The 72089-nt window shown below is 41.8% G+C and overlaps 1 long non-coding RNA gene across 3 annotated transcripts; it reads right to left on the bottom strand.

Moving 5' to 3' along the window:
* Window positions 1–31786: 31786 nt before the first annotated feature.
* Window positions 31787–66311, bottom strand: LOC102556295 (uncharacterized). Of its 3 annotated transcripts, none has more exons than XR_597108.4 (8): window positions 66224–66311; window positions 56683–56814; window positions 45387–45576; window positions 42400–42431; window positions 37834–37939; window positions 34175–34314; window positions 32154–33803; window positions 31787–31935 (listed from the first exon to the last, which is right to left on the bottom strand). It is a non-coding gene; the product is annotated as an uncharacterized LOC102556295 (long non-coding RNA). The 3 variants fall into 3 exon arrangements; XR_597109.4 differs by having other exon boundaries at window positions 34175–34309; XR_005496758.2 differs by lacking the exon at window positions 56683–56814 and having other exon boundaries at window positions 66224–66308.
* Window positions 66312–72089: the final 5778 nt, after the last annotated feature.

Genomic DNA, 72089 nt, shown 5'->3' with positions numbered 1-72089 from the left:
TTTTAATGACACCCCTGGTTCCTAGGATGATGCCTCAGAATGCAAAGCTTTAAGAGTTGCCAATTTCACTCTTTTTTTTTTTTTTTTTTTGGTACATAGTTCATAGCTCTAACTTCCAACTCTTCTCTGAGCTCCTGTTATCTACAATATACTTAAATATGCTACATCTATGACTTGTAGCCTGGTGAAATTCATGAGATCTGCATTTACATTTCAAGACTTATCTTAAATGAATTTATTCAGATAGATTCTTATAATACCATTAGTAGGCCAAAGGGCAGGAACATATTTATAGCTTCTACCTTGTGTTGACATATTGCTTTCTTCTAGTGTTAAGAAATTTATATTTAAATCATCAGATTAAAAGAACCAATGTTTACTACAATACCACCAGTACTGTGGATTCAAATTTATTTTTACTTTGTTTTGCTAATTTAGTCAGTGTAAAATGGTATCTCAAGGTGGATTTAATTTGCACTTTTTTTCATCTGATGAACATTAATGTTTCCTCATATTGATTTGCTATGTATACATTTCCTTGAGTTACAGGTAAATGTTTATGCCTATCATTGTGTTTAGGGCAAGACTTATTGTTTTCATCTTGATTGTCAAAGCAACTAATAACAAAGATCAGACCAAAAGGCACCAATAAAACAAAGACCACAGCTTAATGTATGCACCAATGATGCCACTCTGGGCAAAACTACCTTGGTTATAATACCAAAACCTTACATTTAAACCTTAAGGTAAGTTGAAAAAAGATAGAAGAAGAAGGATATTCCAAGTCCGGTTATCTAGCTAACAGAATCTGAGACTGAGATTTATATCTAGGGAGTTGTTGGTGCATCTTCTTCAGATCAAGATCTGGAAAGGCCACAGGATGCTGTGTTTCACAGCTGCTATCTCAACAATGGACCTGGAGAGCAATGGAAGTGCCAGGACCCTCTGAAGTCTCATTCTGAGGTGAAATCTCTCTTTCCAACCACATAGACTTGCCATTACACACCTATTTAAGGGAAGGGATTTGAGTTTGGATTACTCTTGTCAACTGAAAGTGGACAAGGAACTCCACTGAGAATTTCAGACACTACCATCAATTTTCAACTACTTTTCACCCATGGAGGACGGGGTTGAAACCCCAGACCCAAAGTGGGGACCTTAGTGATAAGTTGTTGCTGTAAAAATATAAAAATAAAAGAGTATTGTTGTCTTTTACCTGCTAGGTCCTGCACCACGGTGCCCCAAGATATCTGCTAGATATCTTGGCAAAAACACATCCCAACTCCACGGCGGCCCAGTGTCTCTTGCCACCACACACTTTCCTACACTCAAACCATCACATAAAAGAACACACAACACAATAATCTTAGATCCAATTGATAAGATATAATTGCCCACTTAAACATACAAAGCCCGGTACCATCCATCCTTTAGGAACATTAATAACAACCTGTAAATACACAGAGCAGAATCTTAACATCACCTGCCATGGCTTCTCACCCTCTCCTCCTGTCTCTCCCTTTCTGTTCTAGTCTCCTCCTCTTCCTTCAACCTTCTCTCCCGCCCATCCTTCCTTCTCCTCCAATGACAGGCCTCCTTCTATCCTGTACTTGCCCCTCACCTGTAGTTTACAAATTCAATGGGGAAAAGGTTCTGGTGAAGTCACCTGATTCCTGAGTAGTGAGTCAGCTGTCCTTGGGGCAGTGGAATTAGCATCAAAATAACTTCAGGGCAAACCACAACAATAAGCCAGTGGAGATTCTGCAGAAGAACCTTATTTTTTGACTCTATCTTCTTTAAAGGATGCTCTTGACTTAATTATTACAAACTATTTCAATCATTAGTGGTTTAAAAGAGCAGTAATAAGCTGAAGGATTGGAGGAGTGCTATGGAATGTTGTCTTCTAGACATGACATGGGCATTGCACTCATGAGTTCACCACAGATATGGTTGTGCTGTATAGGACTTAACACGAGATCAAGTCAACAAGATTAGTCACCATCCCAAAAGTCAACATATGTCTCAGTGGGTTACAAAAAAGGGGACAAGAAGAGGGGGGCGGAACATAAGTAAGGTAATAATATGTCTTGGTTCTTGTGAGGAGTGGATATATGATCAAGATATATTGGTCACATGTATGAAACCGTCAAAGAAAACATAAATAAAAAATTACCCCTTTCAGCCCCCAAACACTAGATAGGAGAGAAAATAATGATAGAGAGGAAATGTAATAATCATCTCATTACACTACATTCTGCTGATTTGGGACATTGAGTTCCTTGGGGCAAGCTTGATCCTTCCTGTCAGGATATCTAATTTCTTCTTGTTGTTTCATTGAGCAAGACTACTTGACGAACTACAAGAAACACAGCAAACAGCATCCAACAATCAACCAGCCAATCAGCCCCTTCTATTGGGGATCTAAAATTTACAGGTCCTTTGCAAAGTCCCCAAAATGTCAAATGTCACCCATTTGCAGAAACTATCTGTAGCTGGCAAAAATACACTCCTGGTAGAGCATTAGGTAAATCATAATCACCTGCTGTCAAGCAGTCCCATATCTCCACACCACACCAGGAATTAAAAAAAAAACATATTGTCATAACATTTCTGTTTTTAAAGAAACCAAAATGCTCACTACAACCCACTCTAAGCATTCCCCATAGTGAACTATTGCTCTCTGAAACTGTGGGCCTAAATAAAGCTCTCCTTTCCTTGATTTCTTCTTGCCAGGTAGCCACAGAAATGGAAAACAAACAAACAAACACAGACTCCTTTCTCAAGTTCTTGCCGAAAATCTCAGGGTCTCTTCTTAGTATGTCATCTCTAAAGACTACGCTCACTTGAGCTTGGAGAACCAGATCAGAGCTCAAGGATTTAAAACAGCTTTCTCATCTCATCATTATAAATATTGGAAAATGGGCACCCTTACAGAAGGGTGGTAACTACTCATCTTCTGTATCATAGACCATTTAGTGACAACCCTGTGCCTCATTCACTAGCCAATCCTCCAGTTGGGATCATGGAGAAAAGCATCCCTTGACTCTGACCATGTCCCTTTTGAGAACCACCCCCTATTGAGAAATTACTGCTTTGGAAAACTTACACTGTAGCCTTCTCAAGACCTTTTAGTGCATTCTGTTGATTAAGGCAACCCCTAAACATTGCCCAATTTTAATGCATATACATACCAAGTGACATAGTTCCTGAGAAACAAACAATATAGGAGACAGGTTTCTCTGAGGGTCACATGAACACCCTACTATTATAATGTAGAAGGGGGACTTTATTTTAAGATCATATAGAAAGTCACAAGACCAACAACCAATCCCATGCCAGTCTGTCAGCAATCTCATACTTACTCTACTGTCTGAATAGGTGCCAAAGGGTTACTTTTAGAAATGAACTACCCTCAATTTCTTACAAAAACATGGTAGAGGAAAGAGAGCGGCTTTGCTCAGGCTTAGTTACGGTTAATGAAGAAAACATTAATCACTTGAAGTGCTATTTGGAGCTCATGAAACTGAAATGAAGCGCAATATGAAATGTTCATTTATTTCTGAGGGATTTACTTTGTTACATTCAGTCACTCAATCCTCTTTCTCTTGAAGTTTGAAGGGTGAAGAACACTTATTTTTTAACAGGAAATTCTTCTCTGAATGATACAAATAACAGCTTCTCTCTCTTGAAGATGCAGTGGTCAGGGGTCTTTAGTAGAATCAGGATATCCATCATGTTCCATGTACATTAGGGTAGAGTTATTTAAAGAATGATCAAGAGCTGTGCTTCCTATAAGAACTGTAACCCATTATGGCCTCTATAAGTCCCTACCTTCTGCCAGAGAAGCATCTGCCCAGACATAAAGACTAGCTTTACCACTGACCACTTAAACTATATGGCTATTAAGTAGTCATAAATTTCTAGAACTTTAGCTACTTTATCTCTACGTTTGATAAAATTGTGATTACCTTGTAGGAGGTATGTTGAGTTACTTCTTCCCTCACTGGCCCCTTCCCATGAAAGGCAAGAGCTGTAGTAGGTGTCAGAGACCCAACCAAAAGTTTAACTCATGTCTTATATTTGTTCCTTAGGGAAACTAGAGTAAAAAGAAAGTTTCCAGTGAACTGAAGCAAATCCTCCCATCACCATGACTTGCTGATCTGTACCACAAGTTTTGAATAGCCTTCTTCTCATTATAACATCCCCAATGTATCTCCAGTCTATTGTTTGTAGTTCTTGCAACTGGTCCTCAAATAGCCTTCCTGGGGAAGAGCTAAAGGAAAGACATGACTCCTTTGTGCTCATCTCCTCTCCCATTCTCCAAGCAGACAATAAAAATCAGAGGGAGGGAGGGAGAAGGGGGAGAGAGAGAAAGAGAGAGACAGAGAGAGAGAGAGAGAGAGAGAGAGAGAGCAGACGACAAAATGGAGTCTAGAAGTCAGCCACCATCTCTGAATAGAGCCTCAGCCTCCAAGTAATGAATGAACACACTGTGAATTCTTCTCCATATGGTCTTCCTTACATTTTTATAGGGAAAACTAAACTCCATTCTCTGAAATGTTTAGGACGTTAATGTGCTGGTTAATTGAATGCTTTATTTAACAGGAAGACACCAGACATTGCATGCATGGAATTCTAGTTTTCAGTGTCAGAATATGGCAAAGGTTTTTCAAACCAAATTTTAATCAAACATAATTTCATATTTATCTGATAGCTGTAAAGGAATAGTGGGTTTTTGTATTACCTTGAAGGCATGTTAAGAAACAACCATTTTCCAAGACTTACAAGGACAAATATGTGGATTACTGGAATTACTGGAGGTTTCTCATTTAGATAGTGAAAATGACACAGGCTATGCTCATAGTTCAACAGATCTGAGCTAAACCCTGACTGAAGACTTAGGAGCCAGTTATACTCAGGCAAAATAATCTAATCTTTAGATATTTTTTAATCTGTAAATTTGATATAATAGCTTTGCTTTAAGGTAGTAATCAGATAATCATTGCAAAGCCCTTAGCACAAGCCTGCCTGCCTCAGAGTACATACTTAATCAAGTCAACTCTATTTTCTCCAGTCTTTCCTTTCAATTTTACTTCAGCTCCATGAAAAACAAATATGCAGAGGACAAGCCAGGGAAAATTACAGAAGCCCCATCTGCTCTCATGGAGAAGACCTTTATGGAGCAGGTGTTGGATGGTTATGCATAAAGAAAGGAAGGCAGAGAAGTTATGCAGGAGGTGAACTGCAGCTCTGCAATGCACACTCTGCAAAACCATATCATGGCCTTCCTGTGGTCAGGGACACAGGCTGATCAGAGAGACCAATCTAGGAAGCTGACCTTACCTAGCAGCAAAATGTTGCAAGGCCATGCTTAGGCAATGGCTCTTTAGAGTTTTATCTACTCACCAAACTACTGTTGAACCTTTAGCACTGGGTTCGAGAACCTACACTTTTGCTCCAAATAGCCTTACTGCAGTAAGTTCTGAGAAAGCCTGTGAAGCTCTTGCCTGTGCTTTGTGGTGTAGTTCCAGGCAGACACTGAGGCTTTTTGCTGTCCTCAGTTACCACTAGCATTGAAAAGCAAAACTCTTTGCTAGAGATGTCACCTCAACTACTGAGTCTACTGTTAAATCAGCTAATTATTTTCAAGTGAGAGTAAAGACTTTACTTTATTTCTGACCCATTCTTTATATCACTCTTAGTGTCTCTCAATATCATTCAAGTGAGAGGTGACAGATCTTGGCTTAGGTGGAAGGAATCTCCAGGGATAATCTCAATTTGCCTCAGTATTTTGTTTTGGTCTCAGGTTTTTTGTTTTCTATGGGATATCTATCCAGGGAACATTTGGTAATCAAAACATTGTCCTGAAGTGTAGAAAGGAAAGTCCAAGGAGTTTCTTCAATCTTCAGAATCCTGGTGAGAAAATGTAGGTACAAGACAGGAGGCAGGGCAGAAAGCAACCCCTGAACCCCCCTGAAGCTTCAAAGTAAAGGTCAGCCAAGCAGAGAACTTTTCAACGGAGGAGTTGAAGAATGTTTTCCCCTTGAAAGAGGTTCTGAAAAGAACCAGTGCTTCCTGTACTATGGAGTTGGTCATTTAGAATGGTGATGGGTAAGGCGATATTGTTTCCATTTTATTGAGAAGGGTGAAGGTGGAAAAGCAGAGGAAACCAGACTTTATGATGCTGGGTGTGAGGCATATGTTGGCAGGAAAGTTGGGAATGAAGCATAAAGGTCTTCCAAAGGATCTCAGTCCCGCTGGGTTTGTGTACAGTCAGGCCCCAACACCGGGCATGAGGCAATGGCTAGACACTTGCAGATTTGCAACTCAATGTTCTAAGTTCTGTTTTGCCTCTTCCCATATCAATAGAGGGATCTCACATCTCTCTTTCATCACACTGATGTAGGAGTGAAACTACTGAACTTGTAGGGATTAAAGGAGACAATATAATTTATCTTTTCTTCTCCCCCCCCCCAACTTTCTCCTTTGGATCAAATGCCTTGTCAAATTGTGAACAACATCCTAGTGATGCACTTAAAGGGAATAGTGGCCAATGAGACCAAATCATTATTGAGTGAGACTTTGGGGACAGCATTCTTCAAAGCTTACTTTCTCCACCCAGGAACAAGGACTTGAGCTCAGACACAGCTGGCACAAGCCTAGTGCCAGTGACTCTTGCTGACTGAACAACAGGAACAATAAAAATAGAGGCAATTAACACCCACAAACATTTGCACGATGGCTGTCAACATACTAAGCCTTTAGTTATCTATTTAGACCTCAAAATAATCCAACAGTACTTTCCCTTGCCATTTACAAGTTAGCAACCTAAAGCCCAGGATGCATGAATAAATACATGTAGACATTAATGCATGAGCAGATGAGCAAATGCATAAGTTAAAGGCGTTCAAGGAATTCAAGGAGAATTGGGTGTATCGGGTGGTAGGTAAGTATATTACTTTTCTATTACTGCTGTAGTGACCATCGCCATGATGGCTTTAAGCAGCATGCATTTGTCATCATACAATTCTATAGGTTAGAAACTCAATATGGATCTCACCAGCCTAAAATGAAGGTGAATCGAGGCTGCATTCCTTTATGGTAGCTCAAAAGGAGAACCTGTTTCTTTCCCTTTTTTGCTGAGAGTCTACTCAATTTCCTTGGTTTAAGCTCCTTCCTCTACCTTCAAAGCCAGTAACACTAAATCAAGTTGTTCTAATGTATTGTCCTTTTATCTCTGTTTTCTGCTCTTTTTGGACCCTCTTATTATTATTTTAGCCCATTTGAACACCACAACGACCACCACTACCACCACCACCACCATCATCATCATAATCATCATTTTGAAGTGTAGTGTGTGTGTGTGTGTGTGTGTGTGTGTGTGTGTGTGTTTGTATGAGGGGGTGGAGAGAGTAACCTCAAGGGTCAGGCCTCCCTTTCTTCCTTGTCTGAGATAAATTCTATTATTATTATTCACTTGTGCATCCACCAGACTAGCCAGCCCCCAACTTCCTCCTGTCTCTACCTCCCAATTCCCCACAAAAACACACCAGGATTACAGAGCCATGAGGGTACTGAGATTTGACCTCCGGTTGTCAGGCTTGGATAACAAGTGCTTTACCCACTGAGCCATGTCCTCAGCCCTGAGCCACCCTGGTAACACAGAATGATCTTCCTCAAAGGCCTTAGTGCCACCCACAACTGTAATCCCCCATTGCCACATGGAGTCTTATAATCATGGGATTCCAGGGACTCAAATGTGTAGATATCCCTAGGGGCCAACCTGCTTACCAAAGCATGTTTCTGTAAGAGATTTCCTGTCATTCATAGGGACATTTTTGCAGGAGGAGCAGCTGTAGCATGCCCCTGACTCCATGGCAGCATGTCAGAACTGTGATTCAGGATCATAGGGACATGAGCCCACTTGGCCCATCTTCCTGGCATGACATAGTGGGTACAGCTGTGGTCGTGCTGTGTCATGCTGCCATCCTTCTGACGAACACTTGCAGTCAACAATTTGAAGGAAGAACAGAAATGATGCTGACTGGTCACATCTAGTGATAGGTTCTTAGGATTCCGGGTTTCCTAAGCATATACTTAATGCCACTTGGCCGTGGGGAGTCTTTTTCTAAAAGTTTAGAAGAATAGTTTCATATTCCATGTCTTTAATCAGACAGGAGGAACAAATTGCAAATTAAACTACTGATGTGCTGAGATGGAGGGTGATTAGCACCAGGTGGCCCACCCACTATGTGACAAAGAAGGAAGCGGAATCTGGGTTTATCTAACCAGCTGATGTTGAGCCAGCCTGATGATTTACTGATCAGCCCCATCCCCCCATGGGAGGGCCATCTTCAGTTCAGTGTTTCTTATGTTAGAACCACATTATGCCCTTCCCTGCACCTTGAGTTTCTTCTCTCTGTTCAAACCCCTGCCACCTCTATGTAGCAACCTCCTACTACCCCATGTGAAAAGCCCATATAGATTCCCTGTCTTCTCCATTGTCTGTCCCACCTCTTTCACAATGATTGGTGTCTCTATTATGTTCACAATGAGCCTCTCTCACTTGCCTTAGATAAACAAAACAAAAGAAAACAAAACAAAACAAAAAACCAAAAAACCCAAATAAACAAAAACCTTCTGATCACAGTTGCCCTTTACTTATTCACTCATCTCTCCACCTGTTGATGCCATAATGTCTTTCCCACTATGAATGAGCTCTAACACTTTGACCCTACTCCACAAGAAGTGTCCTTTAACCATTTCCTCATTGTGCAAGAACCCCCAAAGCAAATCAGTTACTTGCTATCTCTTGATATGTTCACGAATTTCTAAATTCATATTTTAGGTCCTACTATGTCTCTGCTTAATTTTCTGATATGGAAAGAAATGCCTCTTTCTGTGTCAACTAAAAAGCAGACGGGTTAACTGGTTCTTGAGCTATCCTGGATATATCCACCAGTTGAATTCCTCCAGGTAATACCAAACGATTCACATTTTTGAGACTGAGAGGCTCTGTGCCCTCCAGGTTTTGTCCACTACCAACCCAAAGAGCAGATGGGAGTTTTATGCCCACCTGAGCATTGCTAAACACTAGTGTTTGAACAGAAGCATCCACATGTCACATCTCAGAGATAAACAGATAATTATGTTAGTCCCTGCTGACTTCCACCCCTCTCTTGCCTAGCACACTGGAAATAAGCATTACTCCTTTCTCAGGTTCTCGGGGTGGACAAGAGTCTCCATGTCCAATGGAACTTTCTGGCAAACAGGTCTACATCCCCTTTTTGGATTGAAAACACTGAGTACAGACAGGACAAATGTTCCAGAGCTGTAGGTGGGAGTGGCATCAGAAACTACATCCTGGCAGTCTCAAGGGAGATAAATAAAGAGGGAAAGTTGGTTGTGTCGTACAGAACACAACACTTTTCTGAAGGCCTTTATCTATCCTTGCATGAAACTGACCTTGGAGCACTTGCCTTAGCAGCTTCTGTGTATCAGGAACTTTCCTGGATGAATCCACATTTCACTTGCTCTTCCCCCAAGTCTCATACGTAACAAATTCCATTTTTTTTTTCAGACAGCAAATTTCATAGTTAAGGGACTGGAATTTCTTGCTCGAGGCTCCTTCATAAAGGCAAAGGCAAAACCCAAATTGGAAAGCAATGGACTCACTCATTTCGATGTGCTCTTAAGTAAATATCTATTTCAGAATGACCTTGTGCCAGGCACTGTGCCCATTAAGAAGCTGGGCCACTGGGAAAAGGCAGCATCCCTGCAGAGCTGGGCTTTAATGGAATGTCCTAGCCAGACAGGACATGCTGAGTCTCTGGGGCTGAGTCCAAGGAGGAGTCTGTGCCCTGGAAGAATTGCTTTCATTTTGGCATTTCCCTCTTTCCTGAGGTGAAGGTAATTATGGGATCGCTAAACATGGTTTTACAAGACCTTCTCTTTCCCCCATGTCTGGGAAGGATGCCCCAGCACCACAGGCTTTCTCCCTGCCCATCTACTTCAGATGTTTTCTTCATTATTCCCTCATTCAGAAATGGCTTTCCTCTTTGTGCTTTCTAAGACATTTTCGGTTTTTCCTTCAATATACCTCTCAGTGGGGCCTCTTCTGTCCCCAGGTCATAGTGTGTGTCTCCCTCCTCTATGCACCAGAAGCTGCTGTCTCCTGTCTGTAAATGGACCCTCACAAAACTGGCAACATGTAGGGTAGTATGTGGGGCTCAGGCCAGTACTGGGAACATAAACTCAATAGTTGAATACTCATGTAAAACAAAAATATATTCTGCATGGAAAAGCTGGCATGACCATGGTGGGGCTCAGTTTTCTATGTTCCATTCTTGCTGTTGCTGCCTCCTCCTCTTCCTCCTCCTCCTCCTCTTCTTCTAGTCTGGAGTAGATCAAATATCCTTCTTTGCATTTTGTTTGTTTTAATCAAAACTTGGTTTATCTTTACATAATCCTACTTGAGAGAGGGATATGTTTTGACTACTGCTTCTTGAACCACACAGCAAAGTAGAATGTCATAGGTCATGATATGTGCTTCTTCAATGGACTCCAATGATCTATTGTTTCAGCATGGCCAAGGAAGTATCTCTCAGCTGGCACCAATAGGGAAAGAGCATCTCAGCACTGAGATAAGCATGGCTTTGGTGATAACAATGATTACCATGGTCATGTTGCTTGCACATGCCATGTAACCTACTCTATAAAAGGCATCTACTTGGGCTTCTTGTTTGGCAAAATGACTTCTGGAAACTACGTATGATCTTTCTTTCTTTTTTTTTCTATACATAGAAACCAAAGTTAAGTGGTGGTCATTTTATCTTGCCCCAGAGCAGGTATATAACTGGGATGCAAAATAAGGTCCTGATGTTGCAAGACAAGCCTAGGAGAAACCACCACATGGGTATTATTAGAGCCAAAAGGACAGCCTTTATTGCAGGTCAACAGCTACCCAGGGGACTTACCCAAATCATGCAGCCCCAAGCTTTAGAGTCCTTTGTCCTTTATGCATTAATACCATATCCTGGTTGTCACATTTCAGTTAACACAAAACAGAACTATAGATGCCAAAATGCATAGTCCTGGGACTATGGACTGGGTCTTTGCTGGATTAGGATTTTGTCACAGTTTGACAGGTGTTGGGGCCTACATGCTGAATTTTAAGGTCATAATGGCAGTTCTAACATGGAATCAGTTATGCTAAGGTCTGGAGGGTCGTTACACTGACAGCTCCAAATACGTGTTTGATCTGCATGGCTAATTGCAATGAATTAAGAAATATTGGCATTCAGTCCTGTTTTTATTGTACATAGCTCCTAATCTCCAAAATCACAAATATCATTTTTATGCATTAATGAGATGACTGCTGGCCGAGGGCTCCTAAATAGTCTCCCCATAAGGAAACTTGTGTCAATCCCTAGGCATAGGAAAAGAAGTCTGAGCTGATCATTAATGGCCAATAATTTAATCAATCTTCAGAGCAAAACAGCCAAAAATATTCAGGACAAACTGGCTTCTCTACTGACACCTTCTGTGGCGCTCACAGCCCCAAGGTCCAGTAGGCACCTGACTTGACCAATAGATTCATTTTGGATTCCTGATGGCTGCAGTCACTGGCCTACCACCTGCCTCGGCCAACCTAGACTTTAACACTGTGGCTGCATAGAGCTGGGGAACCTAACCCCAGCTCTGTCTTAGCTTCCAACCCATGCTTCTGACACCCCTCCATCTCCACCCCCTTTTGCCTAAGATCCCATTAGTGTCTGAAATATTGTCATGATCCAGCATGAGCCACAGCCAGCCACAATTAATTAATTAATCAGTTATACTCTATCAGCAAGTGCAGACTAGGAATGTTAAATAAACAAATTAAAGGCCATGTTTCACTAAAGCTCAGTCCAATGAAATAATAATGAGGCAAAGTTAACTGCTCTGAACAGAAGGCAGAATATTGTAATGGAATATACTAGGGCAGTAATATTCTAGCAATATGCCAAGAAGCTACGACCACAGAGGAGGAGATTCTCTGTCACTACACCTCTGCACAGAAGTAATAGGAACTCAGCACATCCCAGCCGAAGGAGCCTGGCTCTGTAGCTAGGTAAAACTGTACCCAAAACTTATTTTCTGTTTATCGAAAAACATCCAACCCATCTCTTCTATTTACCAGAAAGTCTTCAACTACCTTGAGTCTATAATAATAAAGAGGAGGAGGAGAACTATGATGACTATGACAACAACAACGATGACAGTATTAATTTTGTCGGTGTCCATAGATGGTTTTTTCAGGCACACTAATGGGGACTCAGCCAGTATCGGCTCAGATTGCATCATGGCAGGCAGCTCTAGTCCCCTAATCCCTGTAGGTCATTGTCTCAGAAGGTATTATCCCTGGAACCAGACTTTTCATAGGGATGGGTTCAATATTCTTGGTCTTCAACCACTGTAGTTTGGATTTGTTTTTTTCCCACCAACACTTGGGCTCAAGATTGGTCTTTGATGACATTGAAGGGGTGGTGGAGCCTGGTAGAAATTGTATGGTTGTGGGAGCATGTTGGTGTGAACAGGTCCATGGCCTTCTTTTATTATGAGTTCTAGCTCTTGCACAGCTGAATAATTAACCTGAGAATAGGTTGTTATAAAGCGAGGGGGCTAGGCCAACCCATTCCCTTTGTACATGGCCCACTTGCCTTTCTGCTTTCCACCAAGACTTAAAAACCACAAAACGCCTCAGTAGATGCTGTTGCTTGACCATGTCCTTCTCAGAAACTAAACTTGAACCCAGGTAATTTATAATGAATGATAAATAGTACAGTAATTAATAGTTTGGGGTTCTGTAATAACAATGTGAAACAAACTAAGACATCACTTTTGGGTGGAGTAACATCTAAGTCTCTCAGAAGCTCCATTGGTACAGAAAGAACCACTATGCACAGATCATTGTTCATGTATAGGTGTGCTGTGTCTTCCTCTCTTTGTTAGCTCATTTCCCTATTTCTCAGCGTGGCATCTTTGATCACATCCCAAAGCAGCCTCTTGCATTCAGAATCAGCTCACAAGAGCATCCAGCCTAAAGAACAGCCCTTAGACAATGTCTACAAGTTGTAGTGGGATGTTCTGTCCTTTCCCCTTTTAGCTACTGTTTTGTCACAGGTCATAGTAAACAACAAACTACTCTTCTCCCACGACTCTAGACTGATCTAACCCATTGGTTAGGGAAAATTGCCTTTGAGACGAATGATCCATTTGAAAAGTACACACAGAAACCCTCTGTGTGCCAGGACTGTCTGAGGATTGGGGATGCTGCTGTAAGCCATGCAGACAGATGCCACAGTGACTGATACAACTGGAGCACGATGTATATGCAAGAGAAGCCATATGCAGCACAAGACTAGATGGGAGCTCTGGCTCCAGACCTGAAATGTCCCTTGCTATTTGCAGGTCTCAAAGTCAGGGACCTCTACCCTGACCCTCTAATTCTTCTGCTTCAAAGTGAAGATATGGAAAACCCCATTGAAAAATAATCTAAGAGCTCTGGGTTCACTGAGAAGCTCAGTCCTCATCCTTTGCGAAAGTTGCCACTCATTCAGAAATCAATTTCTGCCCAGTTCTAGAGGCTTGTTGAATAATAAGGTTCCTTTGAAGCTTTCTATTTGGATAAGCATCTGCAGCCAACACAGAATTCTTGTCTCTATCTTCTTTTAGGACCTTCTTCTAGATCTTTTTTTTTTCTTTTCTTTTTTTCGGAGCTGGGGACCGAACCCAGAGCCTTGTGCATGCTAGGCAAGCGCTCTACCACTGAGCCAAATCCCCAACCCCCCTTCTTCTAGATCTTAAGTCATCACCCCAGGTGGGTGTCCTAAACACTTAGGTGGATAGTAGCATCTTAATTCCCTCCCCATCATGCCATCCTGTGGGAACTGATAAGATTTTTCCTGAGGGCTACATAGGGAACCCAAAGCAGTATAGTTTAGCAGAAATATGCAAACAGTGCTCCTGAAAGCCAAGGAAAAGGTTTCAGAGAAACAATCTATAACTTGGTAGAGAAGGAGCTAGATGGTGATAACTATTTCACAAATCCCTTCCATGGATCCTCTAACTAAATGACTTTGAGGAGTCAAAAGGAGAATCCTAATCATGTTTAGACCAAAGAAATGGTAATTACTACAGGGTAATGCTTCCAACTAGGACCTCTCTAATGGTGATGGGTTTTCCCTGCCAGCTACAGATGAAGAATTTAAGTGAGGAATGATGGCGAGTTCATTACATCTTGGCAGAGATATTCCAGGGCATGAATATCAATGCAACCACCTTCCCAGCACACACAAAGATATGCACACATATGTGCGTGCCCATAGAGAGAGAGGGAGAGGGAGAGGGAGAGGGAGAGGGAGAGGGAGAGGGAGAGGGAGAGGGAGAGGGAGAGGGAGAAGGAGAGGGAGAGAATTGGGATATCCTGGTTTGTATTATTCTACAGGCATCTCTTGTATTTTCTTAGTTCCACTGAACATTAGCACTCTCTACAAAGCCCTGTAATGGTTGAAAAATGGTGTTGGATGACTTTCAGGGTCTCCTGGGCTTCTGCTACTTTGGTGGACATCTTCACACCCAGGCAGAGGATCTTCACAGTTCTTCACAAAGGACTACTAGTAAAGATAGCATCATGCAGATCAATTTGTTACCTGATATTATGGAAACAAATAAAACTTTTCCTCTTTTACTCAATAGCCTTATAATATTTTTTAAATTATACTTTTAATGAGTCAGTGTTTGTCAGGCTGCCCTTGCTACGTAGCCAAAGAAGACCCTATTTCTCCTACTTCTATGTCCCTTGTTCAGGATTCGAGGAGTGGGTCACCACAAGTCATTTATATTTAGCTCAGGATTGAACCCAGTGTTATATGCATGCTAGTCGAGCACTCTTCCAAACAATTGTAGCCCTAGCCCACACTCCCACCACCGTTTTGAAGTCTCTGCCTCATATAGGCTAGAAAATGAAAGGGACAAATATATCCTAGACTTACATTGCAATACTATATTAGCAGCTGAGAAGCTGACCTTTCTTTGGGAAACTCGTTCTCTCAAGAGCATCCCCAACATACTTTGCTATGGGCATCCCCATGGACATGTACAATTCCTCATAGGATAAGATACTTGTACCTAGATCTTTTCCAGCTGCACTCAAAGCTGCAAGAGCTTTGTCACCACACAGCAGTCTCAGGTACCCCTAGGTGGTCTAAGTTACCATGTCAGAGGCACAGATCTGGGTCCTCTAGGACCAGCATAGCATGAGAATTTGTGCTTGGTTTGGTTTCTGTTACAAACCAGATTTCTGGAAGGCTAAGGGTGTCTGCAAACCCTGATTTACCCAGAGGCCAACTTGGTATCTGTGGTATCCTCCAGTCAAAGGAATATAAAGTTTCCAGAACCAAGCAAGCTTCAAATGAGAACTGTCCTGCAGAAAATAATCACAAGTGAACAAGTGATCACATGGGTATTAATTAGCAAAATGAAAACTTAGAATTAAATGGAGTGGAATTGGAAACCTGGTGACAGAATTTCAACAAACTCTTTTTTTTTTCTTTTTAAGAACTGATTAGGTAAAGCTTGAAGCTGCAGCATGAAGCTGAGAGTTAAATAAAGGTTTAAAATTCAAGTTTGACAGCTCCTAAATATCTCTATTTTGGAAAAAAAAAACTTCAATGTCCTCAGTGCCAAGATCAGGTTAAAGAAAAGTAATATGATACTTGGCACACCCAGATCCTAGAGTGGCCAAAGGATAAATTTTGTGCCTGGAACATGGCTTGTTATAAATAAATATTTACTTGGAATAAGTTAATAACTTTTGCTATCATATGATAACTTTTGTTATCAACTTTATATGAGAGGAAATTGTCGCACACAAATTGTAACCAAAGAGGCAGGCAAAAACAAAACAAAGCAAAAACTTGAGGACATTTGGGAATGTCCGCAGAAAGCATATAGAGGGAGAGAGACAAGGGGGTAGAAAGGAGGGAAGGAGAGAAGAAGGGAAGAAGGGCAAAGGGAGGGTGAGAGAGAACAGGAAAAAGAAAGTGATTAGCTTTTGAGAAGTATGGTGTCTTGGTGATGGAGGATGAATATGGGCAGACTGCAGTATTTAAAAATTGGCAATAGTAAGTGTGATGAATGTGCTATGCATGAGTTGAAAGAGTTCCATGAAAGCCACATTGTGTTATTAATATGTTTTAATATTTAGAAATTTTAGGGTTATTTTTATTTTCTGTATATGTATGTGCACCACTGGTGTCCCTGGTGCCAAAGGAGGCCAGAAGAGAATATCAGATACCCTAAAACTGAAGTCACAGAGGGATGTGAGCTGCTACCTGGATCCCATGAGGGTCTTCTACAGAAACAGTGCTCTTAACAGCTGAACGATCTCTGCAACCTATTCAATAATCTATTTTCAAGACTGGAGAGACAAGGTAAGCTTGGTAAAAGAATAATAAATGTGTGTAGGGTCAGATACATGACAGATCAACCAACTGTACCAGCCTGCCTTTCCAGCAATAAGTAGGAAAAACTGGCAGGGTAAGCAATGTGGGTACATTTTTCCCCTCAAGGGTAAGCAACCGCATTCTAGCACTGGGTTTGGGTGATGCTGCTGGTGATTTTTTTTTCATCCAAGGTTGAGTAGAAATTATCAGATTAGCAGTGAGTATCTTCTCTGTGGCTAGAAAACCTACAGTGGCTGCAGACTTACTTCTCTAAAACGTCAGCTGGAAGGATGAGCCTGGGAGAGCGAGGAAGCTGTGCAAGACCCAAGGGCAGGACTTAGCCAAGATTACAGCCCAAACAGTGGGAGCTTTATCAACACCAGGACATAGGACACTCAGCAAGGAGAAACAAGCAGAGCTAGACAACTGATAGGAGGCAGGAGGCATTCTACTTTTAGGCTGTGTGAGCTATTCCCATTTCAAGAATGTATTCATTTCTTTAGTTTAGGGTTGTTCAACATTTCCTGAGATGACTCAGTTCAACCTGTGCACTGGAAGTCTTCCTGTCCCTTTGCATGAGATGGCACTCTTCACTCACTGAGGAGCCTGAACCAGTGGGATTCAGGGGTCCCAAACTGAGCCCAGAAGATCATCAGAACACCAGAGCTCCATTTCATGGTTCAGCTACAAGTCATGAAGATCAAAATCTTTGGAAATGGTTGAGCCCACCTTTCATGGTACTGGGATTTCAGGGAGTCCAAGAGAACAACACACTAAGAATCATCAGATAAGAATACGAAGCCCCACCTGAGTGAGTTCATGTTGCCATGCCTACCATGTTCTTCCTCCCAGACACAGTTTTCTCCAGAAGCCACTTGCAGTCACTGCTGCTCACTACCGCCAAAGCAATTCTCTCATTATAAAGGAGGATAGACTCCTCATGCATCCTGGGTAGATGTTCATGCAGACATGGTGGTAACAGAAATGAGTCTCCAGTGTGTCTTCTCAGACCTGTTTCTTATTAGCTACTTAGATACTTCTGGAGAACCAATATTTACAACACCCTCCTGTGTTCCTATCAGACGGCTTCCTTCTTCTCCTTAAGCCTTGTGGCATTCCTTCCCCCTGTTAATGACAAGGAAATCATAATCAATGACAGGGAAATCAAGGCAGATAAAGGAGGTGAGAATACTGCCCAGCATCCTTCAGTTGTGATTGAAACTAGATCTGCCTATAAAGGGCTGGCAATGCAGCCTTGTGACCAAAAATTACTGAGGTATCCCTCAGCATCTCATGCTTTCTCTGCAATGAGAAATAGGAGGTGAGGGAATTGTTGGCTTGTAGTCATTTATTACAGCAGCAATGGAGGTTGAAACACTTGGGTCATGGAACTTTGAACACATTAGCAGTGTCTTAGAGTCACAACACTGGTAGTCAGTTTATCTGTTGGTCAAGGTCTGAAGTCACAGGAAACTGGGTGACCTATGACTTTTGTCACAATAAGTGATCCATGAAAACAACTCTCCCAGATGCTTATAAACATTAAGCAAGTTGGGAGAAGAGAGGCAAAGAAAAACAGGGGCACTGGAAAAAGCTTTCTTATCTCACAAAGAAAAGGGTCTTCCTTCATCTGTCCTTATGCTCAGCCTCTGCCTCTGCCTGGGTAGAAATGAACTCCACCTGGTCCTAAGAAATATTTAAAAGAGATACCTTCTGCCCCCTCCTTCTGATGCCAATGTGCTTAACCAAATTCCTCTTTTTAGTCCCTTGCTACTTTGGATATTGTATTTGTTTGAGTTTCCATACAGAGCACAACAGATGGAGTAATTAAACAGATATGTATGCGCCCCCCCCCACTCTTGGTACCTAGAGTGTCAAATGAAGTGTCAGCAGGGTTGGTTTCAGGGTTGGTTTGTCTGTGAGGAAGAGAGAGTCATTGTTTTAGTGTTTTGGCTACCATAACAAGATGTTAAAAGTAGGTGGCCTATAGGAACAATAGAAATTACTTTTTCAGTTCCTAGACTAGGGAGCATAAAACCAAGGTCCTGCCTACTGCATAGTCCAGCAAAGACCTGTTTTCTGGTTTATAATTCATGTCTTTCTTTTTAAATTGCATTTTTACAAGGCAGAAGGGCAAACTAGAGATTGACAGATGGATAAACACTTCAAATACAAACCATGCTTTGGACAAGTCTCTATTTTATTCTTTGTATGTAAATTGATGGTTTCCAAAATAAATAGCCTCCAAAGTTTCATATGTAAAAGACTCTGTCAGCATCTTATGAACTCTTGGGGGGTGGTAGAACTTTTAGGAACTAGGATGTAGCAGAAGGAAGTTGGATAGTAGGCATATGCCTTTGAAAATGATATTAGGACTTTGAACCCTTCTTCTTTTCACTCTCTGACTACTGTGAAATAAACAGCTGTGTGACAGAACACATTCTGTGACTCAGCTCTACCACACACCTTTTACTCAAGAGCTTTCTGTAAACAGAACTAAATAAAGTCAATGATAGGTTAAGAGCCTGAGCAAGCAACCAGTTGACAGAGAGTGAACATTAAAAAAAAAAAAAAACCAGAGAAAAGTTGGATGGCCTTTGAGGTGAAGGGTATTTAAGACAGTGTGAAGAAGAAACTTTTTCCTTCTGGGATGTTGGTGGAGTAGGAAAGTCAGCTGGGTACTGCTCTGCCTTTCTGAGCTAACAAGTTTTCACCCCAGCATCTGGCTCCTGAGTCTTCATTGGTTAAATAGAATGGCTGGAAAATTTGTTTTTACAAGGTTCTGTCTCATCATATACCCAACTCAATGGAATCAAACAACTAGAAATCAAAATTTGTGAAACTGACACAAAATAAACCTCCCCCCCCCTTTAAATTGGCCATCTCAAGTATTGTGTCCCCAAGGCAGAAAGCTGAGTAGCATATTTAAGAATAAGAGTAGTGTTTCTTAGAATGTCAGTGAAATGGTATATTGGCTCTTTTGAAATTGTCTAGCAAAATTCTGGACACTAGGTAACTAACTGTTCAGTAAATGTTTATTTTTTTAAAGTGCAGTGCCTTCAGACTATTCAACTTGTCATTGTGACATTGTACACAGGAAACATGGCTACTATTTGGTGCTGTCATAGCAAAGATGTCATTCCAAAAATGGTGGATCCCTGAGATTTTTCTAACTAAAGAGACATTTAAAGATCTCAAACTCCAACTCTATGCTTTTTTTTATGACTGCTATGACAACTTACCAAAACTTTAGTGCCATAAAACAACATGACTCTATTAGCTTACAGTCCTAGAAGATAAAAGTGTAATATAGCTCTTCTTGTCCAGAGCAGAAGCCTGATCATTTCAGCAATGGAACCTGAACTGTCATCTTCCGTTTAGTACATGGGTGTTCTCAGAAACTCAGGTCAACTATTTAACTTCTCAGGGTATTAGAATCCCAGGAGTTGTAAGTGTGAGGTAGACAGAAGCAGCAGTCCAGACAGTGAAGTTTCCAAGGTCAGAAATGAATAGCCCTGTCTCTGTACTGAGTCCATTTCACAGCTCATGCTGCTCTTCCGAGCATGGCTGCATGGAAGAGCAGCTGCCATGGCAACCTCTATGAGCCCATCATATAGCTTTCGATACCAGGACTTACCTATGCACATAGCTCCTCATTCTCTCTCTAGCATTTCTGGGATGAGCTCCAGCCCTTCTGGGAATGAGAGTCTACTCTAAGGTGACTTTGAACAGCAGCAGCTCTGTTAGAGGAGGCAGATATGGATATGGAACACAACTCTCTTAATCAGCACTGATGAGCATATAGATCCAGACTGTGTCCAGTGAAGCTTTGATCTGGTACATAGTTGTAGTTTCACGGGTATCCACCTGGAGGAGGCTGTTTACATGAACTTGGATTTCCACATAAATGGAGTTTTCCAAGTTTCCTACAAGCAGACCTTTTCACATGCTGTCCTCCTGCCTAGAATGGCTGCCTCTTCTTCTCATTGCCTGTTCCTTACTCTTAGCATCTTTATTTTGTATGGTTTCACCTAACTTTTAGAGATATATGGCCCCCTCTTTGTGCCCTTTGGAATGACCCACTTCTTTTTCCTAGATAATCTCTATCTGCTTCCCTCCCCTAATCACCTGGGTACACATACCACACTTTCCCCTGTCCCTATGCCCCCAGCATCTTGTCAGAGTCTGATGCACAGCAGACACTTAAGAAAAGTTTGACTAATAAGTCAGAGGATCAATGGCTGAAACAAGGGAAACCATGTAGAAGTCTTGTTCTAAACGTTGTATACTTTCTCCTTTATGGAGCTAAATGAGGTAAGTCAAGTAGGTATTTCTCCAAAGGAGACCTGCAAAGGTCAATAAGCACAGGGCAGTTTTCTCAACCTCACCAGTCATTAAGAAAATGCAAATCAGATTGTGATGAGATACTTCATAACTCAGATGATGCCTCTTACAAGAAAAGAAAAGTCAACTTAAGGGTTAAAGTTTGGACTACCACTTATTCATTACTACTTCCGGACATATATCTCAAGAACTGAAAGCAGGTGTTCAAATAGGTATTTGTGGATCCATGTTCACAACAGCAACCCAAATGGAATTGACAGAAGACTAGATGAACAAAATGAGGTCCATGCATCCAAGAATGTATGAATCAGCCTTTAAAGAGTAATTTCTTCTCCATGTTACAATGTGAATTAACTTTGGAGAAATAAAAGCTACATGATGTATGAGATCTCTGACTATGTGTAAGAACAGAATTCATGGAGGCAGGAAACAGAACAACAACAGTTACTAGAACTGTGGACAGTTACCATTCAGTGGGTACAGATTTTCAGCTGAGAAGAAAAGGGCTGGAATAGGACAATGGTGATGGTTGCATAACAGGATGGCTGTACTTAAGACTACTGAGCATTAAAATCTCTCTTTAGGTGGTTAAACTGTTCATTTTTATGTCTGTATATCATATTCTAATTTATAAAGCAATGGGATACTCTTCTGAGATGATAAATATAATGTGGCCTTTGTTGATGCAATGCTATGCACATACGAGTGGTGCCCTGTGCTGTAGGCCTAATTAGCTTTATTGACAAATGTGGAAACTGAGACACCAAAAGATAATCATCAATTAATCTCTGGACTGAACCCTGATCTTCTGGTTCCAAATTTAAAAGGCTCCATGTTGTTGACATCAGCATCAATTATGTCAACACTCTGCCTAATTCCCAGAGAAGGCTTTGGGGCAATATCTGCATATTGCCCTCAATATGTCCCTTTCTGCCAGGAACCTTCCATTTCGATCACACCAAGGATGAGTTTTCCCAATTCAGATTTAGCAAGACAAATAAGTATTCCATTTCCTAAATATTAAACGTTGATGAAGCAGGGAAACCATTCACTCAGAGCACCGTACATTAGCAACCAGAGGCAGAAAATGCCCATAGAGAATGCCCTTTGGAGGCAGGCTTCCAATCTGTAGAACTTTCCTCCAACTCACAGGCCAATGGCAAGTTAGATGAATGCCCCAAGGGACATCTTTGGTGGGCAAGTGAGGTGACTTTCCAGAAGCACAAGCCCAGGAGGCTCCACTCCTGCCTCTGTGATTGCAGTCTACTCTGAGTCAGCTGGGAGGCCTGGGATTCAGCAGCATCTGGCTGTGCAGTCGTGCACGGTGGGCAACAAGTTACCAGTCTTGCTCACATGCACAGTCATGATGAGTGGTGAAAACAAATCCCTATTGCTGCCAGATTCTTAGGAAAGGGAGTGGTCCCTCTTGCCTCCCCAACAGAGTCACAGCAAAGCCTGGAAGAATAAGAAATCAGTACTGCAGAAAAAGGAAGCATGTCTACATAGTGATCTGTCTGTGGGAAGCGCACCACCCTGAATACCTCCACCTTTCAGCACATCCTCTTGGATGATTTCACTAAATCTTCAAGGATATCAGGCAGCCCTGTTTTGTGCTCCACGGAACCATACACTTCTCTTTCCACCGTTCTCTCTACCTGTTTTCCTTTGAACACCTGAGGGCACATTCCATATTTTCCCCATCCCAATGTCACCAACACACTTGACTGTGATACACTCTGACTGTTACAGTGTTAGGCAGTGAACAGGGCACTTTCGGACATCTGTTTACAGAATGTTAGACTTAAGCTTTACATGAATGAAGGAGCTCGTGTAAGGTCACAAAATTGGAGAGAAATATAAAAGGAAGGGAATTCAGGTCTTCTAAATGTGCAAGAGCCCCCTCTTATTTTACAGGCCAGACTTGGGCATCTAATTGAATGTCAGCTGCAGCATTTGCTAACCATATGAGTTGGGGGATTTTTCTGTGGTTTTGTATCCTTCTTGCTCTACAAATGCACGAAGTACATCAGCATTTCAGAGTGGTTGCTAGGATGCAAGGTGGTAGTGATCCTGGAGTAGGAAGAAGGAGATATTTATATAAAGGATCCAGACTATAGGTCTAGCTTGACTGATAAAAGAACTCTCATAAGCGCTAAGGCTTGGTATTTATAGGCATATTCATCTGACTCTGAATTCTTGCCTATGTTGATTTTTCTTTAGGAGACATGAGCAAGCATCTGGTAATCCCCCATGTAAGGTCTGATGACAGATCGGAGAGACAATGCCAACCAAGTAAAACCTATTGAGCTACTAAGTTTATTATGTTTGTTTACAGGAGGTCACATAAGGCAGCTGAATCATCAATATGCCCACCACAGGATGGGTGACAACTCACAAAGGCTGCATTGCTTGAGTCCCTAGAGCTTGTAGGCACCTTCATGAATGGTCTCAGCAATCACTTATTACAACTCTGGGGAAGGCCTTTGTGAACCTTCTAAGATTTGCAAACTTCAGAAATCTCCCAAGGTCCTGTCTTTCCACCAAGCGAGAGTGTTTCAATTTGCAGGGGGTGCAACAGCCTTTCTGTTGTTGAGAATACTCTCTGTATTCTTGTGTTGTGTAATCTCAATGACACGTATTCCCTTTTATCTACAAAGAGCAGACATGAAGTCAGATTTCAAGTCTTCCAGCAGGAGGTGTGGTGCCCAAAGAGACTCACAGACACATTGGTGTATGCCTTGGACTCAGGGAGATAAAGGCACAACCACCTCCAGGAAATCTGGCAAAGAACAGGTACATGGCACAAATGGTATGAAAATGGAAATAAATGGATGGTTGGCATAAGGCTGTATTTTTATGGAGACAGGTGGCTGGGCTGTTGAGTCTCCATTTACCAAACCTTTTAAGGGAAGGTTCTGGAACTGAGACCAAAGCCTAATTGGGATTTCATTGGATGCATCCAGTCTCTTTTGGCTGTCTCCCTCCGATGATACAGTCACAGAAGCCAAGTTCCCAGGTCGGGTAAGCTTAAGCAAAGATAGGCCAATGACTGTCTTCTCAATTATTCAACTGTAGTTGGCCAAGGATGGTCATTTTCCTTCTTAAAAGGAAGTTTTCAATAGATTCTCCACAGTTTATCTAGGAAGCTCCACATTTATCTGTAGTTCCTTCCCAATTGGTCAGGAGTTCTGACAGAAGCCAGAATTGTAGGGTCCCCAGGAATGACATTGGATAAAGGATGACTCTTAAAGACACCTTCTAAGAGAGATGACACTTCTGGGTTAGGTATAAAAGCATCATTTCTTCAGTTTCATAGTCCCTGGCACTTTGAAGATGAGAGGCAGGCTTCTTGACACAAGGTGCTCAAGGCAAGAAAGAACAGTGATGAGCAATGGAAACTGCTTAGCAGTGGAATAGTGGGCCAGCCCATAACAGTCTCACATTAATTCTTTCTACTCAAAGGATCTCTCTCTCTCTCTCTCTCTCTCTCTCTCTCTCTCTCTCTCTCTCCCCTTTCTCTCTCCCTCCCTCTTTCTCTCCCTCTCCCTCGCTCTTTCCTTAAGAATGTAGTCCAGCTTCTATCGCTGCCATACACCCATCAACCTCCTTGGCTATTCCTTAATACCTTTAAGTCTCTGTCCTGTAGGTCAAAGTTCCCCACCCACCTATATCCTGGTCCTGGCTTGACATCTCCCAGTCATTTCTGTTGCTCATTTTCTCTCATACAAATTCTGCCACCACAGGCTCATGTCATGTGGCATCCCTGTTGAGCAGAATTGCTTATTCTCCTAGTCAGTAGCAAGACTATGTGTACCAGCTGCCCACCCCATCCCTCTGTACTAAAATGGCTAATTTATACTAAAAGTATCGGTGAGCAGTTACCAGTCCACTGTTAATGGTACCAGCTAGAGGACAATAAGTCAACCTCATGGTCCCTTGCTTCACTTACAGGACCTACTGCATAAGGCATTTGCTTTATTTTGCTTATGAGACAGGGTCTTACTATGTAGTCCTGGTTGCCCTGGAACTCACTATGCAGATCAAGCTGGCCTTGATCTCATGGATGTCTGCCTACCTTGGTTTCTGAATGTATAAGAGATTTTTAATAAATGACTGTCTATGAATGCTGTATGTTCTCCTCTATGGGCAGAAGGGTGAGAAGACACATGGAAACCTGAACAGAATCAAAGCCCTTGGGGATGCAGGATAACAGTGATGCTTAAGATAAACCCAGGCTGAGACAATGAAAAATACCCTTCTAAGCATGTAGGTGAGCAAGTCTCAACCTATAGGTGATGGAGGCCAAGACAGAGGATAGGTAACTGTCAGCTCAGCTACATGCCACCTCATACATTCTGTAAGTTGGGCAAATAGTCAGAGCTACTCTGACAAAAGGGTGACATGACAATTAAAGACAGAAGGACCACCGACTAGTGACAGCTGGAGATCTCACCAAATGTTGCTGCCAGATCCAGAGAGAGCTAGTAATCATGGTGAGGGTCCCTGACAGAAAGTGACAGAGATCTGAGGTAAGGATTTGAAAGACAGCCACCAGAGAGTGCAAGTCTCCAGCAGTTACAGATCTTGAGGGCAGCTGACAGAGTGAAAATAAATCACAGATTGGCAGGGGCCTGAGAAGTTCCAGCCACACAGAGAGAAAAAAGAACAAAGGAACCATATTTTTTATAACAAGACCCTGTCAAGGAGGTGAGAGCGCTACAGAGGCGGGTGTCCATCTGGGGGTTCTGGGTCCTATTTCTTAGAGGCTCCACTGCCTCTGGACTCCCCTCTCCTGACTATTTGATTCTGCCTTGAATATTTTCTCTTTGATAGGCTCTTTCTCTCCTGCAATCTTCTGGTGGATAGGGGGGTTAGTGGTGGTGGTGATGAATACCCTTCTTTTTTACTTCACCTAGGAGCAACCCTTCTTAAAGGGGTCATCTGTATTTTTCAGGTTGACCTAAGTTCCACTGACCTCCCCTCTTGTCCCCTTTAATTCCACCCTTAGTTTCACCAATTCTACAACTGAGTTTTCAACTTGGCTTTTGAAAGAAGCCTCCAGAATTCCTAAACTAACCAGCTCTCTTAAATCACCCCCACACTAAGCCACCTTCTCACCACACTAAACCCTCAGGCTTTAATCCACTCTATCATCCTCATTAAGACTTCCTTCATTTCGGAGGAAAATGAGAAGACTCAGCAGATAAAGAAACTGACTATGAAGAAGGAGAGAACTGACTTCCACAAGTTGTTGTCTTATCTCCACATATGTGCCTTGGTTCATGTGCACACATAATACATGAATGTAATTTTATATCAAAATCTATCATCTATCTTCTAATGAGTTTAATTGGAATAACATATCCAGATACTAAATTTTGAGGGACAGGAAAAATGCACAAATCTATTGTGATTACTGTGACTTTCAGACTAGGCAAGATCTCCATTCTCCTGGATGGATCCATGGGCCTTGGATTTCTGCATTCAAAATGAGATAAGCCAATATGTATCCTACAGTTTGGGATTTTAGGAGACAGATATCAGAGGCTTCAAATGAGTGTTTAAGAGGCTGGGGGTAGAATATTGACGAATAAAATACGGCCCCTTTCATTTCAGTATGTTCCAAAGCAGCCCCCTAATGAGCTATGATTCTAACAGGTAAATGAAGATTTAGCAGAAATAAGAAGGAAAAGAAGGAAGGAAAATAGGTATGTGATTGAATGGCAAGGCACTTGGCAGCAGTTATGCAGTTTCAAGTTCAGAATCAGACATTCTGCTTATTTTCATCTCTGATCGCCAAGACGTTATTTTGCTGCTGGATGCAACCATTATGGGGAGAGACAGAATTCAGTTCACCTGCATTTGTCACCAGAGTATTGTGTCTGCAACATAAAGGCGGGAGAAATAAAAGATGCTTCTTATTGAATTTTAATTTTGAGAATGTGGAACCAATTTCTGGGCCTTGCAGATGCAGCGAGCCAAAGCAGTATGAAGAAGGCTTAGTGCTTGACACAGCCTATTTCTATGATATTAAAACACATGCTGGCTGCCCAGGAACAGCCACATGCTGGCCACACCCCTTTCCACATTTATAATCACAAACAGCAGATCATTAGTCTACCTTATTTAAGAACCTTTGAGTTATATATTTAAACAGAGCAATCTGAAAAGCTCCAAAAGTCTCAGATAAGATACTTTCCCTCATTCACACCATATCAGGAGAAAAAATTTATAGCTGGCTTTGGGAAAATACCTCTCCTACATAAGTCTTTATTTGCTATGGTATCCAGGGAGATCTCTTAGTACATCCCCATTATTAAAACCAGATAGCCTATCAAGTGAGTTTTCTGTAGTACAACAAAGAAAAAGATAGTCCTTTCTTTAACCTTGCCCTCCTGGAAAAGCACACGTGAGTACAAAACAGAACTGCTGGCGAGGGTAAAAAGATAAGAAAGGGGCAGGCATATGCATGGAGAGTGTTTCTCTTTCATTTTGTCTGGGGAGAATAAGTCTCAGAAGAAAGAATCCAGACACAAGTCAGTCTGAACTCAGTCAGAATTTGAATCTTTGAATTGTCTCTAGATTTCCTTGTGGAAAAATGAGTTTTTGCCACCCACACTGTAGGGGTGAGAATAATTCCCCCTCTGGTACAAAGCAGGATAGGCAGAATGTAAAGAAGAAAGTGAGTCTTGTATGTGAAGGACTCTTCCCAGGATCTGGACAATGGTCAAGATCTTGTAACAAAGGTTCAATGGACATAGGCAAGGTAGCTCTTAGCATTTAATTTTTGATTGTTATTTTAACCTCTATCCCCTCTGTGTCCTTGAAAAGATCTTCTCCCTTCATGATGCAGGGATGTAGTCTCAGTATACAAAGTCATACAATATACCCTCCTTTCTCATGTGTCATAGGTGAAGTGTGTCACTGCTCTGCCAGTGAGTGTCCCTGCACACAACTGAGAAGGGGATAGTGACACTGCAGACTGCACTGGCAGTGGGTAGTGGTGACAGTGCTTGCAGCACACTGAGCTCCCAGTGGCTGAAGCAGCATTGGAGTCTTCACACCCACCACTTCGCCATTCCTGCCTCTACCTTGGTATATGTTTCCTTCCTTCTGTCTTTCCTTCCCTTTATCCACCTGTGAATTATTTTCAATGGACCATGTTGACAATATAATAAGCCCAAGGCACACAACTGTACAGCTTCATAAGACATCTCAGTATCTTATCTCTACTTACGACTTTTTAAATGTATTACTGATAATTTTGAAGCCTCTATATTTCTCTTTCCTTAACTCATTTACTTTTATCCTTTACAGAACAACTTGCTGTCTTAAATATTCTTTTATGCCAGGATGTTTTAAATATCTGAAATTTAATAACTTTATGCATGAATGTGTCTATAAAAATAAACACTATACAGAATAGATGGGTGATTTCTGCTTTAGATAATCTGGAAAACAGACATAATGAAAAGTTGAAAGGTCCCATTACAAACATCAGCGCAAACCTCAGCTCTGGCTTCAAAGGAAAAGAGAAAGAATTTATTCTGAGCTAAATCTGAATGACTCTCGCCTGGAACCCTGGATTTGTGTTTCCCTGAGTAATATCATCCAGCATGGAAGCAATTACACACACTGTTACAGTCATAGACAAAGGAGAGTCATGTATGAAGGTGGTCATACATGAAAGGTAGAAACATCATGTTGGTAGGGCATAGCACAGCCAGGAAATCTCTGCTGTAGAAACCCATGCTATCTGTCAATATTCTTAGCTAAGTTAATGAGCTCCAAAGGGCTTACCTAACACCTTGAAGAATGTTGGGCCAGATAAAGACAGTAGGTGCTAGATGCCTTTTAAGGAAATTAAATATAGATTGAGGTTAATTTTGACTCTGGATCTGCAACATTCCAACCTCCCCACAGAGTTCTCACCAGTCAGTCAGTCTTGCAGAATCTTCAGCATAGGTGTAGCTTTTTCTAGGAAGTTCAGTACACTCAAAGCATTTACCAGAAAATAAAAACAAAAATCTCCCACCTCCACCATCAACAATCTCCTTTTTAAAAGAAGGGAAGTCATTGGGGCTGAAAAGGAAATAAAGTCAGCAAACAAGAGTGGGGACTGTACTGATATACAGGTATATGGTGTGCTTGAAAACTACAAAAAAAGGGGAGGGGAGAAAAAGACCCTGAGAAAGCAAAAGGAGAGCAAAAGGAGGAGGGAAAGAAAAGGGTGGGAGTAGGAGTGGGGAAAGAGGAGGGGGAGGAGGGAGAGGAGATGGAGCAAAGGTGGCTAAGGAAGAAAGGAGAGGAAATAAGAGGGTGAGGAGGGGGATTAGAGAAAAAGAGGGAAGGAAGAATAGGATAACAGGAGGTGTAATAAACAGTGGGGAAGAAAGAGAAGTAGAGAGAATGGAGGGTGAAGAGGAGTGGGGAAGAGGAGGAGGGGAGAAGGGGAGAAGGAGGAGATGGAAAAAAGGAGGGTGAAGAGAAGAAGAGGTGAAAGAGATGAGTCAGGAGTGTGGGAAAGGAGCGTGAGGAGGAGGGGTAGAGAAAGGATGGTGAGGAGGAATGGGGAAAGAGGAGGGAAATGGGGACTGAGCCAGGAAACAAGCACTCTGGCAAAGACCTTGAAAAGAATTTGCTTTAGGCTGCAGGGAAGGGGAAGGGGTGGGGTAGGAAGAGAATCACTAAAAGTCCCTCCTCTCTCTTGTGAAAGTGTCTCCCTGGGGAAATACTACTATCCGTATAGGATGTGAACGAGAAGGAGTCTGAAGGTGCCCCACCTCAGAGGTGCTTACACTCTAAAGCCAAGAGATGGTGTCTGAATTTACCATCTGCCTCTGGGTACCCTGAAGAAGAGAGTGCAGAGTTTTCAATGGAAAGAAAAGGCATTTCCACTGAGGCTCCTTAGTTATAAAATTAAGGAGTGAAAACTGAGAGGAAAACAGCAAAAATCTAACGTGTTAGTGATTAAGGAAGAAGAAACACTGGGGAAGAAAGCCAGGGGAAAATTGCAGAAATAGCCAAGCCCCTCTACATTACAGCCCCTCGAAATTAAAATGGTCAAAATAGAATAAATATAGGCAAATATAAAACAGACAATATTGAAAGAAATGGGAAATAGGAAGTTGAAAACACTTTGGAAAATGACACAAGATAAAGAAAACAAACAGGCAGGTGTTTAATTGAACTAAGTAGAAATTCTAGGATTTAAAATTTACAATTATTGAAATTTAAAACTCAAGGAATTGTATATAGCAGTTAAATGAACACACCTGAAGGTAATAAGAATACAGTATGAACATAAAGACAATTTATGGGTCTATTTCCTACATTTTAATTATCATATAAATTATATCATACCACATATAGCCTCAGCAACTTGCTTCCCTGCTGTTAAGTGGTATTTGGAGAGATTTATTGCACTGTGCATATCAATTTTCTGCCATATACCTTCCTCTTGGTATTTAGATAGGTACCAACTTTGCTACCATAAATGATGCTGTGGTCTCCATTCTTGCACATGTCTCCTTAGTCTAGGTCCATATATCTAGAAGTAGAACTACAAGCTTAACATATAACATCTAAGTGTTTGTAAACTGCTCTCAACTGTGACTGCATCGACTTATATTAGAACAGTGCAGAAGGCTTCACACAGAGAGCCCTCATCCTTGCCAATGTTTGTCACTGATATCAATAATTGTGAGATGTTATCTGTTGGGAATATTCCCTGCAGTTGCTGTTTGTGAATCCTCTTTCATGAACACCGGGATAGAGATTCCCTGTACTCACTTGCACCCAGGTCAGGTTTGCACTACTCACCTGTGACCCTCACCCCCAATTCCTGCACAGCAAGTCAAAAGTTGTAGGACTAGTCTTGATTAATGTGTTGTATAGGTAGAAAAGAAATCTTCAAGGGCTCATTCATTCCTTGGACTACATGATTTTATAGAGAATCAGAGAATTTAAAGACATTTCTGAATTGATCCTTATTGTTCGAGAACTGAATCTCTAATATGATTCTATTCCAAGACATTAATGACCCATTTCTTGTAGTAAAGAGAGCATTGGAAGTCCATGGTATGATAAGCAATAGAGATAAGCAAAATATTACAGCAGATAGTCCTAATCAGCCACTTACAAATACAAGGAGCTGGTTGGCTGTGTGCATAGTACTTTCTAACACCCCAGCAAACTGATGGACACAATGAAATTGACTTGGTTGCTCCTAAAATCTCTGGACAAAGCAGGTGAAGAAATGATGAGTTTAGAGATTTGAATTCCCACCTAAGCATTGAGAATCCTCACTGTCATATATTCGAGATCCAATAAAAGTAAAAAAAAAAAAAATCACAGGTGGAGGATCGGCATGCAGACAAGTAACATGGTGAGAATTATGGGATAAGGAAAAAAACTGGCCATGGATCTGTGGGGTGTTAAAGAGGACCAAAAAAACAGAACCAGAGAGCTCCCATTCTCCCCTTTATTACCTTTTAGTTTATTGATGTATTTTCTGATACAGTCTTAGTTAGGCTTTCTATTACTTTGTCAAAAACAGAATGGTCAAAAACCAAGTTGTGGAGGAAAGGATTTATTCTGCTCACATTTCCATATCATTGTTCACCAACAAAGGTAATCGAGAGAAGAGCTCAAACAAGGCAAGAACTTGGAGGAGAAGCCGAGGTAGAGGCCATGGAGGGGTGCTACTTACTGGCTTGCTTCGCATGGTATGCTAAGCTTGCTTTCTTGTAGAACCCAGGACCACTAGCCCTAGGATTGAACACTCAATGTGCCAGGCCTTCCCTGATAGGTCAATAATTAAGAAAATTATTTAGAACTAAATCTTACAGAAGCATTTTTTCAATTAGGTTTCTTTTCTTTCAGATAACTCTAGTTTGTGAATCGAGTTGACATAAGAGTAGCCAGCACAGATACTCAAATAAGTTACATAAAACCTTCAGGTTGTTAATGTTTGTTTATTTTCTGATGAAGATATGGAGTCAGAGAATAAAAGATGGAGAGTTAGGTAGTATGGTCTTCAGCTGAGTTAGACAAGGCCTTCTTAGCTCCGACTTGGCAATCTGCTCCATGGAAATCCTTGGATCTTTTAGGAGAAAAAGAATAAAATCTCTTTGTTCAACTATCATTCCTATAAATTAATATAATGCTGTGAAGAACATGCATAGTATAAAGAAATGGAAATTAGCAATAAAAATCATTCATAATTGCAGACCCACAGACATCAACTATTGCTACCCTTCAAGAAGGTTTCTTTTGTATAAAGAATGTAAGTTTTAGGGGTGCAAAACACTGTCAGCAAACCTGTGACCACAGGGAACAGCAGGCGAGTACCAACAGTCCTTCCTGCCTCCTATGTGTTACCACTACCCACGTTCTTCCATGTCCTGGTCCACAGCCGCTGAGAGCTTTACTCCATTGTACATTTTTAAAATATTGATCTGGAAAACATTAATACATTAAAAAGAAGTGTGTGTGTGTGTGTGTGTGTGTGTGTGTGTGTGTGTGTGTGTGCGCGCGCGCGTATGTGTAACATGACTTGACTCCCCAGAATGTAGGCTAGTGTGAGGACAGGACCCAGATGGCAAGAGACATACTTATAAACACAATGTGGGATATCCTGTAACTGCGGCAGATCCCTCATATTCTACTACCAAGCATTCAGCTCTGAACCTTTGAGAAGATCATCAGTGACTGAGTCCTCCAAACCTGGCCCAACCCAGCTCAGCCTGTGCTCAGGTATAGTAGCAAAAGTCTGCAGCCACTGGCCTTCTTCTGGGAAGAAAGCCAACTGAGCTGTTGTGGTCTCCAAGATGTCTCTGAAGACCAGGGGGATTAGGAATGTGTGCATGTTTATAGATTTAGGAAGAAAACAATGATTCCTAACTTGGCTAGGACCACATCACCAGTGTTTTTCCTGACCCAAGGTCAGTGTTCAATAAATCTTGGTTTTATTGTCTCAGTAATGAACTAGAAGATTGGTAGTTCACTTCTGTCTGGCCTCAGATGGATGAGGACTAACTTTGCCCCATGCGATTCCATTTAGAAGATAACTAATGATGAAAAAGGCAGTTGATCACATGACCTTGTATAAATCTCTACTCTACATCTCAATTTCCATCAGTATTACACGAAAGAACTAGGTTCCTTTCTGCACTTTTGTCAAGGATTCAACACAATCACTAGTTTCTTATGATTCAAGGTTGACCCTCATCTATTCTATTTGACTACCAACGAGGCATCCCACATATGCAATTTTCAAAATTAGAAACTCTCACACTAGAGTAACAAGGGACAGCAAACAAATGATGTAAGTGGAAAGAAATCACGCACATGTGATCTTGGAACCATGTTTCCCTTTGAGGAGAAGATGGGATTTAATGTCATAACCTCTAGTGGGCAGCCAATGTGACTCCAAGACCTTAAAATGTACTTGCAGCTTACTGCACTGCTACATGGGTTTCTAGAAGGCTTACTCAAAAGTCTTCTAAAGACTTCCTTGGGGAAGAAACCTGGGCTGGGCTGTGCAGACCTTATATCCTGTGATGGTTTGTTTATGCTTGGCCCAGGGAGTGGCACTATTTAAAAGAGTGACCTTGTTGAAGTAGCTGTGTTATTGTGGGTATGAGTTTTAATACCCTAGTCCTAGATGCCTGGAAGTCAGTATTCTGCTAGCAACTTCCAGATAAAGATGGGGAACACTCAGCTCCTCCTGCACCATACCTCCTTGGATGTTGCCATATTCCTGCCTTAATAATAATGGATTGAACATCTGAACCTATTAGCCTGCCCCAATTAAATGTTGTTCTTATAAGACTTGCCTTGTTCATGGTGTCTGTTCACAGCAGTAAAACCTTAAGACACATCAGAACCACAAGCAGCTGTGCTCTCCAGGAAAACACAATGAGATTCATATCTGTCATTTAAATTTTTCTATCTACTTACATCTTCTCCCTAATTAAAAAATAACCAAATAAAATTAATATGAACATACTCTATTAACCCAACCATCCAAACAAAGCATTAAGACTTCAACATATGATAAACATCAAAAACATAATCGAGATGTCCTGTCCCTCATCTATTCTCTCATAAGTTATGGATGCTAGCACAGAGGGACTTTATAATTAGAAGATCTCAATTCTAGCAAGAGATACTTCTATTGTGAATATCTGGTTTATTTTTAGATCTCATTTATCACTCAGACCCTTGATTTGGTGAATTAGAACCTAAGAAACCAAATCCACTGGTCACCAGACCCCACCTCCCTTCCTGCCCTGAGCACCCCACTGTTCATTCCATTCAGAACTCAAACATCCCATCACCTCTAAGCACTGCTGTATCCTCCGTCGTTCACTGGGTCTCTGTCCATGGGTGTTAATTACCATTCCCCCATGTGTGTGTTATTCATCCAGTCCTCTGAATATTCAGGTCCTGTTTGCCTCCTATGGTTTTTTCACCTAAACTGGATGAAACCAGCACCTGTTCAGTTCTTCCATCTCTCAAAGACCTACATTTCAAGTCCTTCCCAGGAGCTCATATGCACCTGACCCAGAGCAGAAACCCCACATAAACCTGCAACTAAGGTTTACCCTCTTTTCCTTCAAGGAAATTGTTTTCTGGGTAGCTAAATGCCTTGCTCATAAGAACAGAGATATTGGTAACTTATCTTTACAGCATGGTGAGGGTTGTGTAGGGAACACTTCAGTATCAATTTAGATAATTACCGTTCTGGCAATATTTATCTCTCTCCTTCTCAGAGAACCTTCCTCTACTGCCCACCAAGTTCCGAAGGCCCTGTCCAATGTGCTGTTTTCTCCCACCATGGTTTCTCATCATTTTAGTTTTTGCTTCCTCATAGTTTTCAAATGCATGGCCTCCTCATTCATTATTTCTTGCTATCATGTACTTATATAAGCATGTACATATGATGTCCTGACCTAGACCCCACCTCCTAAGGTATCTGTTCCCTTCCAAATTAATGCTATCAGCTGGGGACAAAGAAATCAGCATCCAGGAGAATGTACATAGTACTTGCTATCCAAACCCTAAAAGTAGAAGTATATTTTTCTATCTCTTCCATTCTAAGTCTCATGAGGTCACAGAACCCTTCTATTTTCCTTTCTGTGCACTGTGCTCTGTCCCTGCAAGTACCCCACATATTCACGATGAATGAATTAAGTAGCCTATTAATATGTGCTTGCTAGGTAGGTGGGAAACTTTTCCTAAGTCAACCCTCTCTGATAGATATAGAATGTGAACCATGTCTTTCATTTTAAACCTTCTAGAAGATTCATTTTTTTAAGAAAGCAAAAAAGAAACAGGTGAAATCCATGTTATTTTACTTTATCGAACCCAAAGTGTTCAAAATATAATTAGTTCAACATTAGTCTAAAACTACAATGGAGTTTTTTTTTAACCTTAATTTTGTCATCTTCTGCTTTTGCAATCCAGTGTCTTCTGTAATTATGTCATATTTCCGTTTAGATAGTAAATTTTTATCGGAAATACCCGGTCTATATTTAGGCCCCATAAACTGACAGCTAAAGAACTCATGTATTCGAGTTGTTCTAAATGCAGTTATAAACGTTTTCCAATATCTGAATCAAGGAATGATTTTTAAATTTAGGTTAATTCAAGTGAAATAAAATAAAAGATTCAGTATCTCAACTCTAGTCTCCCTAGTCACATTCCCGGGTGTCTATAGCTCAAGGGTGTGGTACTGTCAGTGAAGGTGGCCCTGCCAATCTGAATCAAAGCCCTCAAGCACTGTGGATGAATTTTACTAATTCACCTCCATACTAGGGGCTGGAATTAGATACTTTTGCATCACTGTGACCAAAATACTTGACAGAAAAGATGACTCCATCAGAAGCATAAATCTACTATAGTAGGGGGACAGAACAATTCACATCATGGTAGCCAAGAAGCACAGATAAGAGGAAGGGCAGTGAGTAAGAGGCCTCTAAAACCAACCCCCAGTCCAACTAGATCCTATCTCCTAAGGTTTCCATGCCCTTCCAAAGTAATGCCACCAGCTGAGGATTTAGCACTCAGCACCCAGGAACCCATCTATGCAGGGTACCTCCTAGCCAAAGCATAGCAGGATCAAAGCCAAAGTTTCAATATTGAATGGTCCAAGGTCTAGGTCCATTCACATCTGCTGCCTGCTCTGCCTTCATCGCCTGCCTCTCTACCTCTCACTAATGTGTCACTGCAGCCACTTCAGCCACTTCAGCCTCCTAATTGTTACTCACGTTCTTCACTCTCTTCCACCTTATGACATTCATTCTCACCCAACCCTTATATCTCTGAGTGGCAGTCACCTCGTTCTCTTCTAGTATCCTTTCAAATACTACCTCTTCCACACATACCCTCCCAGAAACACTACATTAAAGATTTTCTTTTTATTAATTTTAATTGTGAATATGTGTATATGTGAGGGGAGAGGGTATTTGCATGTGTACACATGAGTACAGGTGTCCAGTGAAGCCAGGGCCATTGGATCCTCTAGAGCAAACATTACAGATGGCTGTGAACTATCCAGTGTGAACCCCACTGCAGGTCCTCTAGAGTAACTACTCTTAACTGCTGAACCATCTCTGCAGCTCCCAGTCAGTCTACTTTGAATGGATGGTCTCCACCAGGTCCTGGCGCATTAAGTCTCCTTCTCTGATCTGCCCAGCTCATCAACATCAGTTATCATTGTAATAAACTCTGTCTTTTACTTTCTGAGATGTGCACTGTCCCATTTATTCATCCCATAAAATGTAAACCCTATAGGAACAGATATTCGTTTGTTGTACACCATTGGAGGGAGAGTCCTATTGAATAAATGAGTTAATCGGAGGGGGGCATTGATATCATGTGGAGATACCATTACCTCTGGGTGCTAAGAAGATGATCCAGAAGAAAGACAAGTAGAAGTAATCAAAGGAACTAGAGTACCAAAGGGTTGTCACCAACCACTGCACTTTTATCACACATGCTGCACTCAAAGAAAGGCTGCTCCGAGTAGACTTAAAAAAGAAGGAATTAGAGTACTATAAAACAGTCAAAAATATAAATATTCCAAACACGAAATTATCCAGGCAACTAATGATTGTGAGGCACTCCCACTGTGTGTCCAGATTCACATGTGGATTTTGTGGCCGTCAAATACAGTGTGTCAGGTTGAAGCCCGGGACAACTTTGCTTTGATGATAGCTGGTCTCTATTCCCCAGCCATGTCTACCAGAGCCCCCAAACTACAAATGGTGGTCACACGTTCACACTTGTTAGTATGTGTGTGAATGTTTTGTTCTTACAGTAGCAATCGTGACATTTTAAAATGAAATAAATAAGGCCAGCAAAGTGGCTCAGGTGGTAAAGACTGTCTGCCTGAATTCTACCCCTGTCACTAACATGAGAGAAAAAGCAAACTGATATTCTACAGATCATCCTCTGAAGTCCACACACAACCTGTGGCACACATACATACTGTGCTATGGCACACATACACACATAGATAAATCTAGAAACTATGAAATAATAGGTGCTAACAATGTGAATGTGTCTATGTTCTTACATGTGTATGTACGGGTACATATGTATATACTGGTAAGGGCAGGTACAGGCCAGAGGTTGACCTTGGGTCTTCCTCAGTCATTTCTTCACCTTAATGCTCTCTTACAAAGCCCTCTCACTGAATATGGGGCTCACCAAGTTGCCTAGACTGGCTGGCCATCGACCCTCAGGAATCCTCCTGTTTCCACCTCCACAGCACTGGGGTTGCAAATCACTATACCCATTTTGTTTTGTTAAATGTAGGTGGGAATAAGGTCCTCATGTTTTCACAGCAAGCATTTTACTGACTGACTTATCTCCCCAACCCTGCGTGCTAGCTTTGCAAATGATCATTGTCAGACCCATGAGTAGCCACATGAATTAAATATTACTATCCCATTGGGCAAATGAGGAGACTAAGACTCGGATATGGTCATACCATTGTGGCATGACAGAGTCAGAATTTATCCGTCTGCAATCTGCTGGAGAATAAACTGTTTGGGATGCCTGCTGTAGCTATTAGAAACTCGTCATCAGAACATCTTCTGGAGAAAAAAGAAGACAGAATTAATTCAACAAGCCAAGTTAAAACCCATTCATTTCCCAAATAAATTCACAAGTTCATTTGCAGATATGTAGAATCTTGTAGCAATTACGTTGTCTCAAATTTGCTTAATGAAATGACAACTCAGCAAAGCAGCCACAGAGCTCCGAGGGCCTTTTATTAACATTTTCCTCTCTATAAATCCACCCATGAGTCAAGTTAATGATAACAAATCATTAATGGGAAAGCACCTTCCTGAAACTGTACATCTTGGTCTTGACCTTGGGATCCATAAAGTCTGGCATAAATGCATTGCCTCGGCTTCCCCTCCCATCAGGTGTGACAATCTGGGAGAGACTAATTCAGCCAGGGCGCTATGTTGACAATCATTTGTTTTCAAGCGACACACATATTTCATATTCTCAATGTGCAATCGACCTGCTTAAGTATTGCCATTAATATTCACAATGTGGCTGTGACAGAGATGCATATTGAGAGGCCTATCGGCATTTCAGGTTTTCCAAGGAGAAAGAACTAGATGTTGTTCAGTGGAGGCTGCATGGATAACACAAAGCTGAAACCCCTTCAAATAAACTGAGCTGGGATTAGAACGTTTACTGTAACAATAGACACATAATTCAAAGGCAGAGAAGGTAACCAGGCCTTAACACACGCTGAAGAGAGAAACCTAAAAGAGCTTAAGAATACAGGCCACCACATCCCCTCATCTTTGCTGCCTCACAAATAATGCCTAGGCTTTGCCTTCCTCCCTCTCCCTCCCTACAGCTTCTGTTGCTCCATTTGCTCACATGCAGAAAGACCACCAGAGCTCTGGAGTTTACTGACTTTCTTTAAAACAACCTTCTTTAAAACAACCATCTGAAGTCCAGATTCTCAAGAATAAGTAAATTGGTGTAGGTTTTGCTCATGGGAACTGTCATGGTCTCAGGAGCCAGCTTTGCTGGGAGCAGATGTGGGGGAAGGTTATAAAGGGAGCCACTTATGGATCCTAGATGAATGGATGTACACCTAAGAGGGTATCACCCATTGGTGTGCTTGCCCTTGGGCAATCCTTTACCCTCATAGCAATGATTCTTAGAAAATTCATTCTTTCTCAGTTCAGGTTGTATCTACTGTCAGGACTTGGAACTGAAGTGTCTCCATGGTGGCTCAGGTATTGGGTGCTTTTTCTCAGCCACTGACAATGCTTCTGGGATTTTTAGAACCTGAGATGTGAGTCTTCACTAAAGGAAAGGCATGGGAACTGGTCTTTAAGAGTGCCTTACTCCTGGCCTCTTCTGCCTCTCTCCTGCCTCCTATTCTCATGGGATGAGAAGCATCTCTGACTCTCACTCCCATTCTAGTGCTGTTCCTTGCTCATGGAACCAAGCAACTAAGGGTTGAAGCATCTGAAACCGTGAGCAAAAATAAATGCTTCTTTCCTTACATTGTTTATGTTCGTTATTTTGATCTCAGTTTGAAACCCAAACAGATAATAGATGACAGATAGATAGAAAGATGATAGATATAAATGAACTGAAAGTTCTTAAACACTTACACGATGCCACAAGTGGAGAATTACACACTGCTGAACTTTTAATTATGTGCCAAATTATTGAAAATATTACATGTACTTACCTTTAAGCTATGTGTCTGATGTCTAAATAAAATATGAATGAATTTCATGACTAGACTTGGGTCTCCTCCACAAAATGCATATGCAAATATCATAATACTTGCACAATATTTCCAAATACTGTTAGGAAAAAAATTCCTCTCTAGTCTAAAGTGCTTCTGGCCTTCTGGCCTAGAATTTCAGATCAGGAACGCTCACCCAACCTATGTTCATTTGGTCAATAAGCAGTGAATGGGTTATTAGTAGCTAAGTAGCAGGACCAGCCCTAACTAAAGGAAAAAGCACAATGAGTGGATGAACAGGCAGTTATAAGAGTTTGTGAGGCAGCCAGATGTGGTGAATCATAGCTGTAATACCAGCATTTGGACGTGAGAAAGGAGAAATAGGGTTCAAGGCTACATAGAGAAATCTGTGTTAAAAAAATTATAAAAAGACTATGTGAAAGTTACTATAATGGGAAACCATGAGATGTTGAAGAGCCAGCCCTCATAGAGTTGGATAGGTCAGAATGGGAGAATATTTCCCAGGAAAGCCAAGACTGTATTGAGGTTCCAAGGATAAATAAGAATTAAGCAGGCTATAAAGGAAAAGAGCAAGTAAAAATTTCAGATAGAAGAAATACAGGTATATAGGCACTGAGTTATCAGAAAGCAAGAATTTGAGGGCAATACAGGAATTTGAGCTGAAAAGATGAGCAGGAGGTCAGAAAACAACACCAACAACATATCTGTACTGAACTGAAGGACTCAGAGGCTTTTCAGCTGTTCTAAACTCTAGCTCAATGGAACCAAAGACAGCCTGCCAAGAAGGCAAATGTAGTAGCAATGGTTGATTTTACAGTATCCCTTTGGAAACCCACAGCTTGCTTCAGTTTATTAAAGGTTCTGAGAAGTCCTGTAACCGATGTATAAAGACCCTGGCTTAACCAGGGGTTTCCCCTTTGTATTAGGTTATGAATCTCATCCCAGGCTACCTAGAGAAAGCTCATCAAATTCAGTTTGAGAAATTCTGCTGTGTGGCAATTGGAAGCCTGTGAGTGCTTCAAAAAGTGAAGTGAAACGACTCAGTTTGTACTCTAGAAATGGCCTACTGCCTGCTGCAGTGAACAGAAGAGAGGCATATAAGCCAAGATGCTGGGAGACTAGTTGGGGGACCATCATAATATCTGAAGAAGAGCTAGTGAGGGGCTGAACTGAGGCCATGGCAGTGTGGATGGCAACTCTGGGAAAGTCCTGGTTGCCTAAGATCCTAATACAGATGGCTGTCCAGTGTCAGGCTCCATTGAGGGAGATAAAAAACGAGCATGAGACTGAATTGTATTGTGTGAGCCAAGAATGGAAGCACTAGCAGGGGGCGGGGCAATTACCAATCCGTGGCTGGAACTGACTGGCTTCTAAAGGCTCTGTCTGTCAGTGAGGAAAATGCCCATTCTACTCTGCAATAGCAAGCCTGCTCTCTGAGAAGGCCTCCCAAGTCAGGATCACTGGCCAAGTTTGCAGATCAATCCACTTCCACAGAGATGTTGTTCTGTTGAAGCACAACACCTCAGAGGGCAATCAGAAGGGCATGCGAATGCCAAAAATGCAGGCTGCCTCTTCTGAACCACACGCTTTAAGTGAGTACTCACTGCGTGCTAAGTTGTTTGGTACTTAAATGTCCATCTTCTAGTCCCTCAGTCATCAACTGATATCAAACAAGTCATCCCACAACTATGGTTTTGAAACATTACTCCCCACAGTCCGGTAGGTGACTGAGCTCGTGTTCTGTTCTCCTGGTGGTATGTGTCAGTCATTTTTCTATCACTATAACAAAATTCCTCAGTGAATAAATGTCACACTTTGGAGATAGCAGTCTATGATGGGATGGCTTTGCCAGTCTAGGCCTGTAATGAGGCAGTGCATTATGGAGAGAACGCATAATGAATCAAAAACCTCCCATCAGGTTAAGGAAGCTAAGCAAGAACACTGGACAACCACGGCATAGCCCAGTGACCTGATGTCACCCCAACCAGACCCCAGCTCCCATCTCCTCAGCATATGATTTGATAAAACACTGTTTCCTCATTCAAGAAGCAGGTAATAGAAGCTGCCTCACAGATCTATTAGAAGGATTTAAAACATGGGGAGATTCTGCATGGATAAGATAAATTCAAAACTGCCAACCTAGCAAATATACTCACGTCTTTCTGGTCCTGGCCTCTCTTACTTGCTAAGTAAAGATATCAGTCTGTATCATTTTAGTCCAAAAGTGTTTTTAGCCTTATACTTGCCATACCCATCACTGAGGCTTTGTGCCTAGGCTTTCTCTTTAGCCCTTTTAATTGCAGAGGAATTCCACTACATGTGTGCAGTCATTTACATAAACCCACTGCCATTTTCATTGAAGTTATTTTTTTAGTTTCAGCTCTGTAAATTACTCTGACGTCTACATCCCCGCTCCCCTCTAAAAGCCTTTCTTTTTGCAGCAATTCCTCCAACTGCTATTTGGTGGTAAAGGTATGTAAAAATATTTATGACTCTTGGATGTACTGATAAACAGTCACCCAAAATATGTTCACCAATTCCATCACAATGCCACCCACACTGGGTTTTGATAATTTCCTTTGTTTTGTTTTGTTTTGTTTTGATTTTCCTTTGATAGGAATGAAATATATGCTCTGTCTTCTATGACTTAAATTGTCTGCGTTGTATTGTGCAGCTAGCAGTTTACAGCGAACTCTCTGCATATGTGTATTATATTAAATATTTTCCAAAGGTGTTTAGAGTTACAAAACAATGCTTTTTTTCCCCATTTCTATTTTTAATGACAACGAAACAGATACTCACAGCCTTTGAACAGTGAAGGATCTGGAGCAAGTCTGGAATATAGATTAAAAAATGGTTACTTACGCTAAGAAGTTAATACTTTTATTCATTCAGGAAAAAATTATAAAAGTCAAACATTCAGTGATCTTGTCAGTAAAAAAAAGAATAAGGTATACCCCTTTGGGCAGAGAGAGATAAAACACACACACACAGACACACACACACACACACACACACACACACACACAAACATACCAAACATCTATTCATACTCTTTGCAGTGCCATTTTAATTATACTTTAGCTTATTAATTTTATTGTATGTGTCTAGCTGTTTTGACAACATGTGTATATTTACAGCATGTGTATACTTGGGGGTCATGAAAGTCAGAAAAAAGTGCCAGATCTCTGAAACGGAATGATTGTGAGCCATCACATGGGTGCTGGGAACCAATCTGATTCCCTGCAAGAGAAACAACTGTTCTTAACCACTGAGAGATCTCCCAGCCCCACTGGTTTTAATTCTTATTAGTGTTGCTGAGAACTGAACTGGTATTATACATAAATCACCGTTTTCCACTTCGGGTGGATAAAATAAATCCCTTATCCAAGAGGGTACGAAGAAAAGGCAAACATGCCACACCAGAAACTTCCTAGAACTCACCCTCCAGGGCTGCAGTATTTCTAGGTAACTCCACATAAGGAGGAACAAAGGGCCATGAGCTCACATCCTGGTGATGACAGTGTGCTGAACTCATGGAGTAAGAGAGACTTGGGTGTCCCTCAAACAACAGGGACATTCGGCATCAGAGAGCTGAGGAATGAGGAAGAATCCTGAGCATTAGCTTTGTAAAAAGGTTTCAGCATTTCCATCCCAGAAATGCCTTTTTCACTACACAAAAATGCATCCGGTGTTCTATGCTACAGTCAGCAGTCACCCTTAGCCCAGCTTTAAGGGCCATTCAACATTAAACACTATAGTATGCATCTCTAAGGAACTTAATTGATGCAGAACTAACTGGAGAAGAGGATAGACTGGGATACAATTAAGTGCTAATTGGGTGGGCCTGAAGCTCAGTCAGCTTTCTCAAATGAACCAGATGAGAAAACACCCTTGGAGCACTTGTTTAGCTAGAATTTTCACAGCCCACTCATCCTTGGAAACCTTCATCCAGTTGGTTTGGTGGGAGGTCAGACTCCCAAGAACCACCAGGTAATTCCCAACCTCACTTAACACTACCATGTGCATCTACTAAGTTAGGGGTTCACAAACTACCATCAGATTCACCATAATCACCCGGGATCTTGACAAACCATGTAAATGTTTGTTCCCCACACAGAAATGTTTTCTTCCCCAACTCTGCCATGGTACTATCAAGCAGTCCCCTGCTAATGCTCCTCTACCTGAGTTTGTGGAGCACCGCTCTGAATGTCAAGTGAGCTTCTGGGGAGTGCCACATGCATCCGTGCATCCAGGTGGACCAGAGCAGGCACAATTGTAAGAGCTCTAGCTCCTCCCAGAGGCAATGTCGCATTTCCCCAGTATACAAAACCCCATAGACTGGCAGAAATGCTGAGTGAAATGGATAGATGCTTGGGCTGTAATGTGCGCCAGGTGCTCAGGCAGCTCTGGAGAAAGTAAGAAGATTCCTGGAAAGCATGAGCTTATGATGGACTTGAGTTAGAATTCAATAAAAATGAGTAGACAGGGCATTCTGGGGCCATTTTAGAAGGTGAACTGAAGCCAAGATCTGGGACTAGAACTGAACAAATGACGTTTGAGGCACACACACACAAACACACACACACACACACACACACACACATATGAAGGGGGAGCTGTCTGAAGTAGAAAAAACTAAAAGAGGATCTTGATGGATCCAGATTAACAAATGATGAGAATGAAGAAAAGGACGATGAGAAAGAGGAAGAGCTGGAAGAGGAGGAGTGGGCAGAGGGGCAGGGGAAGGAGGGGGAGAATATGATAGAGATGGTGGTGATGGTGATGATGACCGTGACAACAAGCAATGATGAGGAGGATACATAATGGTCATGGTGGTAATCATGATGATGCTATCAATCCTTGAAAAGTACAAAACACTCTAAGGAGCAAACCAGGACACTAGAAAGCAGCCTGCAGTGTCTTGGCAAGCCCCATGGAGCCCTGCTGTGGATGCTGCAGGTAGGAGTGTTTCCTCTGTACATGTAGCACCTGCTCTGCAGGCTGCCAAGCTCAAAAGAAACCCATCTGCCTTGTGCTGTACAAGGCAACCTTTAAGAAAAGACTTGTGTTATTTTGAATTGTGTGTATGGGGGGGGGAGCGTGCACAAGTGAGGGAAGATGCATGTGAAGTCTAGAAGAGGATGTCAGAGCTACAGTTACAGGCAGTCATAAGCTACTGACATGGATGCTGGGAGCCAAACTCAATGCTCCTCTGCATTAGAAATGGACCTGGCATCCCAAGAAAATGGCCACATAATCTAAAGTATTTATCAACGCAGAGAGTGTTACTATTGCAGAAGATTGTGTAACCGTGCCAAATCAAGTAGGCAAGTGACTCAAAGTCATCCTATCCCTCACTCCAAAAGGCCAGAGCTTGAGCCCACACGCTTAGGTAGTTGATTAACTCATAACGACTTAGCAAAGTACAACCTTTGATAACAGGATACAACCTTAAGTACAAATTTTGATTTCAAGAAGTGCTGATCCTGGAGAAATTTGAACTTCCAAGTGGCTTCTTTAGAGTTGTTTTCTTCTAAATAAAATTTTGCCTTATTTTAGACTTTGACAGAAAAGCCAGTAGATTCTGTTTATATATCCCCCCATACAAAATCATTGTTCGTTCTTAACAGCAAATCACCTCTCCAGACCCAAGTCCTTTCCATTCATCATTTCAGTTCACAAGCCATGGTTGTTCACTATTCTTGCATGTGCTCTATTCTTTGGGTTCAAATGATGGTCAAGTTCTACAGTGAAGGCTGGATGTCTTATGTCCCGTAACAGCTTACCTTCATCTGCCTTGTACTTGATCTATTAGAGCATGGCTCTGTCGCTTCCATGGCACTTTTCTGTTGGCCAACTGTCCTTTCTTTTTAGTTTCTTCTTCATCAGTCTGGTACCAAAACAGGATGTAGATGGGGATATTTTGTGCCTTTCTCAAGGAGGTAGAAATAGGAAGTAGTTGCTTTGAAGGTATACCTATAAAACACAGAAAGAATTATTAAAATCTTGCAGGACATTAAACCCTTAGTGTTGAGTGGTCCAAAGCCAACTTCAGCATCTGATCTCTTAACTTGCATTCACTAGACTCTAAGCTCCATGGGAGAAGGTATTTCTCCCCGGGGAGGAGGGAGGAGGAGGAGGAGGAAGAGGAGGAGGAGGAAGAGGAGATGGAGACAGAGACAGAGACACAGAGAGAAAATAGGTGATAGATAGATAGATAGATAGATAGATAGATAGATAGATAGATGATAGATAGATAGAGGAAAGAATGTGTTTGAATGTTTTTTTCCCCAATTGATTGAAAAGGCAAAGGAACTTGAGGTGAATGTGGAACTTAACCTCAAAAATTTAGGGTTTTAGGAGGCTTTAGAAAAAAATACAACTTCCCTGGGTCTCTAGAGTGATGATTGCCCACTCTTTATTATTCTTTCTACAGCTTGGAAAAGAATGTCCTAGGAAATCCTGCCTTGATTTCCTAAACCATACAGAGTGTGGGCTATGTGCCCTCTCCTCCTTCATGCACAGTAACTCATCAGTACATAAACCCCTTCCTAACAGTCAGGGTGGGGACAGAATAGGCAGGCTTGGCACAGAAAGGGGAGCATCAGTCCTAGCCAGTGATGGAGCCAGCTGATTTGGAGGCCCTTAAGGGCTTTGCTTCAGCGTAATTCAGTTCCACAAAGAGGCTCTATCTCTGTGTCAAGACCTAGCAGGGTGGGTGTGCATACTCACCAATGAATACCTGGGTAGAGTTGAAATCACTTAGAACTTTCTTTAAACCTGAACAACTAAGGAAAAAGAAACCAAGAGCCAGACCCTCACCATGACAACCCAGGACTAGCAGCACAATTCCAAGGTCTCTTCCTCTAGGACACATTAATAAAAACCCTACTGAGGTGTGAGGGAAACTGGGACCCAACGATGCTGCAAATTAGCCATGTATTTCATATTTTGAAAAGGTCATATGAACTTCCCCAGCCTGCAGTGCCCTAGAGTGCACTGAGTGGGAAATATACAGGTTCTCCCAGTAAGGAGCATGAGGTGGCTCCCAAGGACAGAAGCTAGGCTGTCCCTAAAGGGGAAAGCCATTTCCTGGAGCATATTTTCCATTAACACCAGACCTGAGATTTGATGATACGCTCCTGCAGAACTGAGAATTCCACAGCACTGAGGGATTGCCTCGAAGGAGCTAAGTAATTGGAAGAGGCAAAGCATGCCTTGCACGGGCTTGCACTGTAGACTGAGGATGAGGCCTTGGGAAAAAAACTGGGAAGCTGAGACAATGAGGAGGAGGACAGGGTAGACACAGAGAGACATAGAGGGGGAAGAGACAGGATGGGAGAAGAAGGACAGGATCCAAGTAAAGGCAAAGAGGAGCATTCAGTTCAGGATGCATGCTTCTTCTTGAGCCCAAATCTCATGGAGAATTCAATCTTGATGAAGATCTAAAGAAACTATAATGTCTTTTTTCCAGACTAAAGCCATTCATTTGATGTGCAACTCCCACTGTACATCTGGCTTTGCACTGGGCTTCAGGATGCTTAAGGTTACAATGCAAGAGGCCTATAATGTAGTCACCATTCTCCAGCTCCTCAGGATGGTGCCCATTGTTGCTGACTTACAAATCTCTCCCAACAAATATGGTAACTCTTTCTGCTAACACAGAAGTCAAAAAATCTAACACCCATCTGCGATGGTTACTGTTGACTGCCAACTTGACAGGATTTAGAATCACTGTGGGAACAAATTTCTGGGCATGACTGTGGGGGATTATCCAGATTAGGTTAATTGAGGTGAGAATAACAACCCTAAACATGGGCATGGCCATTACACAGGCTGGAGTCCCATACTGCATAAAAAGGAGAAAAGGGGCTGAATGCAAGTATATTTGTCCAGTCCTCTGGTTCCTAATGGTGGACATAATGTGACCAGTCATCCCTGTCTCCTGACACCATAACTTCATTTCTCTGGTGGAGCATAACTACTGAATCTAAACCAAAACAAGGCCTTCTTTCTCAAGTTGCTTTGATTGGGTGTTTTGTTGCAGCAAATGAAACAAACACCTAACATGCTATCTTTCTCAGACGCCATTACAACTGAAGGTCCTTACAAGATGTTCTCTGTTCCTACTTTGTGTATGTGTAGAATTAGACCTGAGTCAAGCCAGAGAAGAGACAAGCAGCAAAGAAGCATTCTCTTTGGTGGTATGGATCAGTACAAAAGAGGGTGTGAAGGCTTCCTCCCCAAGTCTATAGGTTACTTTGAAAATCTACCTTTTCCCAAGTGTGACCAGGGCAGCAGCATTCTAAGTGCCTTGGTTCTAGAGAATAGGAGGTGCTCTGGCTGTATTTATTGGAAACAGCTCAGCCAATGATATTGACAAACATTTAATCACTGACGGTTTAACAGGAAATAAAATCCACAATATCAGTTACTGCTTTCCATGTCTGAGTATTCACTAAATGGCTGATGTTCATACACACCCGCACATTGCATTCGCAGTATATGAACATGCTGCATATATGAGTATGTGTATAAGAGTTTCCTCTGAGTTGAAATATTCCACCTCAGACACCCAGGATGTAAACAACTCACAAGTGTCAGGAAATCTTTGAAATTGACCAGATTCACAAGGCTCTTCCTTCCTAAGATTATACCGGCAGTAAAGTCTGCTGACCCTAAGAGTTGCCTACATGTTCTGTGGAGAGGTATGGAGATGCAATTCTCACTCTGGTTCAAGGCTGGGTAGGCATTTCAGTGATACAGCTGCCTTTGAGAGGCATCCATGCTCCTCTATGCAACACCTCCCTCATTCTGCTATTAGGCACCCAATAAACAGTTTCATTAAATTGGACTGTTGTGGAATCGTTTGTCTGGTCTGTCATTGGTTCCCCACCTGACGTGGGTAGACATTTGTTTATGTCTCCCCAGGAAAACTCTTAAAAAGGCATTGCTAGGTGACAACTGCCTCGGGAGCATAGAGCATAACAGCAAAATAATTAGATGAGATTTGAGGTTTTATTACCTTTGCCTTTCATATCACTTGCTTAATTACACATTTTAAATGTAATTTTTAGTAATGTGTATGTTTAATAATCAGCCAGCAAAAGAAGAAATCCTGAAAGGTTGACAGTCAGCTTTTAAGAACTCAAATGAGCCAACTCCAGTATATCATAGACATCCACATACCCCAGAGGTCACTGATCCTCAGGGCCTTAGATCTGCGTGGCTTCTGTGTGCCTGCCCGGGAAGCCTTCCTGGCAACAGCAGCGTGAATAGACCACAGTGATAGCATACTAAAGAATCAGAGAGTTAATGCCTGGAAAGATTCTCAGCAATCCAGGGTCGGGAGGCAATAAATGAGTGGGCACACACATTCCCACACACACACAGTGGGATGCTTTTGGCCCAGGTTCCCTAGGCTTGCAGACAACCCTGGATAGTGCATCTAGTTGCTGGTAACAGTGACCTCCTCTTTAATGCACCCTGCACAGCCGCTCCTCCCTTCTCTATTTCGCCTCTCCCTTGTTCATCGTGTCTTCCATGGGTCTGTCTCCAAGTAAATTCCTCTTGTCTCAGAGTCTACCCTGGGGAATATCCAAACTAAGTCAGTGTGGCACTCTAGTGAGGCAAAGCACCTGGAGTTAGACGTCGTGACAGTGTACGCTCACACGTGCTTCAGGGTTTCAGGTTTTAAGCATTTATGGGGCATGGCGGGTACCAAGTGCTTGCTGTGTGTTTCAGGTGGGATATCACGCATGGTTGTTAGCGCACACAGGTAGAGGAACGCTCCCGGGACACTCGCTTATGGTAATCATGCCACAGAGGCATTTCAGATGATAGTCGAGATCTTTTGACTCAGTCCCTTATTGTTCAATTAAAGAAACTGGGATGTGAGCAGAGGAAGTGATGCGTCGAAAGGTCACTTGGGAAATCAGCTTCAGCAATGGAAGCTGGTGTCTTGATGGCCAGTAGAGGGTGCTGTCCATTCCACTCATTGCAATGGCCCAGAGCCCTTTTGCTTGGCAGCATGAGAAGAAGCTGCTGGGAATTCTATGAAAGATTCCCAGGCCCCTCCCCAGAACTAAGACTTAACTCAGGTCGAGAATTTTCTAAATGAAAATTTCCTCAACAATGTTGGAAATTCTAAAGTTTAAACCACAAGTTGTAATAAGACTTGGTGGAGTAAGATCCCAGGACCATCTGAATTTGTCGTAGCAGCAGCTGCTGTGAAGTGGTACTGTGTTGTCTCTACAGGAGTACTCAGTCAAGAAGGGACCGCCACACTCTAAACCTTGCTTCTGATGTATGGCACCTCAGACGGGAGACCAGAAACATTCTCTTAACTACCACCGAAATCGCAAGGGAGCGAGAGAGCTTCAGTCAAGTTATCCCAGTGATGTGCTGCGTTGAGTTCTCATAAAAATCAAGGTCACTGATTTCATTTCTAGCAAGCTTCTTGAGGTTCAGTGCTATTCCCAAGTCCATGTCTGTTTAGGAGAGCTGGGCTTTGATTCCTGATTTTGGAAGGTGTGCGTGAAGGATTCTCACTGACCAAGGGTGGCCCATTAAAGAACAACAAAGGTCACTATAAAGCAGAGATGTCAAGTTCATGGTGTACTCAAGAAAAGAAACTGGTCCAGGTCTTTAATGTAATGACCTTGTGGGTCAAAGGCACAAGCCTTAAGGGCCAAACTGAATGGTTTTGTGTTATTGGTGGGGAATAATAGAGAGTTATATATGATTATATGAAATTAATCTCTTCTCAAGGTGAGGCCAATATAAATACTAAACCCATGAAAAGTAAGAAGAAAGTGCCCAAGGCAAACAAGGAAAAAATTTCCCATCAATTCCAAGATCTTGGAATTCAAAGCCAATACCATAGGTCAGAACCGGTGACTCAAATCACACTCGAGTTTTATGTCTAGAGGCTAGACATCAAACAATATACGGGAGACTAAACTGAAGAGAAGCCAGTGGGCAGAGACAGAACTAAGATCAGAACAAGTCAGTCTCTCTCTCTCTCTCTCTCTCTCTCTCTCTCTCTCTCTCTCTCTCTCTTCTCCCTACCCTTCCTCCCTCCCTTCTTCTCTCTCTCTCTCCTCTCCTCTCCTCTCCTCTCCTCTTCTCTTTTATTTCATCTGACCAAACTGGCCCATTCCGATACAAACTAGGAAAATGGAAAGATGCTTCAGTCTCTGTTGCTGCCTTGATCAGGCTTTGAAGAATGAACACATTTACAGCTGGGAACGATGGTGGATGGGGGCGTGGATAGGCTGGTACCAACAGGAGTGAATGTATGTGTGGTTTCTTGGATGCCTAGACAGGCAAGCCTGGGAAATCTAGCAGGACTTGGTATGTCGGTACAGAAGAACGTCAGAGGTGGGGAAGGGGGACAAGATCAGAAACAAACTCATGTGTAGTTGGATTGTTGACGGCTTTGATGATCAACACCAAAGAACTCTGTGGTGAGCCTTGTCAATGAACACATGGAAAACTTTGGCAGGGTCATAAGTTCTTTGTTGGCATACTGGAAGGACACCCCTGAGGCCAGGGAGCATGATGGCCCAAGGCTATGTAGGTTATCTTAGGGGCAGGGTGAGGGAGCAGACGCTACAATCCAGTTAAGAAATAAAGCAACCGTAGCCTGAAAACCAATGTAGATCCTCTTTCTACAGAGGTCTGCATGCCCTGTATGAACCCCTGGTACTCATTCCACATATGAATCCCTGCCCCGGTAGTTATTTAACAAAAGCCAAGTAAAGAAAATCCTCTGCCAGGTAAAGATTTCAGGTAAAGAGAGAATTGAAACCTATCTTTTTTTTCCTGAGTATGTTGCCTGCAGGAAAATGCCTGTCCAGCCAAAACTCAATTTCTGTCTTTTTAATTCAAGTGCAAATGGATTGAAGGCTCAGATAACAACATAAAATTGGTTAATCAACTTTCATCCCATATTTATATTGCAACAGGGAGATTTTACAGTTTTCTGCAGCTCAGCCCGGTGTTCTGTGAAAGCCAGCCAGCATTTTATGTCCCTTTAAAATTGCAAACCAGAGTCCCCTCTGCTGTCAGTGACCCACTGCCCCCCCTGCTAACCAGTTCTGGCCTGTCTGGACAGGGCCAGTCGGTTCCGTTTTCATTCTGTGCGTGTAAGGCCCTGCAGGAATAGGTTTTATGTTTTACTGGAGAAAGGAAAATCGTTTTCTGCGCCCATCATCACATCACCACAGAGGCATGCCAGGGAGGTCATAGAATGAGTAAAATTACTGAAAATATTTTAAACTTAATTTTCTGTGTCAGGCAGACCCATACCATGCTCTCATCACAGGCCTGGTTAAATCTCTCTCTTGGCTTCCTATTGTTCACAGACTCGGGTTAAAAGCTTATAGCCTGACACACAAGGGCCTCTGGAATCTGCCCCTTCATCGATTTTTCTAGAACCTTTCTTTTTTTTTTTAATCTGAAATGTGGCTGTCACAGCATTGCCACCGGCGATACAACTGTGAGCAAGAGGGACACCGTTCCTCCTTTCACAAGATTTGAATGAAGGAGACAACACCCCACCCCCATCCCCAAGTAATGACTCAGATAACAGTGAATAAAATTACAGTGAACTACAGAATAACAAAACAAAGGACTCAGAGAACAAGTGGGATGGGATGGGATGGAGAAGGGAAAGATCATCCTTTTCCTGAAACAGAGGTTGCCAGGCAGCAGGGACAGCATTCTTGAAGGCTCAGAGGAGAGATGGGGCTGGCAGATTGGAGAACAAAACTGGAAAGAATGGCTTGGCAGCAGACTGAAGTGGAAAGCAACTGGTAGGACACGGGGTCTGGATGGATAGCCCAGGCAGTTCCTTTGTGGACCATGAATGACACAGGGTCAGGTTGCACTGTGGAAGGGGGACTGGAGAAGTTAAAAGTTGAACAATGTCAGGCTTCTTTCGCTGAAGCTGGACTCGTATTGGGAGTGGAATCAGAAATTAGAGTATGTGAATGAACTGAGAAACTGTTTGCATCCCCAGCACCCTTTGCTTCCTAACGATTCCCACAGTCCCCCATTCCCTGAATACTTCATAATTTTCTTTTTAAAAAAAAATATTTATTAAATTATTTTATTTATTCCCTTTCCAAATATCCCTCCTTCCACGTCCTCCCTTCCAGAGTTCTTCGCCCCTCCCCACTCCCCTTTGCCTCTGAGAAGGTAGCCTCACTCCTCTACCTCCCCATCTCCCATACCTCACCCACCTCAGTCCCCCACCCCCAAGCATCCCCCTTCCCTGGAGCATCAAGTTTCTACAGGAGTAGGCACATCCTCTTCCACTGAGGGCAGACAAGTCAGTCTTGCTACAAACCAAGGGAGGGGACCACAGATCAGCCTGCCTAACCTCTTTGGTTGGTGGCTTGTTCTCTGGAGCTCTAAGGGGTTCAAGTTAATTGACACTTTTTCTCCAATAAGGTTGCTATCCCTTCAATTTCTTCAGTCCTTCCCCTAACTCTTCCATAGGACCTCAGTCCTGACCTCATAGGACTCTTCCCTGACCTCAGTCCAAAGCTTGGTTGTAAGTATCTGCATCTGTCTCAGTCAGCTGCTTATAGAGCCTCTCAGAGGACAACCGTGGTAGGCTTCTGTCTGCAAGCACAGCATGGCATCAGTATTAGTCTCAGTTTGATGCCACTGGATGGCCTTTCCTTCAGTCTCTGCTCCATTTTTGTCCCTGCCTTTCCTCTAGACAGGAACAATTCTGTGTCAAAATTTTTTGAAAATGGATGGATGGTCCCATCTCTCTACGGAAGTCTCTGTCTATATACTTGAGGTGGTCTCTGCAGGTTCCACCTCCCCAGTGTTGGGCATTTTGGCTAAGATCACCCTATTGAATTCTGGTAGCCTCTCACATCCCCGTTTCCTGGGACTTTCTAGAAGTTCTCCCTGCCCTTTCCGCCCACCTCAGGTGCATGTTTTTATTCATTCTCCTGGCCTTCTGGGTTTCTCTCCTGTCTCCCTCCGTACGGATCCTGCCCCCTTTCCTTTCCCCTACCACCCAGATCCATCCTTCCCTCTGCCTCTCACAATTATTTTGTTCTGCCTTCCAAGTGGGTTTGGAGCATCTTCACTTGGGCCTTCCTTCTTGCTAAACTTCATATTGAGATTCCTCTGTTGTGAATTCTCTTTTTAACTCTGTATCCCATTTTTTAAACTGGGTTATTTGGTTTTTGTGGCGTCTAACTTCTTGAGTGATTTATATATTTCGGATATTACCCCTCTATCGGATGTAGGGTTAGTGAAGGTCTTTTCCCAATCTGTAGGTTGCCATTTTGTCCTATTGACTGTGTCCTTTGCCTTACAGAAGCTATTCAGTTTCTTGAGGTTTCATTTGTCAATTGTTGATCTTAAAACCTAAGCCATTGGTGTTCTGTTCAGAAAAATTGCCCCTGCGCCAATGTGCTCGAGGGTATTTCTCACTTTCTTTTCTAATTTTCTAATTTTCTCTGACTCAAGTCCAACACAGTGGGGGTCAAGAGGAGGAGTCGTGGGGAGAGAGTTATGAGGATAAAGTGCCAGTCACATGAGCACGAGGACCTGAGTTCAGTCTCCAGCAGCTAGAGCCAGGTACAGAAGTACACGCTTATAGTCCCAGATTTTGAGGACTGCGATGGACAGATGGATACCCTGGTCAATCAATCTAGGCAAAGTAGTGATATCCAAGCCCCAATGAGAGGTCCTGTGTCAAAAACAAAATTGACGATGGCTCCTGAGGAATAACACCAGAAGTTGACTTCTGGCATCTTTTTTAAATAGAAGTGTACTTACAAACATAGAAATATGTGCATTCGTGCAGGCACACACACACATACACACACACACACACACACACACACAACACTCACACTCACACTCACCCACACATATAGGAACCTTGACCTTCTCCCCCAGGAGAGTTGACCTTGTTTATTTGTAGGACAATTGCTCAAATATTTAGAAAGAAGGAGGAAGAAGAGGAAGAGGAGGAGAAAAACACTTCCAACTTTAGTATCAAGTCCTATAGGCTTGAAAGTCATCTATAAAATTAAGATTAACACTGCCATGCTAATTAAAACCAAATCAAATGTACCCATTCCCTGGTGCTCAGGCCTTGTGGGGGAAAAAGAAGAATTCAGTGCCCTATCTGAGCCACCCTAATTATGAGCTCTGTGTATTCTGCAACCCTTTCTCTGGCTGCCTTTCCCAATTAATTTGTTTTTTTTCCACACAAATAACCAGTGACACAAAGTTTATTGTGTCATTTGCACTTTGGTTTCTAAAATCTGCAAGCCCACACATACAATTAATATTTAAGAACTAAGTTCTCCCCCGTGTGAGTTTAAGATTAATGATATTTGCTTATTATTGGATGATCTGCCTTCAGTAAGTGGCATGAGTAAGGACTACCTCTCGATCTTAATGTATTTATTTTCATAAGCCAAACAGCTATAAACAACATCAAAGGCAATTCTCCAGAATGGTAACAGGTTATTAACTTCTTAAGCCATTCCCTAATGGCTTGTAAATCTCTAAAATACAGAGACTTCTAAGGCAAAGGAGACATTGGTGAAATTCCCTCTTGCTTTAGAAAGCCAGTCCATATTCGGGTTCTGAGCTCTTGGGAGAGAGCCAGCCGGCCCTGCAGTTTCTCATGAAACTTCTCTGGGATTGAAGAATGAATTACTTCCTCCCCCAAAGCCCTGACATCTTCATCACATTTTCCACCCCTGTTCCAGGTTAGCAATATACACTTGGGCCTCATTATATCATAGATATGTGAACTTAAACCAGAAAACCAGAAACCCACAGCAAGCCCAGGGTTTGTGCCTCAGGGCCCAGATTCCATTGTCTAAGAGCAAGTCTTAGATACAGCTCCTCAATGCCTTTCAGAGCAAGAAGAATATAAAAATGTACCATGACTCTTCTGGAGAATGGGCCTCCCAATCATAACCTGTGAAGATGAGAAAGGGCAAAGGAAGAGCTGAACCAACCACTGAAGGCGGTTGGTGGGGCAAGGGACAGCACCAGATGTTTCATTTTTTTGCCCCTGTGCATGCATACTTGCAGACACATACACGCACACACACGTACTCGCCACCTTGCAGACCTTTCACGGAACAAGTTGGCTGGACTAGATGGCCAAGAAGATCCAGGGATCTGTCTGTCTGTCTTGCCTCCCTAATGCTGGAATCACATTCATGCAGCATTTCATTCGAATGGCTCTGGAATCACCTCACCTTGCTGTTTTTTTTTTGTTTTTTTTTGTTTTTTTTTTTGGTTGGTTGGTTGGTTGGTTTTGGTTTGGTTTTTTTTTGTTTTGTTTGTTTTTGGGGGGAGGTGGTCTGTTTTTTTTTTGTCTGGTTTGTTTTGGTTTTGAGGATTATTTTGGTTATATCTCACAAACCCTCCTGTCTCTCTATTCTGTGCCAGCCTCTCTTTTTTACATTTTCAAGTTTGTTTGCAATTAAAAAAATAATTACATTGTTTCCCCCCTTCCTCCCTCCCATCTTTCCTAGGAACCTCCTCCCTTGCTGTATTTCAAATTCATGGCTTCTATTCTTTTTAAATTGTTATAACATATATATATATATGTATATTATGTGTGTATGTATGTATATGTATGTACATATTCCTAAATATATAGCCTGCTCTGTCTGTCAGATAAGTATAAGTTTCACATCAATCAAAGAAACATTCTTGCAGCAGACAAAAATCATTACAGAAAACCAGAACAGATCAAAACACAGAGAACAATTGACCATGTGGCACCCAGCCCATCTGATACAGTGTAACTACTACACCTGGAGCTCTGATCCCAGGTGAAGAGAAGGCAGAAAGACTAAGGGCTGAGAAGCAGGATGTTTGCTGTGCCTGTCTCTTGCATTATACATATCTCTTCCTTGCTAAAGCATCCTGGGGAGAAAGTTCTGGCACTGTTAAAAAAACAGGAAGAGGGTTCTGGCAGGAGGGTAGGGGAGATGGGCACTTCTCTTCAGCTTCATTTTGTTGACCCTTCCACAAAGGCTCTAGCTTCCTAGGATGAAGGATGTGGTCCCAAACCTGAGGACTGACTGATCCTCTGGCACACCTTCTCAGTCTGAACACTTCTCTTCCAGAGACTCTTGACCTTCAAGTTCTCCTTAAGTGTCCTGGAAAGATCTGATCGAGGTTAGCTCCTAAGCCTGGAAAAATCTAAAACCAAAAGACATATTGTTAATCCCGAGATTTGTAACAGAAAAACCAGTTCCACAATCTGAAGCAAGTTTTAAGTAAATACTGACCAGGACAGGCTTTGGTCAGGAACACTCCCTGAAATTCCAAGCACGTGTTGTAGGAGCTTTTAAGGACAAAACCGTAAGGCCACCATATTTTACCATGTGGCTATATTATTTTTCCAAGGACTACAATTCCCAGCATTCAAGGAAGTTCCCTGGTCCTTGGGCCAGTCTAGCTTATGGGTTAACTTTGGGTTTTACAGTATCTGATGCATGGAAGGGAGAGGCTGAAAAAAAAAAAAAAGAAAAGAAAACAGGTCAGAGACACAATGTTGAGATTGGCAGACTAGAGCAAAGAAAGAAGTGTGACCTGAGGAGAGCTATTTAGCTGGTTACTTTCTGTCTGGGCTGACCCTTGACCTCTGTGGCTAAACATCTCTGGAGGCTTTGCTAGGGTGACTATGCAGCTTCTGGGGAACAGGGTGAATTTATAGATTCCTGGGTACTCTCATGGAAGAGCAGAATATAGGAAAGAGACATTACACAATGGGGTGCAGTCAGTATTAGCAATTCCATGGCAATTCTGAGTTTCCCTAGTCAGCATAGCCCCTGCTCTGGAGAAAAGTGCAGAATTGGAATTGACCATGTAAAGTAAAGCAAGGATCTGCCTAGTCTCTGGCTTTATAATCCCTCTGTCTCCTAAGCCAAAAAAAAATGCAGACAATGAATTGCTTTTAAAGGGCTCTGCCTTGTGTGCATGGACTTAAGTGAGGTGGCAAATGTGTGAGCATTTTTCCCAAGGGCTGGCATAAAGCACACATTCATAGATGGGCACTGCCCTTGAAGGGGAATGTAACTCCAACCTAAACCCCCAGGCAGGAGCCAGCAGGGTTTCAAGAGCCAATTTCATCCATAATCCACAGAGACACAACTGAAAGAAAAGGCCCTGAGAGGTCCCCTCATTGGGTAGTGGTGACCAATCATTTCTAAATAGTGGCATTAGTGAGTGTGAGGACCCACAGGACTCCCGGGCAGCATGGGAATCATTTTCTTTCCCTGCTTCACAATTTTTAAATTGCTTAAAATGTTCAAAATTTGAAGTCCCTAGTCAGCAAGGCTGATGGACAAAGAGTTGGGAGAACAGCTATCCTTTAGGACTGTGCTGGAGACAGAACAGCGACCAGGAAGGCTGGCCTCCTCCTATGTCCCTGGTGTGACACTGGGAGGGGTTTGCATTTTGTATCAGCTGATACATCCTAGGTGAAGAAGCAGGTGATGAAAATAAAACTCTGCTCGAGCACTAGCCTCCATCTCCTCTCTCAAGCCGCCACCCGAGACTTAGCTCCTGGCTGGGACAGCTCATTCTTCACAGCCTGGAAAGGCTGCTCCAATGACTTTTGCACTGTGATGAAATACCTTGCACAAACCCACTTAAGTGGGGGAAATATCTACTTGGCTTAATGGCTTCAGAGGACCTCAGTCTGGTCACAGAGGGTGGGGAGGCAGGATGAGACAGTTCAGTTCATGGTGCATGGGCTTGTCATGACAGACTAGGAGGCAGGGTGACAGACCGAGGACCAATCTGTAACCTTCAGTGAGTCCTTCTTCCAGCTAGGCCCTATATTCTAAACATTTGACATCCTGTCCTAAATACCATGATTAGGTAGATTGGCAGAAGGTTAGTCTGTGGGAGGCATTTCAGACTCAATTTTTAAAAATTTATTTATTTATATTCATTACATCCCAATATCAGCTCCCTCTCTCCTCCCAGTACTCCCTCACAGAGATCCTCCCCCACTCCCTTTTTCTTCTGAGAAGAGGGTGCTCTCCTCTGGGTATTCCCTGGGTATGGCCCTCTCACTCCTCGAAGCACACCAAGCCCCTAAAGGACTAGACACACCCTATCACACTGAGGCCAGGCAAGGTGGTCAGTTATTGAATCCACAGGCAGGCAACACCTTCAGGGACAGCCCCCGCTTCAGTTGTTAGGAGGCCAGCATGAAGACCAAGCTGCACATCTGCTACATATGTGCAGGGGGCCTAGGTCCAGCTCGTGCTTGCTCTTCAGGTGGTGGTTCAACCTCTAGTAGACCCTAAGGGTTCAGGTTAGTTGACTCTGTTGATATTTCTGTGGAGTCCCTGTCCTCTTCCCCAATCCCTCACCTAACTCCTCCACAAGACTCTCCCAGCTCCATCTAATGTTTGACTGTGACTCTCTGCATCTCTTTCCATTGGCTGCTGGGTGGTGCCTCTCAGAGGACAGTTATGCTAGGCTCCATAGGCAAACATAACGAACTATTATTAATAGTGTCAGGGATTGGTTTTTGTCCATGGGATGGGTCTCAATTTGGGCCAGCTATTGGTTGCCCGTTCACTGTCTCTGCTCTTTGTCACTGTATATCATGAAGGCAGGACACGTTTTGTGTGGAAGGTTTGTGAGTGGGCTGATGTCCTTATCCCTCCATTGGGAGTCCTGCCCTGCCTGGCGACACAAAATGACTGCTTCAGGATCCATATTTCCTACTGCTTGGAGTGAGTGAGGTACCTGGGTACTAAAGGACATGCATGATACATACTCATTTATAAGTAGTTATTAGCCATAAATTACAGGAAAACATGCTACAAACCACAGACCCAAAGAAGGCACAAGGAGAGGCCAAGAGAAGATGGTTGAATTCTTCTCAGAAGGGGAAATAAAATAGATTTTGAAGGTGGATAGGAGGAGGGAGCTGAGTGGAAGGCGGCAGGGGGAGGAGCCACCAGAGTGTCTATGGTGAGACTCTAGCTCAGATTCAAATTTTTATAAGGATGATTCAATAACAGATACTGAGATGGTACTTACATGAATGATTTTAGGTGTTGTTTAGGTTTGTTTTAAGACATTGTCTCTCTGCATGCATTAGATATCTTGGAGCTCACTCTGTAGATGGGAATGGCCTTGAACTCACAGAGATCTGCCTCCCTCTGCCTCCCAAGTGTTGGGATTAAAGGTATGTGCCTGGTTATGTATAAATTTTCTATCTATGTATCTATCTATCTATTGTGTGTGTGTGTGTGTGTGTGTGTGTTTTTTATGTACACTGAGCATTGAACCCAGGCCTTTGCACATGCTAGGCAAGTATTCTAATATTGGACTGTATCTGCAGTCAGATTTAAATCAAAAGTATTGTATCATCCTCATATTTCGAAGGGGAAGGAAAGAAATATAGTTTCTTAGTCTTGTATAAAGCTACATGTTAAAATTTAAGAGCAATACCTCTACCAGAGGAGTAAATCAAATGTATAAAGTATAAACATAAAATATAAAAGTCAATAAGCAGAATTTGAGAATGTAACAGGAAAATAAAATGAGAGAGAAACAAAATAATCAGGGAAATGCAGAATGTAAGGTGAAATGGAAGAGATGAGTCAATACGGGTGACTATTGATGACCAAATTAACTATCATTTAAAAAACAGATGTTCTCATAGTAGATTGGAGAAGGGGCATAAGTTATATGAAGTTTGTTAAAATTACACAGAAATATTGAAAGTAAAGAGATAAAAAGAAAGTCATTGTAATCAAATGCAACCAATTCTCTATAATGAATGTAGTTATGTTTTATCAACTCACCACAACACTAAATTGAGCCATTGGTTATGGGGAAAATATACAGGAAGGTTCCTGTAAGACTGTTTTCACAATAACTTCATTGGTTCTCAATGCATGGCATTGTTGTGTGTGTGTGTGTGTGTGTGTGTGTGTGTATTAAAGAACTTTTTAAAATGTGTATTGTTGATTTGTTAGCCTTGAACTCATAGCGAGGAGCATTATAGTTCATGATACAGACTTATTTAATGTGGATTTTCTCCATAAGGCACAGTACAGGTTCCTTGATGTATAAAATGTTACACGGCACTTTAGCACTATGCTTGGGGGTAATTTTAATTATAAAATCACCAACAAAAAGCATAAATTAAAAAATTAAAATATAAAGATTCTAGAGGGGTTGGTGAGATAGCTCAGAAGGTAAGTAAAATCACTGTACAAGTTGGTGACCTTTGAAACCTACAATATAGTGGAAGGAAAAGACTGACCACACAGTTGTCCTCTGGCCTCCACATGTGCTCTCAGCATGTACACACACACACACACACACACACACACACACACACACACACACACACACACACATCATATACATAAATACATAATTTTGATAAATAAAATTCTAAGAAATTTAAAAATTCCAGAAAGGACACTTGTTTATTCTATGAGAACTGAAACAGAGTGGCACTGGTTGTGTTGTTTGACATCAGCTTGGAAAATACTTATCATTTAACTCAAAAATTTTCTTGCTCTGCACATATCAAAAACTGACCACAATGACACTGTGAGTATTGATTCTGGAGCTACAAATAAATTATAGTGAGTAGACATAGTCAGAATCCATGAATAATAAAGATCAACTATACATGTGAAAGAAAAGTGCAGCTTCTATATTAATAAATCAATGAACAGCCAATAAATGAAACTGGGACAATTGACTGTCACTATAAGAAGAAAACTAGAACAGGATAAAATTATATCTCAACTTCAATAATGTACTTGAAATTAAACCCAGATGGTTTCCAATTAAAAGAAAAAAGTGGGTGTGCATATATGTGTGTGCATGTGTGTTTCTTGAAAAGCTAATTAAAAGCTAGAAATATAAAGACCCAGGAAATTTGAAGAAGTAGAAGAAAGGGGAAGAATTTGCCTTGCCTAGCCTGAGAGTGATTATAAGCTTAGTTAATTAAGTTAGAGTAGCACTGATACAAGAAGAAACAAATAGATTAATGCCACAAAACAAAATACAGAAAAGAGCCCACACATACACAGAGGCTTAATTCATGACCAAGATGCTACCTACCACAGAATGCTGGGGTGTGGAGTGGGGTGAAGGAGAACCTTTTGGTTAACTGCTAGTAATGTCTGGATATTTGTAGAGATGCAACCAACCTCTCTGTGTCCTCAAACCACAGCAGCTGGGAAGTCTTACAGCAGCAGTATACAGAAGTGCACGGTGGCATGTCCACATAGCAGTATAATACATTGTCATGAAAACAGTCTACACATATCACTTAAACTCGTCTCAACAGGCTGAACGCCTGAGAAAATAATGCTGACATAGAAGACTAGTGTGTGGTTTGAGTACCTCCCTGGAAGTTCCATGTGTTGAATGCTGGATTCCCATGTAGAGATAGTAGATTCCTTACAAGGCAACATTTAGGGAGGTGACTAGGTCATGACAAGCACTGTCCCAGGACCACGTCTAATTCATATTAGAGCATTGTGACTACAAACAGATCAAGGCCAGCTTTTGCTCATTCTCTCATTTCCTATATCACCTAGTAATTTCTCTCCTGACATGTCATTTTGTTATGATGTCAACTGCCATGTTATGATGCAAGATCCTAGGGACCTTCATTAGAGACCAAACACACAAGACTACCCAACTTAGACTTTTTAGCCTCCAAAATAATGAACTGACAACAGATTTAATTTATAAGTCCCAAAGTCTCAGATATTTTGATATAATAGGAAGGTGAATCAAATGCAGAGTATTACTGTAGAATTACAGTTATACATAGCTTGAAAAATACAAACAAAATTTAAAATAGCATTAAAAGATATTTAAATAGCAAATATTATTTTTACTCACTATCAGACTGTTTGGATACTTAGTAAAACTATGATTAGAAGCAACAGTATGGTTGTCATCATAACTAGAATAGTGAATAATTATGAATTTGGGCATAGCAAGGCATTTATAATAGATAGCACACAAATGTGGGATTCTCTCACCCCAAGGTTTTAATTTTTGGCACAGAAGCAGTTGTACCATAGTTTTCATAGTATAGCTTCCAAGATGCACCATAGTATCAAAGTATATGCTTTAACTTTATAATTTTTAGTTTAAAGGTATTTTAACCCATGTGTATTGTTGAACTAATGGTAAAAATTAAGCCTAAATCTCTTGTCAGAAAATACTGGAGGACTGTATCTCTGGTCCTGTGACAGAAGAATTCCTTAAACAAAATGTTCAGTGCACAACCACACTATAAGATTTATAAATATCCACAAGAGAGAAGATTCTGAAAATAACAGTAAATGATAGCCAAAGATTGAAAGAGAAAAAAAAACATTTTCAATGGATCTAAGCAAAAAGGGATACATACACAAAATATATAATCTCAACATATAAAGATACAAGCACCTATCAATCTTCTCTATTGATCAGAGAAATAGAAAATTCTGTTACGAAGTTACACGGTGTCTCTTATACATAAAATTGCATTGTGTGATAATCCAAGTGTGGGATAGCAGGCCCCATCATTTTATTAGTGGGGGTACAAAGGTATGCAAACACTTTAGAAAGCAATTTGGGGACCATTTACTGAAACTGAAAATGCACACTTCTGAACATTCAGGTAGTCTACCTTTAGGAGTGAGAGAATGGTTAAATGTATGTGTTAAGAACTTGGAGGAAGAACTTATTTTTTGTAACAATTGAAATGGCTACCCAAAAGTGAATGGATAAATATACCATGGTATCTTTAAGCAATAGCACATAATCTTTAGCTGAAAGCTTGGTCCATAAGAGTAAGTCTTTAGAATTTAGTGTGAATAGGCAGGGGAAGAATAAGTTGAGAAACACATATGTATTACTACATATGGACATACGTTTATGTACATGTGTGTGCATGCACATGTGTTTTTTTTTGTTTTGTTTTGTTTTTTTTCGGAGCTGGGGACCAAACCCAGGGCCTTGCGCTTCCTAGGCAAGCACTCTACCACTGAGCTAAATCCCCAACCCCCACATGTGTTTTTTAAAACATTAGAGACACCTAAAAACTGACAGCATAATAATATAGCCAGTGTGCATATAAACTTCAAAGCGGTGTTTTGTCTAGTTTAGAAAAGAGGAAAGAAAGGAGGGAAAAGTGGTCCAGGGGGCTTCAAAGACGGATGTACTTCAACAGCATGGGTACTTAGCTGTTTTATGAAATAAAGAAAACAAATGCATTAAAAGAATTCCTCTGTTTAAGTCTTTCTGGTATACGGGCATATATTTAGGTAATCATGTTTCTGTCCTTTTCTGCATATTTTAGATATTTCTGAATTCCTATAAAAATATAATAAAATGTAAAAGGGGGACTATGACATGCCTCACAAGTGTTGCCACAATGTAATAGATTATCTTGTACACAAAAGTTTCTGGGACTTTAATCCTTTTAAGCCTCGTGGCTCCTTAGGGAATACATCTGAGGGACGAACAGAAGTGCAAGGCTCTAAGGTGGATCAGTCAGTGGCTGGGCTTCACCTCCCAGGTTCTACCTTGTGCCAAACTCTAGTGTTATACATTTTTCACCATGTGGTAATTGCTGTTTATGTGTCTGTCTCCCCCACCAGTCTGGGAGCTCTGGGGCAGTGACAAAATCTTGTTCATATTGTGCCATGCAGGAGGTGACATTACACATGGGCAAAATTGAAGAATGCTGTGCACACCAGCCCAAGGGATGCCCATGACTTAGGTAAACTGGGGGGTTTGGGCTTAACTTATTGTGCATCTCATGCAGCAGGAGGGCTTGGGGTGCCTTTGGGCTTTGGGGATTAGCCACTGTTAGTAAATCTCTTCCTATGAGTCTAGCGGGCTAGGTCTCCTGAGAAGGATGGAGCACAGAGCAGCCTGTGATCTTGGCCTATGCTCTCTGACTATACATCACAGTAAATGGTGTGAACACTTACAGTGACAAAGCACACATTTACAGATGCTTCTGCACAGGGACCCAGAGGGAACATAGCAGCATGGAAACAGTTGTTGCATCAAATTGGGGAAATTATATCTTTCTACACATCTTCCCAGCTTTCTGCAATATGGTTTTATTGTCCTAATAAAAACTTATAATGAATATAAAAACTATTTCATCTATTGAGTTGATGGAATAGGATGGTAAGTGTCTTAACATTTCAGCAGACTTAATACTCCACCCTTCAAATTTTACATTGTAAATGACCAATAAATGTAAATTATATACGTTATATATATGTATATGACTGCATATACCTCAATGAAATAAATAATACAGGCAACAGTTCCCTGGGAAAGACAAAATTAAGCACCATATCTGTAAGAGTCCTAATAAGCTGGAGAGATAGCTTAGTGGTTGAAAGCTCACTGCTTCCCCCCACCCCAGAGGACCTCTGTTCAGTTAGTTTCTAGTACTCCCAATGGATGGCTCACAATTTTCTTAAGTCTAGTTCCCAGGATTCAATGCCCTCTTTTGGCCTCTGAGGATATCTGCATGCACATGCTGTACAAAATTCACTCAGGCAGGCACACACACACACACACACACACACACACACACACACACACACACACACATTTTAACAAAAGAAGTCATCAGGAAGGATTAAGAAAGAGAATTAAGGTTTTCATGTGGGGGGTCCCCAGTCAAGACCAGGAATCTGCATGCTGACCAAGCTTTCCAGGAATTTCTCAGTTATGCTCCAATAAAACTGTGGTCAAGCAAGAACAAACTTGCATTCAATGCCCACTTAATAAAAGCAATAGCCACATAATACAAGTGCATAGAATTTGCAAGTAGATCAGTCAAGTATGTTGCACAGGTAGTATTGGTCACCAGGGCAGCTGGCACCAGTTTACCCTCACACATTATTGATATAAAGGGGTTTTCAATGAAGTGAAGATGTTTCCTAGACAGGGCAGGGGCCTGACCATCAACTGAGTCAGGGACCAAGGAGAAGCCTATGCCAGATCAACTCTACAGACCTGAGAAAGCCACACTACAGCTTCCACTGGGAGATATTATGCACCTCACCCTCTGCACAGAAGTGTCCCTATGCAAATCGGGATCTCTCTATGAATCTATGAGTCTCTCTCTCTCTCTCTCTCTCTCTCTCTCTCTCTCTCTCTCTCTCTCATCTCAATGATTTTAATAAAGATTCATTTAAACTCTCTACTCTTCCTGCATTTGACAAGTTGAACTCTCTGAGAGAAAGAAAAACCACTGGACTTTTGAGAATATGCAAAAGTTCCCAAGAGAGGGACCATCAAGAGATCTCATGGCAATGATACAAACAAGAGAGAGAGAGAGAGAGCAAGGGTTTGAGAGAAATGAGGAAATCTTCTAATTTAGATTTCTCAAAAGTTCTTTAGTAATTAGGATAATTATATACAAAAGGATCAAAAATCATTGTTTCTAAGTGAAAATAAATTACTGAAATTTACTGCCATATAAAAGTTAGAGTTGTCACAAATTGTCTTATTCTGAAATCTCAATTGGGTAAATTGACCCACTTGAAAATTTCTTCTCAATGCTATCTGCTTCAAGATTTACCTTGCGCAAGTCCCTCAGCACAGGTTAATTGGCCTGAATCCAATCCAAACTATGACATTCTCCTGCCTGAGAATATTCTGTAACTGCCATTCAGTAACTGTCACCTCAAAGATGCCAATCAGCTGCCTCCTGGGACAACTTAGCAAAGCTATCCAAAATCCGTGGAACCTTCTTCCCTTTTCTTTTCCCCAAAGGTAAGATGTATTCCCCATTTTTATGAAATTGGCCTCTCGTTTACAGAGACCCCTCCCTCACAGAGCCTTTCGTTTGTCATTCTCTTATAATAGTTATCACGCTGTTGAACAGTTTCCTGTTCCAGGCATTGTCCACGCAATGGTAAGCAGTGTCAATAAGTGTGGAGGTACATAAGTGAGTGGATCACCATGTAGGTAGTGCCCAAAGTAAGATGGAGCATTCCACATCAATCATCACTATTAATCATCAATCAAGGAAATACCCTATAGACTTGTCGATAAGCTACAGGATGGATTCATTTTCTTAGTTGAGGTCCCTCTTCCTAGATAACTCTAGTTTATGCAAGTTAGGGGGAAAGCCAGAATAGGATGTACTTAGGATTTAATAAGAGTAAAAAGGGGAGCCATACTTAAATAGGGTTAGAGAGTTTACAGAGATAGGAAGAGGAAAAAAATCTTTCTGTGTACATGCATGGAGGGAGGTTATAAAATGATGGTGAGTCAGCAGCCATTTATAAAGTAGGAAGGAAGCCATAACCAGTGACCAAACCTTGCCAATTCTTGACATTGAGCCCCCACTTTCCCACACACGCCTACATATTGTGATAAATGAATTTCTATATTTTTAAATGGCATTTTGCTATGGCAGCACAAAAGAACTGCAGACCAGATCTTGAACATTTCTGGATGAGTGTTCTAGGCTGTGGAAAATGCTGAAACTTGGGGCTACTGAGATAGCCCAAGAGTTAAATGCATTTGTTCTTGCAGAAGAGAAGAGTCCAATTCCAGTTCCAATATGGTTGCTACAACTGTCTGTAACTCCCATTCAAAGGGATTCAGTGCCCTCCTTTGGGCAACATACTCACTGTGCAATACACAGACATGCGTGCAGGTAAACACGCACCTATAAAATAAAATTAATATGCCTTTTAGATGTTATTTTTTAAGATTCCAAGACTTTGAAGTGAGGGCATATTTGATAAATTTGAGGATCATCTTAGAAGAGCCAACATGGCTGGATCAAAGGATTGACATCAGATCAAGTCTTGGCAGAGGAGGAGGAAAGAGAGGGCAGGAAATGACAGTCATGGTGAGATGTCAGCTTTCATCCCGGGGGCAGAAGGATGATATAGCATGGCATGCAATGGCATGGCATACCAAAACACAGGGCAGTATGAAAGGATCATTCTGGATACTAACTTAGGAACAGACCTGAATACAATTAGAGAAATGAAGAAACAACACCATTGGCTAAGAAGATGTGACCTGGCAGCTGGGAAGAGAAGCAGTGTTAGGTGAGAGCCCAGAAGGAACAGGAAGAAGAGAAAGGGTTGATGGGCTTCTACATGACTTAAGATTTGAATGAGTAACTGGCCCTTGGATTCTGGATCCTGGGTTATTAGTAGCTGCAGCAGGATAATGAAGTAAACAGCATGGTTGGATACAACAGAGGTAGAATAAGGAGAGGACAGAGAGGCAAATATGGACAACTTGCTCAAAAAGGTGTTTTTGCAGGAAGATGGTAAAATCAGTGGTAGTGGTTTCAATATACAGGTGCTTTTGATGGGAACTGTGACAACATAGTAGAGACAAGCTCAAGTCCAAGTTGATCAAGGACCTCAACATAAAACCAGATACACTGAAATTAATAGAAGAGAAAGTGGGAAAGTGCCTCAAACACATAGGCACAGGGGAAGTTTTCCTGAACCGAACACCAATGGCTTAGAGGTTCCACAAAAAAATTGGACATTGCACTACCCGAGGACCCAGCTATATCTCTCCTGGGCATATACCCAAAAGATGCTCTAACATAGAACAAGTACACATGCTCCACTATGTTCATAGCAGCCTTATTTATAATAGCCAGAAGCTGGAAAGAACCCAAATGTCCTTCAACAGAGGAATGGATACAGAAAATGTGGTACATCTACACACTGGAATACTGTTCAGCTATCAAAAACAATGACTTCATGAAATTCCTAGACAAATGAATTGAACTAGAAAATATAATCCTAAATGAGGTAACCCAATCACAGAAAAATACACATGATATGCACTCACTGATAAGTGGATATTAGCCCAAAAGCTCGATTTATCCAAGATACAATCCACAGACCACATGAAGCTCAAGAAGAAGGATGACCAAAGTGTGGATGCTTCAGTCCTTCTTAAAAGGGGGAACAAAAATATTCATAGGAGGGGATATGGAGGCAAAGTTTGGAGCAGTGACTGAATGAGTCTGCCCCACACATGATACACACACACACACACACACACACACACACACACACACACACACACACATACACAGAATCACCAAAACTAGGTAAGATTGATGAAGCTAAGAAGTGCATGCTGACAGGAGCTGGATATAGATGTTTCCTGGGAGGTACAGCCAGGGCATGCCAAATACAGAGGAGAATGCTAGCAGCAAATTATTGAACTGAGAACAGGATCCCCGTGGGAAGAATTAGAGAAAGGATTGAAAGAACCGAAGGGTCTTGCAACCCCATAAGAACAACAATGTCAACCAACCAGAGCTCCCGGAGACTAAACCACTACCCAAAGTCTATACATAGACTGATCCATGGCTCCAACTGCATATATAACAGAGGGTGGCCCTTTTGGGCACCAATGGAAGGAGAAGCCATTGGTCCTGCCAGGTTGGACCCCCCCCCACCAGTGTAGGGGAATGTCTGGAGGTGGGGTGGATGGGGAGAGGAACACCCTTATAGAAGAAGGGGAGAGGGATGGGTTAGGAGGATTATGTTCGGGAAACAGGGAAAGGGAATAACATTTGAAATGTAAATAAAAATATCCAATAAATCTACTTCAAGATATTAAAAAAAAGAAAGAAAGAAAGAAAGAAAGAAAGAAAAGAAAGAAAGAGAAAGGAAGGAAGGAAGAAAGAAAGAAAGAAAGAAAGAAAGAAAGAAAGAAAGAAAGAAAGAAAGAGAAAGAAAGAAAGAAAGAGAGAAAGAGAGAAAGAAAGAAAGAAAATATGGTGTGGGCTGGGAAGACAGTTTATTAGGTAAAACACCTGCCACTCAAATCTGAGGACCTGACTCTGCATCCCTGTAACCCACACAAAAGCAGCATGTCTGTAATCTCTGCTCTTACTGAGAAGCAGAAACCAGAGAATTCTGGGAGGTTCACAGGACAGCTACCCTGGATACGTTGTAACAAACAGTGAAAGACAGTGTCTCAAACAAGGTGGAAGAACCAACACCCAAGGTTGTCCCGACTTCCAAAGGCATGCTGCCTAGCCTGTGCAACCACATTCACACACAAATGAGTGCATGCAAGCTTATTTTAAAGATTACATAATGAAATGAAAACATGGTATAACTCTACAATATATATATTGAAAGCAGACAAGCTATAGGGAGAGGTCTGAACAGCCATGGAAGGCAGGGTGTTGGAGGGACTATGAGATATGAACAGATGTGCATGTGTACCAAATTATGGGAAGAATAAAGGTGCAGGCCATACCACCTGACCCCCCCCCCAGAAAAAAAACCACCAATGGCTTATGCTTTAAGATCAAGAATCGACAAATGGGGCCTCATAAAATTGCAAAGCTTCTGTAAGACAAAGGACACTGTCATTAGGACAAAACTGCAACCAGCAGATTGGGAAAAGATCTTTACCAATCCTACATCTGATAGAGGTCTAATATCCAATATATACAAAGAACTAAAGAAATTAGACTCCAGAGAATCAAATAACTCTCTTTAAAAATAGGGTACAGAGCTAAACAAAGAATTCTCAATTGAGAACTATTGAATGGCCAAGAAGCACCTAAAGAAATGTTCAATATTCTTAGTCATCAAGGAAATGCAAATCAAAACAACCCTGAGATTCCACCTCACACCAGTCAGAAGGACTAAGAAAAAAAACTCAGGTGACAACAGATACTGGTGAGGATGTGAAGAAAGAGGAACATTCCTCCATTGTTAGTGGGATTGCAAACTGGTACAACCATTCTGGAAATCAGTCTGGAAGTTCCTCAGAAAATTAGACATTCCACTACCTGAGGATCCAGCTATACCTCTCCTGGGCATATACCCAAAAGATGCTCCAACATATAACAAGGACACATGCTCCACTATGTTTATAGCAGCCTTATTTATAACAGCCAGAAACAGGAAACAAACCATATGTCCTTCAACAGAGGAATGGATACAGAAAATGAGGTACATTTATACAATGGAATACTACTCAGCTATTAAAAACAATGACTTAATGAAATTCTTAGGCAAATGGGTGGAACTAGAAAATACCATCCTGAGTGAGGTAACCCAATCACAAAAGAACGCACATAGAATGCATTCACTGATAAGTGACTATTAGCCCAAAACCTGGGAATACCCAAAATACAATTCAGAGAGCATATGAAGCTCAAGAAGAAGGAAGAGCAAAGTGTGGATGCTTCAGTCCTTCTTAGAAAGGGGAACAAAAATACTCACAGGAAGAAATACAGAGACAAAGTGTGGGCCAGAGACTAAAGGGAAGGCCATCCAGAGCCACACCCCACCACCTCCAGGGGATCCAGCCCATTACTAGAACAAACCCAGACAATATTGCAGATGCCAAGAAGTGCATGTTCAAAGGAGCCTGATATAGCTGTCTCCTGAGAGGCTCTGCTAGAGCCTGACAAATACAGAGGCAGATACTCGCAGCCAATCATTGAACTGAGAATGGGGTCCCCGATGGAGGAGTTAGAGAAAGGACTGAAGGAGCTGAAGGGGTTTGCAACCTCATAAAAAGAACAGCAATATCAACCAACCAGACACCCCCCTCCCAGAGCTCCCAGGGACTAAACCACCATCCCAAGAGTACATAGGGATAGACCTATGGCTCCAGCTGCATATGTAGTAGAGGATGGCCTTGTCAGGTATCAATGGGAAGAGAGGCCATAGGTCCTGGGAAGGCTGGATGCCCCAGTGTAGGGGAATGTCAGGGTGGGGAGGTGGGAGGGAGTGGGTTGGTAGGGGAGTATCCTTATAGAAACAGGGGTAGGGAAGATGGGATATCGGGTTTCTGGAGGGGAAATTGGGAAAGGGGATAACATTTGAAATGTACATAAAAATATCAAATAAAAGAAAAACTTTAAAAAAGAGAGAGACAAACTAGGGTTGGACAGACTCATCATGTTGGCAAGAGGATAATAGCTGAATATTTTGCTCATTTTTACAGAGAAGAACACCAAAGTACAGAGAGGTAAAGCCACTTTGTTAAGTAAACACAGCTGATTCAGGAATCACATCAGATCTGCCAAATAAAGACAGTGTTCTTAATGGCCCCTAGTAGTTTACTTCTCTCTCCTTCAACCCCAGTTCAAGTTCCAGCTCACCTCTTCTTTCCCATAGTTAGAAGTGATCTCTGCTTCCTCTCTGTGACCTCCCATACCGATTAATCTTGATGTTTTATTACAGCTATTCATTTCCTGTCTCCTGCCATATTGCAAATGCCTTGAAGGCATGGAGTAAGCATTATAAACCTATTCATCCTACCCATCCATTAACAGGGGGCCTAGGAAGAGATAGGAGCTCGAACAACATTTGCATCAGACCAGCGGAGGGGGGAGGGAGTAAAATAAAATGGGAGAGAATTCCTGTGTCTGAAAGAAATACAAAACCTCTAGCAATTCAGAATCCATAGCTTGAGAC

This window comes from Rattus norvegicus, chromosome 19, assembly GCF_036323735.1.
Source record: "Rattus norvegicus strain BN/NHsdMcwi chromosome 19, GRCr8, whole genome shotgun sequence".
Taxonomy (NCBI): domain Eukaryota; kingdom Metazoa; phylum Chordata; class Mammalia; order Rodentia; family Muridae; genus Rattus; species Rattus norvegicus.
The sequence above is the reverse complement of the archived record's forward strand: the minus strand, read 5'-3'. Positions and strand labels throughout refer to the sequence as shown.